Source organism: Cyclopterus lumpus, chromosome 15 (genome assembly GCF_009769545.1).
Source record: "Cyclopterus lumpus isolate fCycLum1 chromosome 15, fCycLum1.pri, whole genome shotgun sequence".
Classification (NCBI taxonomy): domain Eukaryota; kingdom Metazoa; phylum Chordata; class Actinopteri; order Perciformes; family Cyclopteridae; genus Cyclopterus; species Cyclopterus lumpus.
Genome location: NC_046980.1, coordinates 14,612,127 through 14,684,215, shown reverse-complemented (window position 1 = coordinate 14,684,215; position 72,089 = coordinate 14,612,127). Strand labels below are relative to the sequence as shown.

The window sequence follows — 72,089 nt, the reverse complement described above, 5'->3', positions numbered from 1 at the left end:
GCTGGTGCCTCTTAATTACCTGTTGAAATATTGATTCTCCAGAAAAACTCTAGCTCAAAGGGAAGACTTTGCATTATCTATACTGGAGAGTTGGAGTTTAAAAGCTCAACTCAACTCTGTGTGCAGCAGTGCATGTGCACGTAGTTGAGTTCAAACATCAATTTGTGAGAGGATCACATTAGAGATGGGCTGAAATATCTTATGAGAAGTGCCTTTATTATTGTAATTAGGAACATTTACAAAAGGTTGTATTTTAGTACACTTTTTATTAAAAGCCCCCTTTCGTGAGATTGCGCACTATTTTAATGAAGTATCGATACTAAAAATATGCAAAGTCTTATCGTTTTTAACGTACAGGTACCAGGATACCTTTTTAGTATCGATACACCGTGCAACATTACCACCTTGTGTTGGCTTTTGACCCAACAAATCACAGAAGTTAAAAACTCCTACTAGTGGAAAGTATATACATTTGCTCAAGTACCGTATTTAAATAATATTAAATTAAATAAATAGAAAAAGTATTTTGATATGTTTTTTTTTAATAGAACATAATGCACTAAGAATGCCAACTGTAACTATTGGGCACCATCTTTGTTTAGATATTTCTCTATTCTATAGTGTATTTTATTATTATAGCTTTTAATTTGTAATTCTTTATTTCCTACCTCTTCTCTAAATGTGTATTCAGTTGTAATTTGTATTCCTGGACACATTGAATACTGTAACCCTTACAATAAATGACTGCTTCCTTAATTTGCACTTTTTTTCCTGATGTTATCAATGTTTTTGTATCATCGTATCTATGATATGGTCCCAGCCTCCCTGGTTACTTTGAATCAAACGGTACTCGAGTAGTTTACCACACTTCTTGAGTGATAATTAATATCTATACTTCACACACTCATGCTTTATATTGAAAGCATACAATCCAGTCCACTAATGTTGCGTCATACCACCGCGTTTCAGCGCTCTTCGGTAAAACCGGGGACCTTAATCCCGCCTCTTGGCCGCCACCTGCTGCCCGAAAGAGCGCAACTCCCCCCAACAGGAGCCCTTTGCATTCAGGCACCCGGAGTCTCCTCAGTGCACCTCCTCGGAACCAAGGCTACCGAGTCCTCAGCTTGGACTACACGGCAGCTTGTCAGCGGCCGACCACCAACAAACATCAGTAATCTGGGTACACGCCAAGAGGACAGGACTGTGCGTCCCAGCTCGAGGAGGAGGAGAGTGAGGAGGAGGAGGAGGAGGAGGAGGAGGAGGAGGAGGAGGAGGAGGAGGAGGAGGTGGGAAGCTCTTGTATAAAGTCAAAGGGCTGCACATGTGTGGCCACACTGACAGAGAAACCAGACTGCGTGAATCTCTTGAGGACGTTCACTGAAACACTTTGACCGACACTTTGGATGCTTATTTTGTGTCCACTTCATTTAGGGTAACAATTATTTGAGATTATCATCTACATTTTTTTAAATCACAGTTTAGCACTCTAAAAACACTCCATTTTGGCTTGCAAAATATGTATTCAAATGTATAATATAATTTTTGAGCCCAAGCGACTTGAAGGCCGTGATTGCTTTTGGAGAGCTGCATCAAAGGAGTTCTTGGAGCATTGTTCACGGGAGCAGTTTGGTGAAAAATAGTTATCATTTGAAGACGGCTGTCTGGGATAAGCGGTTGAAAGAGAACATGAAAAACATACAACAACATCTGGTGCCAGTGGGTCCTCTCCTGTCCTTTACACACTCCAGCATGCTGTTGAAATGGGTAATGTTGGTGGTGTGGGGCAGGTCTCTCTTTGGTTCTCCTGGAGCCTCGCATGCTTCTGATGTTGCTGGTGATCTGCAGTCGGTTCCTTGGTTTTGGGAACGAAACCTGGTCATTTTCGCCCGGCAGGTTTACGAGCTGGTCCTCGCCATGTTAAACCGGAAAGGGCCGCACGTTAGCTGCAGATTGAGGCGAGTGAACTATGAAATCACTCTGAGAGCAGACAGGACATTGGAAAGCTGAATGCCCCGTCAAGTCAAGTGCCGACAGTGGGTTCAGCGGTGCACGTCAAGCCCGTCGCACTTGGCGTACCTCTCCCAAATGTCCTTCCTTGTGTCAGTTCTCACCGTGGTTTTCCTCCTGTCAGCAGACTCCCCTGGCTCCCATTCCAGCGATCGTCTTGCGCTGGCCAAATATCATAGTTCTTCAGACTTTTGTGTCAAGTTCCTGAGCAGAACTATTTGGTTATACTAAGTAACACATCAATCTGTTACCAGCCTATTATATTCTCAGATCACAGCCTTCACAACAGCAGACTGGTGAACCTGTGGCGATGGCAGATACTGTGGGAACACAGACGCCTCTTCATTCGTCTGATCAGAAGCATGATGTGGTGGCTTCCGCCTAATGAGTGTTGTGGGTTCCAGTTAAACTGAAACGCTGTGTAACTTTGGGGTCTTTGTTTGGGCACCTGACAAAAGATTGTTTTTTCTGAATCGTCTCATATTACCAACTATCTGTGTTTGTTTAATGACGTTGTAACTCGTACACAAATGCCTTATCTACTCCAGATGCTTAATTACTGCCACACTGTGTGGATCAGATGGGCTCAGCTCACTTTTTGCAGTGATGAGTTCTGGGTTGCAGAACGCATCGTCTACCGCATCAGCTCGCTGTCGGATCGGCCGTGCGACGCACTGCTGGCGAAGTGCAAGTAAGCAAAGGCTACCGTCAGCTACCTCGGAAAGGTAGAGGGGCAGGTGCAGCTGGTACGGGCGAAGGGGACTGCGATGGAGCATTATCCCGTGCCCACAAGCCAGAAGGAGCTCACGTTTAACCAGTGAAATCATTCTGCCAGAAAGAAGGAGACTCTCTCCATTGTGTGGCCGTTGCAATATTTGGAGGTTTATGTTACATCTGGTGTTCCACTGGTGGTCTCCCCAGACCATTGTCTTACACTGACGATGTGAAATGCATAAAGTGAGTAGCCTATGCATTAAAAAAAATGATATGGATGAAAACGAGAGACAGACCAAAACCATGAACGCATCCCCCAGGAAAGAGTTCCTGTGCTCCTGTAACACACCGGTTGCCCCATGGAATGTTAATGGGATATGATTTGGGCTGGACATGATCAAATAATAGGGAATAGTGACCTTTAAATGAAATGTGGCAATAGCAAATGCGTGCTGATAACATTTCATTATTTCCCATTTTTCACATACTCGTTTGCCAGGTGCTCTTTTGAATGTATGAATATTCTCTAAATAATCTGTAAAATCTAACAAAGTGCAGGAAAACATTTTTATTCCCCATATCAGGACCTGAACTGATATATTTAGGAGATTGGATGAATAAAAACATGTTTTTCAGCATGTAGCTGCTGTATTAAAAGTTGTTTGTCAGAGAGTTCTAAAACGGAATGCAGTGAGTTCTAAATGATGTTGTTAGAATGAAGTTCTTGAAGCAGAGGTGGAATATGGTCATTTCTTCTTCAGCACTGAAAGAGAGACACACACTTTTGAGACAAGCATCATTTGGAGAAAGATTCAAGCTTGAAGGTTCATTCCCAACCTTGGAAATACTAAACTGAGAAGATTTGACTTTTAGAAAATGTCATCGTGGAGCTTAGATGCCTCTGGTGTGTCAGGTAAGACCGACTCAACACGCTCAAAATACATTCGGCATGATGCTGAATGTATCTGCTTTGAAATCAAACTGTGGACACTGATTTGTTGCTTTTGACTGAGGTCTAAACCCCAGAACCCCAGCACATTTGAAATTATTATTTAAAAATCACTTATTAAACCAGAAACTAAGAAGTCATGAGGAACAAAGTGACTTAGCGGCCGCTAAGACTAGAAAAGCGCTACATAAATGCAGACATTTATATCTGTTTTCTGAAATAAATAGAATAACATGATACACATGATATTAACAGTATTTGACACATTCTTCTCCTTCACATGGTCTCAGAAACACAAGCCAACACTGCTCTGCAGAACTTGTTCATCACAAAGTCCCACATGACTGAGCACACTGACATCTGCCCAATGGAGGCCTCAGCGGACAGGGTGAACACCTCTGCAGCAGATTGGGGTGACTGGTTTCCTGGTAAAGGACTACCTCCCTACACCTATTATGAAGATCCATCCGTCTTGTCTTCTGATGGAGGACTATCTGATGGAGAACTTCCGCCCTACACCTATTATGAAGATCCATCTGTCTTGTCTTCTGATGGAGGACTATCTGATGGAGAACTTCCGCCCTACACCTATTATGAAGATCCATCTGTCTTGTCTTCTGATGGAGGACTATCTGATGGAGAACTTCCGCCCTACACCTATTATGAAGATCCATCTGTCTTGTCTTCTGATGGAGGACTATCTGATGGAGAACTTCCGCCCTACACCTATTATGAAGATCCATCTGTCGTGTCTTCTGATGGAGGACTATCTCCCTACACCTATTATGAAGATCCATCTGTCTACACCTATTATGAAGTTTCATCTGTCTTGTCTTCTGATGAAGGACTATCTCCCTACACCTATTATGAAGATCCATCTGTCTACACCTATTATGAAGTTTCATCTGTCGTGTCTTCTGATGGAGGACTATCTCTCTACTCCCATGATGCAGATCCAGCTACCTGGTCTTCTGGTGAAGGACTACCTCCCAACTCCTGTGATAAAGATCCGGTATCCTGGTCTTCTGATGGAGCAAAACCAACAGACTATACTGCTGCAGCCTCAGCCTCAACTGGTTGCCCTAACAGAATGACAATAAGGACATTCTTTAGTAAAATCATGGCTACCCTCTGTTGCTGCTGGCGTCACAATGTGGAAGTCTAAATTAATTATATGCACTTACTTGTTTTTAGGTCTTTGAAAATAAAATATGTTTGATTTGTTACTATTTTCAATAAAATTGATTGACAATCACTATACAATGTGTTGGGCTGCTTCATTACAGTACATTATAACCAATAGCAGGCCCGCAAAGGTCTGCCATTTTAATTAGTGGTTTAGTGTTATTATGTGGTAATAATCCCACAATGTGTGTTGTTAAATCAATGTCACATTTACTCTATTGTCCACTAAAGAAATCACAGAAACACATTTTAGACAATCAAAGGAAAACATGTTGTGGCTGATGCTTTGACAAGAGCGACTTGCTCTGGAAATGTTAGTTATTTTCTGTGCAGGTCCTGATCTCTTATCTCCTGCTCCTCTGCCACTCTACAGTTACAGTTACAGACTGGGGTTGTATACTACCCGACCAGTGTTGTTGCATATAGTTGGTAGAACGTAGTTCCCATGCACTTGGTCTCCCCGGCAGCTGTGCTCTTGGTTGTCTGTTGAAGGTGCTGAATTTAGGGTCCTCAGCTTCAGGAGCCACACCTGAGGTTGTGTATGCTCCGCCCATAAATACCTCCGTCATTCTGCAGCCCGTGTAATGTATCTACCTACAGACTCCCACAAACCCATACTAGTTTTATTTCTTATTTCCATATATTGTTAATTATCTAACGAGCCTTTTGAGTACGTGTTCATTTTATTTAGCGTTTAAAAAAAAGATTCTCGATGGAAAATGACGTATCACCTCAGAGAGAGAGCGAGAGAATACTATGCTATGACTTATGACATACAATAATGTCTTTTCATGACTTTTACATACTTAACTTTCAATTCAATTCAGTTTATTTTGTAAACCCCAAAATCACAAATCACAAATTTGCCTCCAAGGGCTTCACAATCTGTACATATATGACATCCCTGTCCCAGGACCTCACATCGGATCAGGAACAACTTCCAAGAAAAAAAGTTTATCTGGACCACGATCCAGATAAACAGAAGCAAGCAGGTAGAGAGGAGGGGCATCAGCAGGGCCATGGCAGGAGGCAGGGGGCAGGAGACAGGGCCCAGGAGATCTTTAAGATGTGTTGACATAAAAGCTTTTGTTACTTTAAATACCATAACATACAATGTTTTTCATAACCTCATTTAGAGCGACTATACTTTAGCTTTCTGATGATTTGTTTTGACATAAGAGTATTTGACTTTGTTTACTGATTATACTTAGATTTTTATTACTATTTGTTTATTACCTTACATTACCACACATATATATATATATACACACACACACAGACAGACAAATAACAATTGTCCTGCACATACTGAGCGAGTGTTAAAAAGACCCCTTGGACGCCTCTCCTGAACTTTTCTTCCCTGATTCAAGCCGCTACTGCGCCACAGTCACACTTTCTGTTGTCAGTGTTATTAGCACCAAAACTAGTGGATGAAACTACTTTGTTAGGTTTAGGCACACATCACACTCTAAAGTTATCTTGGGGGCATGTCATTTATTCGTCTTTGTTTTGGCACCGCCAACGAACAGAACAAACATGGAAGTCGGTAATCCCTCACGTGAGCAAAAGGTGATGATCTTTAAAACCCGTAACCACACCAGGCTCACGAGCGGCTTACGACGCAAGCCAGAACCTGCAAAACAATGACAATAATTATACAACACAATAATATAAACGTACTATTGTTGGGGTTATACACATGTGCCATACTGACCAGTTCTGAGGTGTATTCCCAAGCGGCCAATCGTCCTCAGCACCTGGAGGAGCATTTGAGAATGACAAAGAGGAGAGATTGAAGAGAAATAACATACTATATACCACGAATCAATGTCTTTTTATCGTCATACTGACTTTTTTGATATACTCTAGTATGATTTTTTAAAATTACATCTATTTCGACACTGCCATGACTAATATACTTTATCTTTACAGCATTTTTCTGACAATTCTTTTACTTTTCCAACATTCTATATTTCTTACTGACTTTTTCAATGTATAATTGTTGTTATTATATAATATGCTATAGCATTTCTTATGATATACTATACTAATACTTTCATATTACATTTCTCCCTGTAGCCTGCAGTCTAGCTTTCTTGAGGCTGTGTGATAAATTGTGTCCGACTACAACTCCTCATAATTTGCTGGTTCGGCCTCAGCGGTCCCGAGCCCGGTGGTTTACATCCTGGCCACTGTTCTGTCAGTATATTCCTGAGACCTGCTTCCCTGTGCCTGCAGTGACCTAAGCCTGACTCCAGCCTCCGTTCCTGGTCTGCTAAGCATCAGCTCCCTCGCCCTGTTGCCTCCTCTCTGGCTCAGCTCTCTGCTTAACTTCAGCACAAGTCACATGACCAGCCCAACGCCAAATAAAGCCACCTTCTAACTCACCCTTGGCTTCCCGTCTTTGTGTCTGCACTTTATTCGTCTAGCCTAACAACGAATGTTTTCTGCCTTTTTCTTTTGCATATTCTACTAATTACATTACACATTACTCTAAAAAAAATGATTGTATGCTATACTGTGACAGACTATTATGAGTCAACTTTATGGCATACTATACATTGACTGTGTTATGGCATACTATACAATGTCATTTTTATTTCTTTTTTTTGACACATTACACTGACTTCTTAATTACATTTTATGGCAATCTATACTATGACCTTTTTCCATACACTGACTTTAAATACTTTTTTCAACACTATACTGAGACTGTTATTACTTTTTCTTCTTTTTTAAAGCACTATATCATGACTTTTAAAAGATAACAAACCAAGACATTTTGTATAATATACTATACTTTTTATGAGATTTTCCTGACATTAAATCCTCTGGTTTGATTGGCAACTAGTGGCTTTTAATCAAATGGTATCATTATGATGACGAGCGGGTCACAAGGTTGTCTCCTCCATGAGGCACTCGAGAAATAAATAATCCAATTAATGTTACTCTCCCACGACAGAGAAAGAGCTCTCAAATTATCCGTAGCCAACGCAACCTGGCCATCGATGAGGGAAACGACTCTCATCTCATTCACAGAGACGTCCTCCTCGTTCCAGCCCATTCAGAAGGTGACTCATCCATTTACAGTAAAGCACAAACCCCATCCTTTGGCCCCCTCCTCTTGCAGGGGGGAGCTATAGCAAAGCCAACAGAGACCTCTAGAGGCCATTGTCAGCTACTGCTGAGGAAATAAGGCACAACTCAGGAGAAATCTTTGTAACAATATCACAGCAGCTCCATGATTCAACTTCCTGCCCCTGACCACTGGAAGGTCTGTCACACCAGACTCTGATTAGGGGCCTCAGAGCTGCAGCATGTCAGCATACTTTACCTATGACCTTTCCTCTTGAAAGCATGCATGCACACACACGCACGGTCAATTCTACAGCACCGCATAACAGCAAAGTGTCTCTGGATAAGTGATTTAGTAGCCCCTCGGTTTCCACAGAAACCATTAGATTAACACACTTTGGGACCTGGTTTGTTCTTTGTCCGTAATCATTCATAAATTAATAAAACAAAAAAGTATCTGTGGAGCACAAGGTACAACACAAACAGGGCCTTTTATTCATTGAAGATGTTTGATGTAACACAAGCAGGAAAAGTGATTACCTCCTGGACTATAAATATTGATTTTTATACATACACATCTGTATTTCAAGCAGGGGCTGGTGCCTCTTAATTACCTGTTGAAATATTGATTCTCCAGAAAAACTCTAGCTCAAAGGGAAGACTTTGCATTATCTATACTGGAGAGTTGGAGTTTAAAAGCTCAACTCAACTCTGTGTGCAGCAGTGCATGTGCACGTAGTTGAGTTCAAACATCAATTTGTGAGAGGATCACATTAGAGATGGGCTGAAATATCTTATGAGAAGTGCCTTTATTATTGTAATTAGGAACATTTACAAAAGGTTGTATTTTAGTACACTTTTTATTAAAAGCCCCCTTGCGCTGAGATTGCGCACTATTTTAATGAAGTATCGATACTAAAAATATGCAAAGTCTTATCGTTTTTAACGTACAGGTACCAGGATACCTTTTTAGTATCGATACACCGTGCAACATTACCACCTTGTGTTGGCTTTTGACCCAACAAAATCACAGAAGTTAAAAACTCCTACTAGTGGAAAGTATATACATTTGCTCATGTACTGTATTTAAATAATATTAAATTAAATAAATAGAAAAAGTATTTTGATATGTTTTTTTTAATAGAACATATTGCACTAAGAATGCCAACTGTAACTATTGGGCACCATCTTTGTTTAGATATTTCTCTATTCTATAGTGTATTTTATTATTATAGCTTTTAATTGTAATTCTTTATTTCCTACCTCTTCTCTAAATGTGTATTCAGTTGTAATTTGTATTCCTGGACACATTGAATACTGTAACCCTTACAATAAATGACTGCTTCCTTAATTTGCACTTTTTTTCCTGATGTTATCAATGTTTTTGTATCATCGTATCTATGATATGGTCCCAGCCTCCCTGGTTACTTTGAATCAAAACGGTACTCGAGTAGTTTGCCACACTTCTTGAGTGATAATTAATATCTATACTTCACACACTCATGCTTTATATTGAAAGCATACAATCCAGTCCACTAATGTTGCGTCATACCACCGCGTTTCAGCGCTCTTCGGTAAAACCGGGGACCTTAATCCCGCCTCTTGGCCGCCACCTGCTGCCCGAAGAGCGCAACTCCCCCAACAGGAGCCCTTGCATTCAGGCACCCGGAGTCTCCTCAGTGCACCTCCTCGGAACCAAGGCTACCGAGTCCTCAGCTTGGACTACACGGCAGCTTGTCAGCGGCCGACCACCAACAAACATCAGTAATCTGGGTACACGCCAAGAGGACAGGACTGTGCGTCCCAGCTCGAGGAGGAGGAGAGTGAGGAGGAGGAGGAGGAGGTGGGAAGCTCTTGTATAAAGTCAAAGGGCTGCACATGTGTGGCCACACTGACAGAGAAACCAGACTGCGTGAATCTCTTGAGGACGTTCACTGAAACACTTTGACCGACACTTTGGATGCTTATTTTGTGTCCACTTCATTTAGGGTAACAATTATTTGAGATTATCATCTACATTTTTTAAATCACAGTTTAGCACTCTAAAAACACTCCATTTTGGCTTGCAAAATATGTATTCAAATGTAGATTATAATTTTTGAGCCCAAGCGACTTGAAGGCCGTGATTGCTTTTGGAGTGCTGCATCAAAGAAGTTCTTGGAGCATTGTTCACGGGAGCAGTTTGGTGAAAAATAGTTATCGTTTGAAGACGGCTGTCTGGGATAAGCGGTTGAAAGAGAACATGAAAAACATACAACAACATCTGGTGCCAGTGGGTCCTCTCCTGTCCTTTACACACTCCAGCATGCTGTTGAAATGGGTAATGTTGGTGGTGTGGGGCAGGTCTCTCTTTGGTTCTCCTGGAGCCTCGCATGCTTCTGATGTTGCTGGTGATCTGCAGTCGGTTCCTTGGTTTTGGGAACGAAACCTGGTCATTTTCGCCCGGCAGGTTTACGAGCTGGTCCTCGCCATGTTAAACCGGAAAGGGCCGCACGTTAGCTGCAGATTGAGGCGAGTGAACTATGAAATCACTCTGAGAGCAGACAGGACATTGGAAAGCTGAATGCCCCGTCAAGTCAAGTGCCGACAGTGGGATCAGCGGTGCACGTCAAGCCCGTCGCACTTGGCGTACCTCTCCCAAATGTCCTTCCTTGTGTCAGTTCTCACCGTGGTTTTCCTCCTGTCAGCAGACTCCCCTGGCTCCCATTCCAGCGATCGTCTTGCGCTGGCCAAATATCATAGTTCTTCAGACTTTTGTGTCAAGTTCCTGAGCAGAACTATTTGGTTATACTAAGTAACACATCAATCTGTTACCAGCCTATTATATTCTCAGATCACAGCCTTCACAACAGCAGACTGGTGAACCTGTGGCGATGGCAGATACTGTGGGAACACAGACGCCTCTTCATTCGTCTGATCAGAAGCATGATGTGGTGGCTTCCGCCTAATGAGTGTTGTGGGTTCCAGTTAAACTGAAACGCTGTGTAACTTTGGGGTCTTTGTTTGGGCACCTGACAAAAGATTGTTTTCTCTGAATCGTCTCATATTACCAACTATCTGTGTTTGTTTAATGACGTTGTAACTCGTACACAAATGCCTTATCTACTCCAGATGCTTGATTACTGCCACACTGTGTGGATCAGATGGGCTCAGCTCACTTTTTGCAGTGATGAGTTCTGGGTTGCAGAACGCATCGTCTACCGCATCAGGTCGCTGTCGGATCGGCTGTGCGACGCACTGCTGGGGAAGTGCAAGTAAGCAAAGGCTACCGTCAGCAACCTCGGAAAGGTAGAGGGGCAGGTGCAGCTGGTACGGGCGAAGGGGACTGCGATGGAGCATTATCCCGTGCCCACAAGCCAGAAGGAGCTCACGTTTAACCAGTGAAATCATTCTGCCAGAAAGAAGGAGACTCTCTCCATTGTGTGGCCGTTGCAATATTTGGAGGTTTATGTTACATCTGGTGTTCCACTGGTGGTCTCCCCAGACCATTGTCTTACACTGACGATGTGAAATGCATAAAGTGAGTAGCCTATGCATTAAAAAAATGATATGGATGAAAACGAGAGACAGACCAAAACCATGAACGCATCCCCCAGGAAAGAGTTCCTGTGCTCCTGTAACACACCGGTTGCCCCATGGAATGTTAATGGGATATGATATGGGCTGGACATGATCAAATAATAGGGAATAGTGACCTTTAAATGAAATGTGGCAATAGCAAATGCGTGCTGATAACATTTCATTATTTCCCATTTTTCACATACTCGTTTGCCAGGTGCTCTTTTGAATGTATGAATATTCTCTAAATAATCTGTAAAATCTAACAAAGTGCAGGAAAACATTTTTATTCCCCATATCAGGACCTGAACTGATATATTTAGGAGATTGGATGAATAAAAACATGTTTTTCAGCATGTAGCTGCTGTATTAAAAGTTGTTTGTCAGAGAGTTCTAAAACGGAATGCAGTGAGTTCTAAATGATGTTGTTAGAATGAAGTTCTTGAAGCAGAGGTGGAATATGGTCATTTCTTCTTCAGCACTGAAAGAGAGACACACACTTTTGAGACAAGCATCATTTGGAGAAAGATTCAAGCTTGAAGGTTCATTCCCAACCTTGGAAATACTAAACTGAGAAGATTTGACTTTTAGAAAATGTCATCGTGGAGCTTAGATGCCTCTGGTGTGTCAGGTAAGACAGACTCAACACGCTCAAAATACATTCGGCATGATGCTGAATGTATCTGCTTTGAAATCAAACTGTGGACACTGATTTGTTGCTTTTGACTGAGGTCTAAACCCCAGAACCCCAGCACATTTGAAATTATTATTTAAAAATCACTTATTAAACCAGAAACTAAGAAGTCATGAGGAACAAAGTGACTTAGCGGCCGCTAAGACTAGAAAAGCGCTACATAAATGCAGACATTTATATCTGTTTTCTGAAATAAATAGATTAACATGATACACATGATATTAACAGTATTTGACACATTCTTCTCCTTCACATGGTCTCAGAAACACAAGCCAACACTGCTCTGCAGAACTTGTTCATCACAAAGTCCCACATGACTGAGCACACTGACATCTGCCCAATGGAGGCCTCAGCGGACAGGGTGAACACCTCTGCAGCAGATTGGGGTGACTGGTTTCCTGGTAAAGGACTACCTCCCTACACCTATTATGAAGATCCATCTGTCTTGTCTTCTGATGGAGGACTATCTGATGGAGAACTTCAGCCCTACACCTATTATGAAGATCCATCTGTCTTGTCTTCTGATGGAGGACTATCTGATGGAGAACTTCCGCCCTACACCTATTATGAAGATCCATCTGTCTTGTCTTCTGATGGAGAACTATCTGATGGAGAACTTCCGCCCTACACCTATTATGAAGATCCATCTGTCTTGTCTTCTGATGGAGGACTATCTGATGGAGAACTTCCGACCTACACCTATTATGAAGATCCATCTGTCTTGTCTTCTGATGGAGGACTATCTGATGGAGAACTTCAGCCCTACACCTATTATGAAGATCCATCTGTCTTGTCTTCTGATGGAGGACTATCTGATGGAGAACTTCCGCCCTACACCTATTATGAAGATCCATCTGTCGTGTCTTCTGATGGAGGACTATCTCCCTACACCTATTATGAAGCTCCATCTGTCGTGTCTTCTGATGGAGGACTATCTCCCTACACCTATTATGAAGATCCATCTGTCTACACCTATTATGAAGTTTCATCTGTCGTGTCTTCTGATGGAGGACTATCTCTCTACTACCATGATGCAGATCCAGCTAACTGGTCTTCTGGTGAAGGACTACCTCCCAACTCCTGTGATAAAGATCCGGTATCCTGGTCTTCTGATGGAGCAAAACCAACAGACTATACTGCTGCAGCCTCAGCCTCAACTGGTTGCCCTAACAGAATGACAATAAGGACATTCTTTAGTAAAATCATGGCTACCCTCTGTTGCTGCTGGCGTCACAATGTGGAAGTCTAAATTAATTATATGCACTTACTTGTTTTTAGGTCTTTGAAAATAAAATATGTTTGATTTGTTACTATTTTCAATAAAATTGATTGACAATCACTATACAATGTGTTGGGCTGCTTCATTACAGTACATTATAACCAATAAAAAAATGATTGTATGCTATACTGTGACGGACTATTATGAGTCAACTTTATGGCATACTATACATTGACTGTTATGGCATACTATACAATGTCATTTTTATTTCTTTTTTTTGACACATTACACTGACTTCTTAATTACATTTGATGGCACTCTATACTATGACCTTTTTCCATACACTGACTTTAAATACTTTTTTCAACACTATACTGAGACTGTTAAATACCTTTTTATGGATCTACTATACTATTACTTTTTCTTCTTTTTTAAAGCACTATATCATGACTTTTAAAAGATAACAAACCAAGACATTTTGTATAATATACTATACTTTTTATGAGATTTTCCTGACATTAAATCCTCTGGTTTGATTGGCAACTAGTGGCTTTTAATCAAATGGTATCATTATGAGGACGAGCGGGTCACAAGGTTGTCTCCTCCATGAGGCACTCGTGAAATAAATAATCCAATTAATGTTACTCTCCCACGACAGAGAAAGAGCTCTCAAATTATCCGTAGCCAACGCAACCTGGCCATCGATGAGGGAAACGATTCTCATCTCATTCACAGAGACGTCCTCCTCGTTCCAGCCCATTCAGAAGGTGACTCATCCATTTACAGTAAAGCACAGACCCCATCCTTTGGCCCCCTCCTCCTGCAGGGGGGAGCTATAGCAAAGCCAACAGAGAACTCTAGAGGCCATTGTCAGCTACTGCTGAGGAAATAAGGCACAACTCAGGAGAAATCTTTGTAACAACATCACAGCAGCTCCATGATTCAACTTCCTGCCCCTGACCACTGGAAGGTCTGTTACACCAGACTCTGATTAGGGGCCTCAGAGCTGCAGCATGTCAGCATACTTTACCTATGACCTTTCCTCTTGAAAGCATGCATGCACACACACACACGGTCAATTCTACAGCACCGCATAACAGCAAAGTGTCTCTGGATAAGTGATTTAGTAGCCCCTCGGTTTCCACAGAAACCATTAGATTAACACACTTTGGGACCTGGTTTGTTCTTTGTCCGTAATCATTCATAAATTAATAAAACAAAAAAGTATCTGTGGAGCACAAGGTACAACACAAACAGGGCCTTTTATTCATTGAAGATGTTTGATGTAACACAAGCAGGAAAAGTGATTACCTCCTGGACTATAAATATTGATTTTTATACATACACATCTGTATTTCAAGCAGGGGCTGGTGCCTCTTAATTACCTGTTGAAATATTGATTCTCCAGAAAAACTCTAGCTCAAAGGGAAGACTTTGCATTATCTATACTGGAGAGTTGGAGTTTAAAAGCTCAACTCAACTCTGTGTGCAGCAGTGCATGTGCACGTAGTTGAGTTCAAACATCAATTTGTGAGAGGATCACATTAGAGATGGGCTGAAATATCTTATGAGAAGTGCCTTTATTATTGTAATTAGGAACATTTACAAAAGGTTGTATTTTAGTACACTTTTTATTAAAAGCCCCCTTGCGCTGAGATTGCGCACTATTTTAATGAAGTATCGATACTAAAAATATGCAAAGTCTTATCGTTTTTAACGTACAGGTACCAGGATACCTTTTTAGTATTGATACACCGTGCAACATTACCACCTTGTGTTGGCTTTTGACCCAACAAAATCACAGAAGTTAAAAACTCCTACTAGTGGAAAGTATATACATTTGCTCAAGTACTGTATTTAAATAATATTAAATTAAATAAATAGAAAAAGTATTTTGATATGTTTTTTTTAATAGAACATATTGCACTAAGAATGCCAACTGTAACTATTGGGCACCATCTTTGTTTAGATATTTCTCTATTCTATAGTGTATTTTATTATTATAGCTTTTAATTGTAATTCTTTATTTCCTACCTCTTCTCTAAATGTGTATTCAGTTGTAATTTGTATTCCTGGACACATTGAATACTGTAACCCTTACAATAAATGACTGCTTCCTTAATTTGCACTTTTTTTCCTGATGTTATCAATGTTTTTGTATCATCGTATTGTAAGAGTTCCGAGAGTCTCGAGCTACCTTGTGCCTGGAAGAAGAAGCTCCGAAGCCAGAGATATATAATAATCATTATTTAATCATAACAAACAAGAGTCATCTGTATACATACATGGTCCAGGCCCGGACGCGCTCACATGGCTTCGCTTCCACAGTCTCCTGACGTAGCCAACAGTTTCTGTCTGGCGTCACCACGTAAGAGACCAAATTCACGTCTCACAATTAGTTTTATTCGCAGTCCATTCGCTGAGCTAAGCTCCCATTGGTTAGTGGAGGTATTCATGCAAATACCTTTCAGAGACACAGCATGCTACGCTGACCAGCGAATAAGACATAAGGTTCACACCTGAGGGTTAGTTCCATTGGCCACTTCAAAGAATGCCTCAAATCGATAATCTAGCGGGGGTCAAAGCTCACACTTCCGGTCAAGGACAGGAAGTTCCCCTTCAGAATAAAACCCTATTATCCTGCCTACAGAATAAAAGCAACATCACAGGTTTCAATCGGCATCCCTTTAACTATTGTCTAAACAATAAAACATCCATTCATTCCCATGCATCATACAATGAATCATTACATTTGTTATTAACAAACAGAATAATAAAACAGTGATCCTCTTATGCTTCATAAAACATTCCTCAGAATATTCCTCAAATTAATGATCATATCTTTCTTTATGTATTAATTTAAAACATAACCTCTCTTATCTACATGTGCAAGTGTATATAAAATCCACTACAACCTAACAGTATCTATGATATGGTCCCAGCCTCCCTGGTTACTTTGAATCAAAACGGTACTCGAGTAGTTTACCACACTTCTTGAGTGATAATTAATATCTATACTTCACACACTCATGCTTTATATTGAAAGCATACAATCCAGTCCACTAATGTTGCGTCATACCACCGCGTTTCAGCGCTCTTCGGTAAAACCGGGGACCTTAATCCCGCCTCTTGGCCGCCACCTGCTGCCCGAAGAGCGCAACTCCCCCAACAGGAGCCCTTGCATTCAGGCACCCGGAGTCTCCTCAGTGCACCTCCTCGGAACCAAGGCTACCGAGTCCTCAGCTTGGACTACACGGCAGCTTGTCAGCGGCCGACCACCAACAAACATCAGTAATCTGGGTACACGCCAAGAGGACAGGACTGTGCGTCCCAGCTCGAGGAGGAGGAGAGTGAGGAGGAGGAGGAGGAGGAGGAGGTGGGAAGCTCTTGTATAAAGTCAAAGGGCTGCACATGTGTGGCCACACTGACAGAGAAACCAGACTGCGTGAATCTCTTAAGGACGTTCACTGAAACACTTTGACCGACACTTTGGATGCTTATTTTGTGTCCACTTCATTTAGGGTAACAATTATTTGAGATTATCATCTACATTTTTTTAAATCACAGTTTAGCACTCTAAAAACACTCCATTTTGGCTTGCAAAATATGTATTCAAATGTAGATTATAATTTTTGAGCCCAAGCGACTTGAAGGCCGTGATTGCTTTTGGAGTGCTGCATCAAAGGAGTTCTTGGAGCATTGTTCACGGGAGCAGTTTGGTGAAAAATAGTTATCGTTTGAAGACGGCTGTCTGGGATAAGCGGTTGAAAGAGAACATGAAAAACATACAACAACATCTGGTGCCAGTGGGTCCTCTCCTGTCCTTTACACACTCCAGCATGCTGTTGAAATGGGTAATGTTGGTGGTGTGGGGCAGGTCTCTCTTTGGTTCTCCTGGAGCCTCGCATGCTTCTGATGTTGCTGGTGATCTGCAGTCGGTTCCTTGGTTTTGGGAACGAAACCTGGTCATTTTCGCCCGGCAGGTTTACGAGCTGGTCCTCGCCATGTTAAACCGGAAAGGGCCGCACGTTAGCTGCAGATTGAGGCGAGTGAACTATGAAATCACTCTGAGAGCAGACAGGACATTGGAAAGCTGAATGCCCCGTCAAGTCAAGTGCCGACAGTGGGATCAGCGGTGCACGTCAAGCCCGTCGCACTTGGCGTACCTCTCCCAAATGTCCTTCCTTGTGTCAGTTCTCACCGTGGTTTTCCTCCTGTCAGCAGACTCCCCTGGCTCCCATTCCAGCGATCGTCTTGCGCTGGCCAAATATCATAGTTCTTCAGACTTTTGTGTCAAGTTCCTTAGCAGAACTATTTGGTTATACTAAGTAACACATCAATCTGTTACCAGCCTATTATATTCTCAGATCACAGCCTTCACAACAGCAGACTGGTGAACCTGTGGCGATGGCAGATACTGTGGGAACACAGACGCCTCTTCATTCGTCTGATCAGAAGCATGATGTGGTGGCTTCCGCCTAATGAGTGTTGTGGGTTCCAGTTAAACTGAAACGCTGTGTAACTTTGGGGTCTTTGTTTGGGCACCTGACAAAAGATTGTTTTCTCTGAATCGTCTCATATTACCAACTATCTGTGTTTGTTTAATGACGTTGTAACTCGTACACAAATGCCTTATCTACTCCAGATGCTTAATTACTGCCACACTGTGTGGATCAGATGGGCTCAGCTCACTTTTTGCAGTGATGAGTTCTGGGTTGCAGAACGCATCGTCTACCGCATCAGGTCGCTGTCGGATCGGCCGTGCGACGCACTGCTGGCGAAGTGCAAGTAAGCAAAGGCTACCGTCAGCTACCTCGGAAAGGTAGAGGGGCAGGTGCAGCTGGTACGGGCGAAGGGGACTGCGATGGAGCATTATCCCGTGCCCACAAGCCAGAAGGAGCTCACGTTTAACCAGTGAAATCATTCTGCGAGAAAGAAGGAGACTCTCTCTATTGTGTGGCCGTTGCAATATTTGGAGGTTTATGTTACATCTGGTGTTCCACTAGTGGTCTCCCCAGACCATTGTCTTACACTGACGATGTGAAATGCATAAAGTGAGTAGCCTATGCATTAAAAAAAATGATATGGATGAAAACGAGAGACAGACCAAAACCATGAACGCATCCCCCAGGAAAGAGTTCCTGTGCTCCTGTAACACACCGGTTGCTCCATGGAATGTTAATGGGATATGATTTGGGCTGGACATGATCAAATAATAGGGAATAGTGACCTTTAAATGAAATGTGGCAATAGCAAATGCGTGCTGATAACATTTCATTATTTCCCATTTTTCACATACTCGTTTGCCAGGTGCTCTTTTGAATGTATGAATATTCTCTAAATAATCTGTAAAATCTAACAAAGTGCAGGAAAACATTTTTATTCCCCATATCAGGACCTGAACTGATATATTTAGGAGATTGGATGAATAAAAACATGTTTTTCAGCATGTAGCTGCTGTATTAAAAGTTGTTTGTCAGAGAGTTCTAAAACGGAATGCAGTGAGTTCTAAATGATGTCGTTAGAATGAAGTTCTTGAAGCAGAGGTGGAATATGGTCATTTCTTCTTCAGCACTGAAAGAGAGACACACACTTTTGAGACAAGCATCATTTGGAGAAAGATTCAAGCTTGAAGGTTCATTCCCAACCTTGGAAATACTAAACTGAGAAGATTTGACTTTTAGAAAATGTCATCATGGAGCTTAGATGCCTCTGGTGTGTCAGGTAAGACCGACTCAACACGCTCAAAATACATTCGGCATGATGCTGAATGTATCTGCTTTGAAATCAAACTGTGGACACTGTTTGGTTGCTTTTGACTGAGGTCTAAACCCCAGGACCCCAGCACATTTGAAATTATTATTTAAAAATCACTTATTAAACCAGAAACTAAGAAGTCATGAGGAACAAAGTGACTTAGCGGCCGCTAAGACTAGAAAAGCGCTACATAAATGCAGACATTTATATCTGTTTTCTGAAATAAATAGATTAACATGATACACATGATATTAACAGTATTTGACACATTCTTATCCTTCACATGGTCTCAGAATCACAAGCCAACACTGCTCTGCAGAACTTGTTCATCACAAAGTCCCACATGACTGAGCACACTGACATCTGCCCAATGGAGGCCTCAGTGGACAGGGTGAACACCTCTGCAGCAGATTGGGGTGACTGGTTTCCTGGTAAAGGACTACCTCCGTACACCTATTATGAAGATCCATCTGCCTTGTCTTCTGATGGAGAACTATCTGATGGAGAACTTCTGCCCTACACCTATTATGAAGATCCATCTGTCTTGTCTTCTGATGGAGAACTATCTGATGGAGAACTTCTGCCCTACACCTATTATGAAGATCCATCTGTCTTGTCTTCTGATGGAGGACTATCTGATGGAGAACTTCCGCCCTACACCTATTATGAAGATCCATCTGTCTTGTCTTCTGATGGAGGACTATCTGATGGAGAACTTCCGCCCTACACCTATTATGAAGATCCATCTGTCTTGTCTTCTGATGGAGAACTATCTGATGGAGAACTTCCGCCCTACACCTATTATGAAGATCCATCTGTTGTGTCTTCTGATGGAGGACTATCTCCCTACACCTATTATGAAGATCCATCTGTCTACACCTATTATGAAGATCCATCTGTCTTGTCTTCTGATGAAGGACTATCTCCCTACACCTATTATGAAGATCCATCTGTCTACACCTATTATGAAGTTTCATCTGTCGTGTCTTCTGATGGAGGACTATCTCTCTACTCCCATGATGCAGATCCAGCTACCTGGTCTTCTGGTGAAGGACTACCTCCCAACTCCTGTGATAAAGATCCGGTATCCTGGTCTTCTGATGGAGCAAAGCCAACAGACTATACTGCTGCAGCCTCAGCCTCAACTGGTTGCCCTAAGAGAATGACAATAAGGACATTCTTTAGTAAAATCATGGCTACCCTCTGTTGCTGCTGGCGTCACAATGTGGAAGTCTAAATTAATTATATGCACTTACTTGTTTTTAGGTCTTTGAAAATAAAATATATGTTTGATTTGTTACTATTTTCAATAAAATTGATTGACAATCACTATACAATGTGTTGGGCTGCTTCATTACAGTACATTACAACCAATAGCAGGCCCGCAAAGGTCTGCCATTTTAATTAGTGGTTTAGTGTTATTATGTGGTAATAATTCCACAATGTGTGTTGTTAAATCAATGTCACATTTACTCTATTGTCCACTAAAGAAATCACAGAAACACATTTTAGACAATCAACGGAAAACATGTTGTGGCTGATGCTTTGACAAGAGCGACTTGCTCTGGAAATGTTAGTTATTTTCTGTGCAGGTCCTGATCTCTTATCTCCTGCTCCTCTGCCACTCTACAGTTACAGTTACAGACTGGGGTTGTATACTACCCGACCAGTGTTGTTGCATATAGTTGGTAGAACGTAGTTCCCATGCACTTGGTCTCACCGGCAGCTGTGCTCTTGGTTGTCTGTTGAAGGTGCTGAATTTAGGGTCCTCAGCTTCAGGAGCCACACCTGAGGTTGTGTATGCTCCGCCGATAAATGTAATGTATCTACCTACAGACTCCCACAAACCCATACTAGTGTTATTTCTTATTTCCATATATTGTTAATTATCTAACGAGCCTTTTGAGTACGTGTTCATTTTATTTAGCGTTTAAAAAAAAGATTCTCGAAAATCACAAATCACAAATTTGCCTCCAAGGGCTTCACAATCTGTACATATACGACATCCTTGTCCCAGGACCTCACATCGGATCAGGAAAAACTAGATCCCTTTGTCTAAGTAGGGGCAGGACCTCATCACCTAGATAGCACAGCCCCCTCCCCATATCTAAAATAACACTGTGAGGAGTGAGAAAGTCACAACCTAATATGACGCCTTGATTTACATTTCTGATGACTTGTACTTCGTGTTGCAGAGTTTGTGACCCTAGCTTAAAGGTGACATCTACCGTACCCAATGTATCCAAGCTTTGGCCAGTCACAGCTTGTGACATGATGAATATCTTTTTTATGGGTCTTCTTGCCAGAGAAGGTATTGACATTTTGGTCTGCTCACTTATAAATGAGATTGTAGAGCCTGTATCTAGCATGATGTGCATATCAGTGCCCTCAACAATTCCATTTACATAGGAGGTGACATCTTTACTTACAGTGGCGTCCGTTTTCACCATTTCAGTCAGGGGAATTTTCATATCTGTAACACCACTAGGGGTTGTCTGTTGTCGGATGTTGTCTGGTATTTCGGTGAGGCCGACCTCTGGGGCTTCCCGGGAAGTAGCTGATGGTTGCCCCGCATCATCAGCTAGCATCCGTTTCCCTGTTCAAATCTGCCCTGATCTTTGTAATCAGTGTTGGTGGGGCTTCGCTGACCTTTGTCCTCATACTCTTGGAATGACACATGTTTGGGACTTGGGCTTCGGCGACGCGAATCATAGTGATGTCTACTGGGAGAAGTTTGTCTCCATCTTCTTTCTCCGTGGGGGTCACAGGCATGGGCTGAGTAGTGAGTATCTCTGTAAGGCTGTCGGTACCTGTCAGGTTCTCTGTGGGTGAAATCCTGATGGTGGCGGTTTACATGAGGGTAGCGTTCTGGAGAAAAATTATGGGAACGTGAATATCTGGATGGGGAATGCCCATAACCTGAGCTCCATGCCTTTGTGGGTCTCTCTGGGCTCCTCCCATAAGGTGAGGGAGATCGACCAGGACGCACCAGCATGTTCCTTTCCCGGTGGTGCCCACTACTTTGTTCATCCAGCTTCAGTTTCAGAGCGCGCAGATCATTACTTAAATATTTTACAGTAGTAGTTAGATTCTGGACAGCTTTTCTGAGTTCAGGGTCATTTTCACGCACCGAATTTACGGACTGTGTTGGGCCAACAGCTCCGATAATGACATTAGCTGGGGACACTGGCATTACCAATCTGGCTGCTTGGCGAGCCCGCTCAGCTTGGGAAGCAACTTTGCACACTTCGGTGAAAGTTTTCACTCCTCTTTCATGACACTTGACTTGAAGCTCTTGATCCAAACCAGCAATGAAGCGAGACATTTTCATATACTCTGAAGCTTTATGCTCAAACTCGGAAAAAGCTTCTTTGACCAGCCTGCAAACATCTGCAGCATAAACTTCCATTCCTTCATGAGGCAATCTTGGACGGGCATTAGGGAATGCTTGAAACGATGCAATTATATCCTTCTGGCCAAAAGCTGTCTGCAAATGTCTCTTTGTTTCAGCATAAGAGCTCTGAGTTTCCAGAGGCAGATTATCCCAAACAATGAACAGTTCTGGTGGTAGTCTAGTCGGTAGCTCCGCTGCTAACGCGGTACTCAAATCCACGCCACTGTCCTTGTAACGGGCTTCTTGAATCACCTCGTAGCGGCGAACCCACAGTTGAAAAGACTCACGGCTATCGTTGAGAAAGGGCGGCGGTAAGGGAACACCTATTATGAAGATCCATCTGTCTTGTCTTCTGATGGAGGACTATCTGATGGAGAACTTCAGCCCTACACCTATTATGAAGATCCATCCGTCTTGTCTTCTGATGGAGGACTATCTGATGGAGAACTTCAGCCCTACACCTATTATGAAGATCCATCTGTCTTGTCTTCTGATGGAGGACTATCTGATGGAGAACTTCAGCCCTACACCTATTATGAAGATCCATCTGTCTTGTCTTCTGATGGAGGACTATCTGATGGAGAACTTCCGCCCTACACCTATTATGAAGATCCATCTGTCTTGTCTTCTGATGGAGGACTATCTGATGGAGAACTTCAGCCCTACACCTATTATGAAGATCCATCTGTCTACACCTATTATGAAGATCCATCTGTCTTGTCTTCTGATGAAGGACTATCTCCCTACACCTATTATGAAGATCCATCTGTCTACACCTATTATGAAGTTTCATCTGTCGTGTCTTCTGATGGAGGACTATCTCTCTACTCCCATGATGCAGATCCAGCTAACTGGTCTTCTGGTGAAGGACTACCTCCCAACTCCTGTGATAAAGATCCGGTATCCTGGTCTTCTGATGGAGCAAAACCAACAGACTATACTGCTGCAGCCTCAGCCTCAACTGGTTGCCCTAAGAGAATGACAATAAGGACATTCTTTAGTAAAATCATGGCTACCCTCTGTTGCTGCTGGCGTCACAATGTGGAAGTCTAAATTAATTATATGCACTTACTTGTTTTTAGGTCTTTGAAAATAAAATATATGTTTGATTTGTTACTATTTTCAATAAAATTGATTGACAATCACTATACAATGTGTTGGGCTGCTTCATTACAGTACATTACAACCAATAGCAGGCCCGCAAAGGTCTGCCATTTTAATTAGTGGTTTAGTGTTATTATGTGGTAATAATTCCACAATGTGTGTTGTTAAATCAATGTCACATTTACTCTATTGTCCACTAAAGAAATCACAGAAACACATTTTAGACAATCAACGGAAAACATGTTGTGGCTGATGCTTTGACAAGAGCGACTTGCTCTGGAAATGTTAGTTATTTTCTGTGCAGGTCCTGATCTCTTATCTCCTGCTCCTCTGCCACTCTACAGTTACAGTTACAGACTGGGGTTGTATACTACCCGACCAGTGTTGTTGCATATAGTTGGTAGAACGTAGTTCCCATGCACTTGGTCTCACCGGCAGCTGTGCTCTTGGTTGTCTGTTGAAGGTGCTGAATTTAGGGTCCTCAGCTTCAGGAGCCACACCTGAGGTTGTGTATGCTCCGCCGATAAATGTAATGTATCTACCTACAGACTCCCACAAACCCATACTAGTGTTATTTCTTATTTCCATATATTGTTAATTATCTAACGAGCCTTTTGAGTACGTGTTCATTTTATTTAGCGTTTAAAAAAAAGATTCTCGAAAATCACAAATCACAAATTTGCCTCCAAGGGCTTCACAATCTGTACATATACGACATCCTTGTCCCAGGACCTCACATCGGATCAGGAAAAACTTCCAAGAAAAAAAGTTTATCTGGACCACGATCCAGATAAACAGAAGCAAGCAGGTAGAGAGGGGCATCAGCAGGGCCATGGCAGGAGGCAGGGGGCAGGAGACAGGGCCCAGGAGACAGGGCCCAGGAGATCTTTAAGATGTGTTGACATAAAAGCTTTTGTTACTTTAAATACCATACTATACAATGTTTTTCATAACCTAATTTATAGCGACTATACTTTAGCTTTCTGATGATTTGTTTTGACATAAGAGTATTTGACTTTGTTAACTGAATATACTTAGATTTGTATTTCTATTTGTTTATTACCTTACATTACCACATATATATATATATATATATATATATATATATATATATATACACACACAGACTGAGCGAGTGTTAAAAAGACCCCTTGGACGCCTCTCCTAAACTTTTCTTCCCTGATTCAAGCCGCTACTGCGCCACAGTCACACTTTCTGTTGTCAGTGTTATTAGTGTAAGCGTCGTGGGTGTATGAGCAGGAATAAATCAGTCCAAGACGTTCTGGGTTTTACTCATAACTTCAGTCCAACTCCACAATCCAACTGAACCGCCAAGTGCCCTTCTTCTCCCCTTTCTTTCCTCACACCCCCCAGACGCCCTGAACAGCGTCGACTAGTGGTCATAACTAATACATGTAATTATATTTACATCATACAGTTTCACTCTTACACATCTCCCCCCCTTACAAAAGAAGCGTCCTCGCTTCAATAGCTGAATGTATACTTTTGGCACACATACCAACCTATACTAAATACCAATATAAACAGGTGATGGCAATAAACAGTAGTGACAGTGAGGGCTATAACAAGTAGTAGAACAGCATACTTTCCCCATTCATATTAACATGCTCGTCAATCCACCAGCAAGAACAAGGAACTGTTCAGACAACAGTTCCATAACGTACTGGGGGACGCACACAGCGGCCTGACTTGGTCCTTACTCCATCGAAAACCAGTACTACAGGAGACAGTCCACTGGTAGATCCGGTGGCAGTACTCTGTCCCACAGGTGTTATGGTAGTGGCAGCCCCTTGAGTTGGAGGACAACCATTAGTCCGAGCCCTATCTGGAGGCACAGAGGATCTTGGTGTGGCTGGGCTCCTGTAAACATACGGTCTGGAGCCTGAGAGTGCAGTAGGCAGTGAGGGACCTGGGCTGTTTGTTGCTGCAGCTCCTCCTCCAGGTAAAGGTGGATCTTTTCCAGTTGACCAGGCAGAGCGATAAGGTTTCAGGCGATTGTAGTGAATGACCTTAGGCTTCGCTCTCGGATCCCGCTGGTCCAACAGTTCATAGTCCACTCCGATGCCATCCCCGTCTGAGCCTAGCCGTTGCAGTATTTTGAACCGGCCCGACCACTTTGGTGACAGCTTTTGTCTAGCAAGGGCTGGAAGGTCAACCCACACCAAGTCACCTGGCTCATAGGCTGTGTGTTTCATCCGACGATCGTAGTAGTGCTTTTGTTGAGCACCTGCTGCCTCAATGTTTTGTGCAACAGAGTGAAACGCAGCACACAGTCTCCTCAATACAGAATTGGCATATTCACTCGGTGTACCTCGAGTGGCATTTGAAACTGCTGGGGAGTCTCCAAGCAGGACATCAGCAGGCAGACGGGCTTCTCTACCATGTGCCAGGGAGAACGGTGTGTGTTTGGTGGACGAGTGAACACTTGTGTTATATGCAAATTCAACCTGTCTCAGGTGGTCGTCCCATTCACCTCCTCTGGTGTATAGGTATTTTGCCAACTGGTCCTTGATGGTCCGGTTTGCCCATTCCACCATGCCATCTGACATAGCATGATAGGGGGATGTCCGTGTTTAGTGTATTCCCAAGCGGGAACACAGGTCTTTGACAAGATCTGAGTCAAACTGACGGCCTTGGTCAGTATGCAAACTTTGAGGGACACCGTGGTGGCTAATGCAGTCTTCAAATAAACATTTAGCCACAGTGGTTGCTCGTTGATCAGAAAGTGCATACAAGTTGAGGTACTTAGTAAAATAGTCCATTACAACAAGTACATAGCGATGACCACAGCGAGTAAGTGGCAACTCTGTCAAGTCTACTGCAATCTTCTCAAAAGGCCTGGATGTGATTATGTTTTGCATAGGGGCCCGTTGGTGTGGTGTTTGTGGTCGCCGTGCTTCACAAGCTGTACATTCAAGACACCATTGAGTTATGTCACGTGTTATGTGAGGCCAATAGCATCTGGCGTGTGCCCCTTGCAATGTCTTCTGCGCACTGAAGTGTCCAGAGAGTGAATGCCCATGTAATGTTTGAAATACCTTTTTCTGCACACTACTGGGGACTACAGTCTGTAAAACCGGGTCACCTGGTGGGGGTCTGACCCTGCGACATAACAGACCATCAACAAAATGGAGTTTCTTTAATGCTTGAAAATGGCGGCCTGCTGTCAGTCAACACCCAGTTCATGATTATTTGCAACACAGGATCTGCTTCTTGAGCCTAGATGAGGTACTGGCTGTTCACATTCAGGAGTGAACTGTCTGTAGATTCCGCTGCAATATCTTGTAAAGCAGACTTTACATGTGATATTATATCTGCAACAGCCGTGGTAGTGAGGGCAGACTCTGAGCGGGATGCCAGCTCAGTGGTTGAAATGTGCAACCCTGCTGAGTGGGTTTGAGTGTGAATGGAAACACAGCTCACCTGATCGGCTGTAACCAAAGGGGTTTCTGCGGCTGTCATAGGACGACGGGACATAGAATCAGCATTGGCGTGTTTAGTTCCTTGTTGGTATTCAACTGTCCAGTCATAGGGGTCAATCTCCAGAGCCCACCTAGCCCTGCGTCCCATAGGATCACAATCCAGAGGCATCTTCCTCAAGGAAAGAAGAGGTTTGTGGTCTGTGATGATGCGAAAAGGCTGGCCTGTCAGATACTGGCGAAAGTGCCGGATTGACCATATGATAGCCCACAGTTCCCTGTCATATGTAGACCAATGTTTCTCTGTTTTTGTTAAAACACGACTGCCATAAGCAATGACATTTTCCATGTTTTCCACATTCACCTGAGATAGAACGCATCCAATGGCTGTGCTGGATGCATCTGTGAAAAGCAGAAACTCATGTGAGAAATCTGGATAGGAGAGGATTGGTGTGTCACACAGAGTATGGCGGAGGCTTTCAAATGCGCTCTGTTCAACCTCAGTCCATAGAAATACTTTTCCTTTTTGAGTGAGAGCATGGAGGGGCTCTGACATTTTTGCAAACTCATAAATGAAACGCCGATAATAAGAGCACAGCCCAAGGAATGCTCTGACTTCAGTAGGGTTCTTGGGGGCAGGCCAGTCTCTCACTTTTTCAATGTTTTTTGGGTCAGGTTTTAGTCCCGCAGGTGAGACAACATGTCCCAAAAATGTCACTTCCTGTACTGCAAAGCTACATTTTGAGGGTTTGAGTTTGAGATTAGCGGCTCTGAGGCGATCAAACACCTCTCTCAAATGCTGAAGATGGACAGCAAAACTGGGGCTATACACAATAATGTCATCAAGGTATACTAGACATGTTTTCCATGAGAGACCTTGTAACACCAGCTGCATTAGATGTTGGAAAGTGGGGGGTGCATTTACCAAGCCCATGGGCATCATACAGAACTGGTAATGTCCCCGCCCTGTGGTGAAAGCTGCCTTTGCTTTGTCCTGTTCCTCGAGCTGCACTTGCCAATACCCCGATGAGAGATCCATCGTGCTGAACACCGAAGAGCCTCTGAGTGCATCCAAGGTGTCGTCTGTTCTGGGCAAAGGATGTGCATCTTTTACTGTGATTGCATTCAAGCCTCTGTAGTCTACACAGAAACGCCATGTGCCATCCTTTTTCCTGACCATCACCACAGGTGCTGCCCAGGGGCTGTGACTCATTTCCACAATTCCCTTTTCCAACATCTCCTCGACATGTGATTGAATCAATGTTTGCATTTTTGGAGAAGTGCGATATGCACGCTTCCTAACCGGGGGTGCATCTTGTGTGTGGATGTTATGTTTGACCATGTCTGTATTACCAAAGTCTGTGCTGGTTTTACTGAAGACATCATGGTAAGACGAGAGCAAGTTGTGTAGATCAGAACTCTCTGCCTGTGTCAGATTTCCACACTTGACATCAATAGGCAGCTTGGTTGGCTGGGTGACATTAGTTGGCAGACTGGATAGCGGTACTGGGTAGGTGGAAACATTACATACAGGAGCTGAATCCTCACTTATGTCAGTGTCTGACACTGGAATAAACTGTCCTAACTGCAGACCTGAATGCAGCACCATAGGGGTGTGTGTGGGGTTGATGATGCGTGCAACAGTACAGCCATTTTCAGCAGTAGACAGCGTTCGGGCAACTGCCATACCATCCATCTCCGGTTGCCGGGGTTCAAGGCAGCCGCTGTAACTGCGTAGGAGGCCTGCATTGATTACAGGGGGAATCAGGGCAACTTTACAAATCATTTCACAGCGTGGGGGAACAGTCATGTTCTCCATTATTTGTGCTGTACAACTAGCAGGTGCTAGATCCCTTTGTCTAAGTAGGGGCAGGACCTCATCACCTAGATAGCACAGCCCCCTCCCCATATCTAAAATAACACTGTGAGGAGTGAGAAAGTCACAACCTAATATGACGCCTTGATTTACATTTCTGATGACTTGTACTTCGTGTTGCAGAGTTTGTGACCCTAGCTTAAAGGTGACATCTACCGTACCCAATGTATCCAAGCTTTGGCCAGTCACAGCTTGTGACATGATGAATATCTTTTTTATGGGTCTTCTTGCCAGAGAAGGTATTGACATTTTGGTCTGCTCACTTATAAATGAGATTGTAGAGCCTGTATCTAGCATGATGTGCATATCAGTGCCCTCAACAATTCCATTTACATAGGAGGTGACATCTTTACTTACAGTGGCGTCCGTTTTCACCATTTCAGTCAGGGGAATTTTCATATCTGTAACACCACTAGGGGTTGTCTGTTGTCGGATGTTGTCTGGTATTTCGGTGAGGCCGACCTCTGGGGCTTCCCGGGAAGTAGCTGATGGTTGCCCCGCATCATCAGCTAGCATCCGTTTCCCTGTTCAAATCTGCCCTGATCTTTGTAATCAGTGTTGGTGGGGCTTCGCTGACCTTTGTCCTCATACTCTTGGAATGACACATGTTTGGGACTTGGGCTTCGGCGACGCGAATCATAGTGATGTCTACTGGGAGAAGTTTGTCTCCATCTTCTTTCTCCGTGGGGGTCACAGGCATGGGCTGAGTAGTGAGTATCTCTGTAAGGCTGTCGGTACCTGTCAGGTTCTCTGTGGGTGAAATCCTGATGGTGGCGGTTTACATGAGGGTAGCGTTCTGGAGAAAAATTATGGGAACGTGAATATCTGGATGGGGAATGCCCATAACCTGAGCTCCATGCCTTTGTGGGTCTCTCTGGGCTCCTCCCATAAGGTGAGGGAGATCGACCAGGACGCACCAGCATGTTCCTTTCCCGGTGGTGCCCACTACTTTGTTCATCCAGCTTCAGTTTCAGAGCGCGCAGATCATTACTTAAATATTTTACAGTAGTAGTTAGATTCTGGACAGCTTTTCTGAGTTCAGGGTCATTTTCACGCACCGAATTTACGGACTGTGTTGGGCCAACAGCTCCGATAATGACATTAGCTGGGGACACTGGCATTACCAATCTGGCTGCTTGGCGAGCCCGCTCAGCTTGGGAAGCAACTTTGCACACTTCGGTGAAAGTTTTCACTCCTCTTTCATGACACTTGACTTGAAGCTCTTGATCCAAACCAGCAATGAAGCGAGACATTTTCATATACTCTGAAGCTTTATGCTCAAACTCGGAAAAAGCTTCTTTGACCAGCCTGCAAACATCTGCAGCATAAACTTCCATTCCTTCATGAGGCAATCTTGGACGGGCATTAGGGAATGCTTGAAACGATGCAATTATATCCTTCTGGCCAAAAGCTGTCTGCAAATGTCTCTTTGTTTCAGCATAAGAGCTCTGAGTTTCCAGAGGCAGATTATCCCAAACAATGAACAGTTCTGGTGGTAGTCTAGTCGGTAGCTCCGCTGCTAACGCGGTACTCAAATCCACGCCACTGTCCTTGTAACGGGCTTCTTGAATCACCTCGTAGCGGCGAACCCACAGTTGAAAAGACTCACGGCTATCGTTGAGAAAGGGCGGCGGTAAGGGAATGCCCCGTGGCGCTCCCGATGCTCTGCTGGAAGGCGGCACAGCTGGCGTTGGAGCTCCACTTGAGCTTGTGCTAGCTCGTGGCTCACCAGCGGAGAGTGATTCATCATCAGACATGACAAGCTTTCTTCCTCTTAGCCTTCGTACGGATCTAGACGACCGATACACGGTTTCTAAACTCACTTGAAGCTAATACGCGGGAGAAAAAAAAAATGTCGTGGGGTAAAAGACTAGTTAGCTGGCTTACTGTATCTCAAGCTACGTTAAGCTAGCGGATAGCGCGGCTATCGTTAGCCGTTAGCTTCAGCCACTCAAAGTTGAACAGAATCCCAAGGGACGATATTCCACCATACACACATCCCACCGCTGCCACCAGTGTAAGCGTCGTGGGTGTATGAGCAGGAATAAATCAGTCCAAGACGTTCTGGGTTTTACTCATAACTTTAGTCCAACTCCACAATCCAACTGAACCGCCAAGTTCCCTTCTTCTCCCCTTTCTTTCCTCACACCCCCCAGACGCCCTGAACAGCGTCGACTAGTGGTCATAACTAATACATGTAATTATATTTACATCATACAGTTTCACTCTTACATTAGCACCAAAACTAGTGGATGAAACTACTTTGTTAGGTTTAGGCACACATCACACTCTAAAGTTATCTTGGGGGCATGTCATTTATTCGTCTTTGTTTTGGCACCGCCAACGAACAGAACAAACATGGAAGTCGGTAATCCCTCACGTGAGCAAAAGGTGGTGATCTTTAAAACCCGTAACCACACCAGGCCCACGAGCGGCTTACGACGCAAGCCAGAACCTGCAAAACAATGACAATAATTATACAACACAATAATATAAACGTACTATTGTTGGGGTTATACACATGTGCCATACTGACCAGTTCTGAGGTGTATTCCCAAGCGGCCAATCGTCCTCAGCACCTGGAGGAGCATTTGAGAATGACAAAGAGGAGAGATTGAAGAGAAATAACATACTATATACCACGAATCAATGTCTTTTTTTCATCATACTGACTTTTTTGATATACTCTAGTATGATTTTTTAAAACTACATCTATTTCGACACTGCCATGACTAATATACTTTATCTTTACAGCATTTTTCTGACAATTCTTTTACTTTTCCAACATTCTATATTTCTTACTGACTTTTTCAATGTATAATTGTTGTTATTATATAATATGCTATAGCATTTCTTATGATATACTATACTAATACTTTCATATTACATTTCACAAGGTTGTCTCCTACATGAGGCACTCGAGAAATAAATAATCCAATTAATGTTACTCTCCCACGACAGAGAAAGAGCTCTCAAATTATCCGTAGCCAACGCAACCTGGCCATCGATGAGGGAAACGACTCTCATCTCATTCACAGAGACGTCCTCCTCGTTCCAGCCCATTCAGAAGGTGACTCATCCATTTACAGTAAAGCACAGACCCCATCCTTTGGCCCCCTCCTCTTGCAGGGGGGAGCTATAGCAAAGCCAACAGAGACCTCTAGAGGCCATTGTCAGCTACTGCTGAGGAAATAAGGCACAACTCAGGAGAAATCTTTGTAACAACATCACAGCAGCTCCATGATTCAACTTCCTGCCCCTGACCACTGGAAGGTCTGTTACACCAGACTCTGATTAGGGGCCTCAGAGCTGCAGCATGTCAGCATACTTTACCTATGACCTTTCCTCTTGAAAGCATGCATGCACACACACACACGGTCAATTCTACAGCACCGCATAACAGCAAAGTGTCTCTGGATAAGTGATTTAGTAGCCCCTCGGTTTCCACAGAAACCATTAGATTAACACACTTTGGGACCTGGTTTGTTCTTTGTCCGTAATCATTCATAAATTAATAAAACAAAAAAGTATCTGTGGAGCACAAGGTACAACACAAACAGGGCCTTTTATTCATTGAAGATGTTTGATGTAACACAAGCAGGAAAAGTGATTACCTCCTGGACTATAAATATTGATTTTTATACATACACATCTGTATTTCAAGCAGGGGCTGGTGCCTCTTAATTACCTGTTGAAATATTGATTCTCCAGAAAAACTCTAGCTCAAAGGGAAGACTTTGCATTATCTATACTGGAGAGTTGGAGTTTAAAAGCTCAACTCAACTCTGTGTGCAGCAGTGCATGTGCACGTAGTTGAGTTCAAACATCAATTTGTGAGAGGATCACATTAGAGATGGGCTGAAATATCTTATGAGAAGTGCCTTTATTATTGTAATTAGGAACATTTACAAAAGGTTGTATTTTAGTACACTTTTTATTAAAAGCCCCCTTGCGCTGAGATTGCGCACTATTTTAATGAAGTATCGATACTAAAAATATGCAAAGTCTTATCGTTTTTAACGTACAGGTACCAGGATACCTTTTTAGTATCGATACACCGTGCAACATTACCACCTTGTGTTGGCTTTTGACCCAACAAAATCACAGAAGTTAAAAACTCCTACTAGTGGAAAGTATATACATTTGCTCAAGTACCGTATTTAAATAATATTAAATTAAATAAATAGAAAAAGTATTTTGATATGTTTTTTTTAATAGAACATAATGCACTAAGAATGCCAACTGTAACTATTGGGCACCATCTTTGTTTAGATATTTCTCTATTCTATAGTGTATTTTATTATTATAGCTTTTAATTGTAATTCTTTATTTCCTACCTCTTCTCTAAATGTGTATTCAGTTGTAATTTGTATTCCTGGACACATTGAATACTGTAACCCTTACAATAAATGACTGCTTCCTTAATTTGCACTTTTTTTCCTGATGTTATCAATGTTTTTGTATCATCGTATCTATGATATGGTCCCAGCCTCCCTGGTTACTTTGAATCAAAACGGTACTCGAGTAGTTTGCCACACTTCTTGAGTGATAATTAATATCTATACTTCACACACTCATGCTTTATATTGAAAGCATACAATCCAGTCCACTAATGTTGCGTCATACCACCGCGTTCACATGTGTGGCCACACTGACAGAGAAACCAGACTGCGTGAATCTCTTGAGGACGCTCACTGAAACACTTTGACCGACACTTTGGATGCTTATTTTGTGTCCACTTCTGGAGGATTATTCATTTTATTGAGCAATCTTTTTAAAAAAATATATATTTATATATATATATATAAGAGCCTGGAGTCATGGATATATACATTTTGATTTCCGCGTTGTCAGTGATGCACTCCTGGTTCATGTGCACAGGTAACCTTTGCGTGTTTTGCGTAATTTCTACCTATTTAACTTGTGCATTAACTCCAATGCATTCATAGCCGCATCATGTCACTATTACTTCAATTGTTTGTACAGTTCAAATGCACATCTCAATACCGCTGCACGTCTGCGGACATAACGTTCGGTTCTTCGCTGGTTTGCGGTGTTTTGATAACGATGCTTTAATTACAGCGCTATCAGCGCCAGCTGGAGAGACACCCACCGCCTCCACCGACAGCCAGCTGCGGCGCCATCTCTCCTGTCGTCCCAGTGGGAAATGAGACAACAATTATTATTAATTATTTACTTATTAGACGTATTTTGGATACAAGTTTAATTAGTAAATATTAAACTAGATATGTTGAGGAGTTGGACGCAATGTGTTAACTGGGAAAAAAGCTCCCTATTTGTTTATTTGACCATCATTTCATACATTTCACTTCATAAATAACGTTTTTAACCGGAGTTCTGTCCCCCTTTGCATTGCAGGCGCGTGGTCGCGTACGGACTGGGCAACGCAAAGTGAACATTGGCTTGGTTCTTTACGGAGCTGCATGCCCGCTTCCCCGTTTCAGGTCAGCAGCTGTCCAGAAGTGGCCTCGGGCAGCAGAGCAGAGCTCACACAGACTGTCGAGAGGCACGAAAGAGAGAACTCCCCACGGCAGCATCGATCGCCGGCCCCTGAGAGACGAGCAGACAGCGCTAAGGAGTCACTGGTCGAGGGAGCTAGTGACCCTGTGTAACCTCTATGAAATGTCTCCCGGTCAAATGAATCTCATGGAGCTGGGCCGACTTGTGGTAACCGCAGTTTATTCAGCATCTCCTGCATTCTATGTGTGAATCCTCCGTTGCTCTGCATTCATCACAAAGGACCACACAGTTCCGTCATGTCGTGTGGACAACAGCGCATGCTCAGTCTATGTGTGAATCCTCCGTTGCTCTGAGGATTACCCATATTTAACACACTAACAATGAAACATGTGATCGTATAGTGGGTACATGTGAATACAATAACTGAAATAGAACAGAAACTGTCTCTCTCTTAAATGTATGAGGAGAAATACAAGATAAATATATACAGTATAATCCAAAATATACAGTTACATACAGAGTCCTCACACTTGACTGTTTAACGTATTATTCATTTTCTAATAACAATTGTATAACCAAATAAACATGTAGATACATAAAATATTCCATCTGCATGTTTAAAACATTAATACACTCAACAGAACAACATACTTTAACATACCTGCATTCATCACAAAGGACCACACAGTTCCGTCATGTCGTGTGGACAACAGCGCATGCTCAGTCTAGAAAGACGGCATCACGTTAGTGTTAGCTAGCTATACTGGAGACATTCTTTAGTGACAATAAAACACATACAAAACAAATAGTTAACTTAATGAAAACATGGTGAATATAATACAAGACAATTACTATACAAACAAATAAAGCCAGCTCAACTTTTATGTACCATCCCAATTAGCTAACACTATATAGTCCACAGACATTCATAGGCAAGTTACCTATGTGTGAATCCTCCGTTGCTCTGAGGATTACCCAGGGTCCTTTGCGTCTGTTATTCAGCGCAAGTACATATTCACAACAACAGGTGACATAGTTTCCCCATTTAGCGGGATTTAACTTGAACCTTTTCAACTATGTTACACCTGCACCTCCTCGACCACCGCCAGTGACCAGCTGGCATCGGGTAAATGATGACTATAATGAGGTATCCAGTGATGATGAAGACAGACTGGTCATTGCCACCTGAACACCCCGCGTGGAAAGCTCTTCTTGTTCCCTTTTTGTAATTCTTGTCACTTTGTAAGACTGAAAACACTTTTCAGGGGGTTTGTTTCGTTGCAAATCTAATTTCAAAGCACAGATGCTGACGTTCATATAGTATGTGCAATCATACAATTATAATAATGACCAATCATTTCTTTTTTGTACATGTTGTATAGACAATTGTGCATTTTTATGGAGTTTCTTGTTTAGGAACCTGTACATAATTCCTTATAAATTCAGTAGTTGCTTGTGTTTATTTCAAAAAATAGAAGTCAAGAGAGGCATAAAATGGAGGATATGAATATGAATTTTGGAGGATTTGTTATTCGAAAATTAAATTTATTGAAATTATAAATGTTGTACTGGTATATGTACATTTCTTTGGATTATTGGGCAATGTTTCTGTGTACAGAGGTTGTGTTCAACTATTTATTATAATCCATCTAGTGCCCATTATGATTCATAAGTCCATAGGTATGTGCATTATGGTAGCTTTACATTGCTGTATCAATATTCTTAACTGTATCAGTAAAAATTTGTTTACAAACATTAAAGTGGTGTCACTGTATTTTTGTCAGTTAAACAGTAATATATATCATCACTACATATTTTAAGACTATGGTCGATCCTGTTTTGTATGTGTATAAAATATGTGTTTATCTATTCTGCCGTTTATTATGTGTCACATTTAATATTGTGGGGGCAACATATTCCCTATAAAAACATTTTTGATATTTGATTAATCATTTTAGAAGAAAGAAAAAAATGTACATTTGTATTAATCCCATAGTGGGGAAATTCTTCTCTGCATTTGACCCATCCTTAGTTATTAAAGAGCAGCGAAGCGCCCGGGGAGCAACTGGTGGTTCAGGGTCTTGCTCAAGGACACTTACCAATTTGTTTTTAATCAAAAAAGGCAAACCTTCACCGGTTCGGCTTCAAATGTTCTCTTTCTGGTTTTCTTCTTCGTATATAATGATAAACAGATTATATTTTGTGTTGGTTTGACCTATCAGTAGATTGTGATGGGAAATGTGCTGACATTATACAGACCAAACAATCAATACTCAAGAGCACAAAAGGTAGATTAAATCCTATTTAAAAAAATAGTTGGTTGCTGATTCTAAGTATTCTAAGTTGTAATTAAATAAATGCATAGAATGTATGAATGTGATTAATGGCTGTGCCCAATCAACCACAACAACACGTGTCCAAGGTATTGCACCAAGCTGGCATCATTTAGGGTAACAATTATTTGAGATTATCATCTACATTTTTTTAAATCACAGTTTAGCACTCTAAAAACACTCCATTTTGGCTTGCAAAATATGTATTCAAATGTAGATTATAATTTTTGAGCCCAAGCGACTTGAAGGCCGTGATTGCTTTTGGAGAGCTGCATCAAAGGAGTTCTTGGAGCATTGTTCACGGGAGCAGTTTGGTGAAAAATAGTTATCGTTTAAAGACGGCTGTCTGGGATAAGCGGTTGAAAGAGAACATGACAAACATACAACAACATCTGGTGCCAGTGGGTCCTCTCCTGTCCTTTACACACTCCAGCATGCTGTTGAAATGGGTAATGTTGGTGGTGTGGGGCAGGTCTCTCTTTGGTTCTCCTGGAGCCTCGCATGCTTCTGATGTTGCTGGTGATCTGCAGTCGGTTCCTTGGTTTTGGGAACGAAACCTGGTCATTTTCGCCCGGCAGGTTTACGAGCTGGTCCTCGCCATGTTAAACCGGAAAGGGCCGCACGTTAGCTGCAGATTGAGGCGAGTGAACTATGAAATCACTCTGAGAGCAGACAGGACATTGGAAAGCTGAATGCCCCGTCAAGTCAAGTGCCGACAGTGGGATCAGCGGTGCACGTCAAGCCCGTCGCACTTGGCGTACCTCTCCCAAATGTCCTTCCTTGTGTCAGTTCTCACCGTGGTTTTCCTCCTGTCAGCAGACTCCCCTGGCTCCCATTCCAGCGATCGTCTTGCGCTGGCCAAATATCATAGTTCTTCAGACTTTTGTGTCAAGTTCCTGAGCAGAACTATTTGGTTATACTAAGTAACACATCAATCTGTTACCAGCCTATTATATTCTCAGATCACAGCCTTCACAACAGCAGACTGGTGAACCTGTGGCGATGGCAGATACTGTGGGAACACAGACGCCTCTTCATTCGTCTGATCAGAAGCATGATGTGGTGGCTTCCGCCTAATGAGTGTTGTGGGTTCCAGTTAAACTGAAACGCTGTGTAACTTTGGGGTCTTTGTTTGGGCACCTGACAAAAGATTGTTTTCTCTGAATCGTCTCATATTACCAACTATCTGTGTTTGTTTAATGACGTTGTAACTCGTACACAAATGCCTTATCTACTCCAGATGCTTAATTACTGCCACACTGTGTGGATCAGATGGGCTCAGCTCACTTTTTGCAGTGATGAGTTCTGGGTTGCAGAACGCATCGTCTACCGCATCAGGTCGCTGTCGGATCGGCCGTGCGACGCACTGCTGGCGAAGTGCAAGTAAGCAAAGGCTACCGTCAGCTACCTGGGAAAGGTAGAGGGGCAGGTGCAGCTGGTACGGGCGAAGGGGACTGCGATGGAGCATTATCCCGTGCCCACAAGCCAGAAGGAGCTCACGTTTAACCAGTGAAATCATTCTGCCAGAAAGAAGGAGACTCTCTCCATTGTGTGGCCGTTGCAATATTTGGAGGTTTATGTTACATCTGGTGTTCCACTGGTGGTCTCCCCAGACCATTGTCTTACACTGACGATGTGAAATGCATAAAGTGAGTAGCCTATGCATTAAAAAAAATGATATGGATGAAAACGAGAGACAGACCAAAACCATGAACGCATCCCCCAGGAAAGAGTTCCTGTGCTCCTGTAACACACCGGTTGCTCCATGGAATGTTAATGGGATATGATTTGGGCTGGACATGATCAAATAATAGGGAATAGTGACCTTTAAATGAAATGTGGCAATAGCAAATGCGTGCTGATAACATTTCATTATTTCCCATTTTTCACATACTCGTTTGCCAGGTGCTCTTTTGAATGTATGAATATTCTCTAAATAATCTGTAAAATCTAACAAAGTGCAGGAAAACATTTTTATTCCCCATATCAGGACCTGAACTGATATATTTAGGAGATTGGATGAATAAAAACATGTTTTTCAGCATGTAGCTGCTGTATTAAAAGTTGTTTGTCAGAGAGTTCTAAAACGGAATGCAGTGAGTTCTAAATGATGTCGTTAGAATGAAGTTCTTGAAGCAGAGGTGGAATATGGTCATTTCTTCTTCAGCACTGAAAGAGAGACACACACTTTTGAGACAAGCATCATTTGGAGAAAGATTCAAGCTTGAAGGTTCATTCCCAACCTTGGAAATACTAAACTGAGAAGATTTGACTTTTAGAAAATGTCATCGTGGAGCTTAGATGCCTCTGGTGTGTCAGGTAAGACCGACTCAACACGCTCAAAATACATTCGGCATGATGCTGAATGTATCTGCTTTGAAATCAAACTGTGGACACTGTTTGGTTGCTTTTGACTGAGGTCTAAACCCCAGGACCCCAGCACATTTGAAATTATTATTTAAAAATCACTTATTAAACCAGAAACTAAGAAGTCATGAGGAACAAAGTGACTTAGCGGCCGCTAAGACTAGAAAAGCGCTACATAAATGCAGACATTTATATCTGTTTTCTGAAATAAATAGATTAACATGATACACATGATATTAACAGTATTTGACACATTCTTATCCTTCACATGGTCTCAGAATCACAAGCCAACACTGCTCTGCAGAACTTGTTCATCACAAAGTCCCACATGACTGAGCACACTGACATCTGCCCAATGGAGGCCTCAGTGGACAGGGTAAACACCTCTGTAGCAGATTGGGGTGACTGGTTTCCTGGTAAAGGACTACCTCCGTACACCTATTATGAAGATCCATCTGCCTTGTCTTCTGATGGAGAACTATCTGATGGAGAACTTCTGCCCTACACCTATTATGAAGATCCATCTGTCTTGTCTTCTGATGGAGAACTATCTGATGGAGAACTTCTGCCCTACACCTATTATGAAGATCCATCTGTCTTGTCTTCTGATGGAGGACTATCTGATGGAGAACTTCCGCCCTACACCTATTATGAAGATCCATCTGTCTTGTCTTCTGATGGAGGACTATCTGATGGAGAACTTCCGCCCTACACCTATTATGAAGATCCATCTGTCTTGTCTTCTGATGGAGAACTATCTGATGGAGAACTTCCGCCCTACACCTATTATGAAGATCCATCTGTCGTGTCTTCTGATGGAGGACTATCTCCCTACACCTATTATGAAGATCCATCTGTCTACACCTATTATGAAGATCCATCTGTCTTGTCTTCTGATGAAGGACTATCTCCCTACACCTATTATGAAGATCCATCTGTCTACACCTATTATGAAGTTTCATCTGTCGTGTCTTCTGATGGAGGACTATCTCTCTACTCCAATGATGCAGATCCAGCTACCTGGTCTTCTGGTGAAGGACTATCTCCCAACTCCTGTGATAAAGATCCGGTATCCTGGTCTTCTGATGGAGCAAAACCAACAGACTATACTGCTGCAGCCTCAGCCTCAACTGGTTGCCCTAAGAGAATGACAATAAGGACATTCTTTAGTAAAATCATGGCTACCCTCTGTTGCTGCTGGCGTCACAATGTGGAAGTCTAAATTAATTATATGCACTTACTTGTTTTTAGGTCTTTGAAAATAAAATATATGTTTGATTTGTTACTATTTTCAATAAAATTGATTGACAATCACTATACAATGTGTTGGGCTGCTTCATTACAGTACATTACAACCAATAGCAGGCCCGCAAAGGTCTGCCATTTTAATTAGTGGTTTAGTGTTATTATGTGGTAATAATTCCACAATGTGTGTTGTTAAATCAATGTCACATTTACTCTATTGTCCACTAAAGAAATCACAGAAACACATTGTAGACAATCAACGGAAAACATGTTGTGGCTGATGCTTTGACAAGAGCGACTTGCTCTGGAAATGTTAGTTATTTTCTGTGCAGGTCCTGATCTCTTATCTCCTGCTCCTCTGCCACTCTACAGTTACAGTTACAGACTGGGGTTGTATACTACCCGACCAGTGTTGTTGCATATAGTTGGTAGAACGTAGTTCCCATGCACTTGGTCTCACCGGCAGCTGTGCTCTTGGTTGTCTGTTGAAGGTGCTGAATTTAGGGTCCTCAGCTTCAGGAGCCACACCTGAGGTTGTGTATGCTCCGCCGATAAATGTAATGTATCTACCTACAGACTCCCACAAACCCATACTAGTGTTATTTCTTATTTCCATATATTGTTAATTATCTAACGAGCCTTTTGAGTACGTGTTCATTTTATTTAGCGTTTAAAAAAAAGATTCTCGAAAATCACAAATCACAAATTTGCCTCCAAGGGCTTCACAATCTGTACATATACGACATCCTTGTCCCAGGACCTCACATCGGATCAGGAAAAACGATCCAGATAAACAGAAGCAAGCAGGTAGAGAGGGGCATCAGCAGGGCCATGGCAGGAGGCAGGGGGCAGGAGACAGAGCCCAGGAGACAGGGCCCAGGAGATCTTTAAGATGTGTTGACATAAAAGCTTTTGTTACTTTAAATACCATACTATACAATGTTTTTCATAACCTAATTTATAGCGACTATACTTTAGCTTTCTGATGATTTGTTTTGACATAAGAGTATTTGACTTTGTTAACTGAATATACTTAGATTTGTATTTCTATTTGTTTATTACCTTACATTACCACATATATATATATATATATATATATATATATATACACACACAGACTGAGCGAGTGTTAAAAAGACCCCTTGGACGCCTCTCCTAAACTTTTCTTCCCTGATTCAAGCCGCTACTGCGCCACAGTCACACTTTCTGTTGTCAGTGTTATTAGTGTAAGCGTCGTGGGTGTATGAGCAGGAATAAATCAGTCCAAGACGTTCTGGGTTTTACTCATAACTTCAGTCCAACTCCACAATCCAACTGAACCGCCAAGTGCCCTTCTTCTCCCCTTTCTTTCCTCACACCCCCCAGACGCCCTGAACAGCGTCGACTAGTGGTCATAACTAATACATGTAATTATATTTACATCATACAGTTTCACTCTTACACATCTCCCCCCCTTACAAAAGAAGCGTCCTCGCTTCAATAGCTGAATGTATACTTTTGGCACACATACCAACCTATACTAAATACCAATATAAACAGGTGATGGCAATAAACAGTAGTGACAGTGAGGGCTATAACAAGTAGTAGAACAGCATACTTTCCCCATTCATATTAACATGCTCGTCAATCCACCAGCAAGAACAAGGAACTGTTCAGACAACAGTTCCATAACGTACTGGGGGACGCACACAGCGGCCTGACTTGGTCCTTACTCCATCGAAAACCAGTACTACAGGAGACAGTCCACTGGTAGATCCGGTGGCAGTACTCTGTCCCACAGGTGTTATGGTAGTGGCAGCCCCTTGAGTTGGAGGACAACCATTAGTCCGAGCCCTATCTGGAGGCACAGAGGATCTTGGTGTGGCTGGGCTCCTGTAAACATACGGTCTGGAGCCTGAGAGTGCAGTAGGCAGTGAGGGACCTGGGCTGTTTGTTGCTGCAGCTCCTCCTCCAGGTAAAGGTGGATCTTTTCCAGTTGACCAGGCAGAGCGATAAGGTTTCAGGCGATTGTAGTGAATGACCTTAGGCTTCGCTCTCGGATCCCGCTGGTCCAACAGTTCATAGTCCACTCCGATGCCATCCCCGTCTGAGCCTAGCCGTTGCAGTATTTTGAACCGGCCCGACCACTTTGGTGACAGCTTTTGTCTAGCAAGGGCTGGAAGGTCAACCCACACCAAGTCACCTGGCTCATAGGCTGTGTGTTTCATCCGACGATCGTAGTAGTGCTTTTGTTGAGCACCTGCTGCCTCAATGTTTTGTGCAACAGAGTGAAACGCAGCACACAGTCTCCTCAATACAGAATTGGCATATTCACTCGGTGTACCTCGAGTGGCATTTGAAACTGCTGGGGAGTCTCCAAGCAGGACATCAGCAGGCAGACGGGCTTCTCTACCATGTGCCAGGGAGAACGGTGTGTGTTTGGTGGACGAGTGAACACTTGTGTTATATGCAAATTCAACCTGTCTCAGGTGGTCGTCCCATTCACCTCCTCTGGTGTATAGGTATTTTGCCAACTGGTCCTTGATGGTCCGGTTTGCCCATTCCACCATGCCATCTGACATAGCATGATAGGGGGATGTCCGTGTTTAGTGTATTCCCAAGCGGGAACACAGGTCTTTGACAAGATCTGAGTCAAACTGACGGCCTTGGTCAGTATGCAAACTTTGAGGGACACCGTGGTGGCTAATGCAGTCTTCAAATAAACATTTAGCCACAGTGGTTGCTCGTTGATCAGAAAGTGCATACAAGTTGAGGTACTTAGTAAAATAGTCCATTACAACAAGTACATAGCGATGACCACAGCGAGTAAGTGGCAACTCTGTCAAGTCTACTGCAATCTTCTCAAAAGGCCTGGATGTGATTATGTTTTGCATAGGGGCCCGTTGGTGTGGTGTTTGTGGTCGCCATGCTTCACAAGCTGTACATTCAAGACACCATTGAGTTATGTCACGTGTTATGTGAGGCCAATAGCATCTGGCGTGTGCCCCTTGCAATGTCTTCTGCGCACTGAAGTGTCCAGAGAGTGAATGCCCATGTAATGTTTGAAATACCTTTTTCTGCACACTACTGGGGACTACAGTCTGTAAAACCGGGTCACCTGGTGGGGGTCTGACCCTGCGACATAACAGACCATCAACAAAATGGAGTTTCTTTAATGCTTGAAAATGGCGGCCTGCTGTCAGTCAACACCCAGTTCATGATTATTTGCAACACAGGATCTGCTTCTTGAGCCTAGATGAGGTACTGGCTGTTCACATTCAGGAGTGAACTGTCTGTAGATTCCGCTGCAATATCTTGTAAAGCAGACTTTACATGTGATATTATATCTGCAACAGCCGGGGTAGTGAGGGCAGACTCTGAGCGGGATGCCAGCTCAGTGGTTGAAATGTGCAACCCTGCTGAGTGGGTTTGAGTGTGAATGGAAACACAGCTCACCTGATCGGCTGTAACCAAAGGGGTTTCTGCGGCTGTCATAGGACGACGGGACATAGAATCAGCATTGGCGTGTTTAGTTCCTTGTCGGTATTCAACTGTCCAGTCATAGGGGTCAATCTCCAGAGCCCACCTAGCCCTGCGTCCCATAGGATCACAATCCAGAGGCATCTTCCTCAAGGAAAGAAGAGGTTTGTGGTCTGTGATGATGCGAAAAGGCTGGCCTGTCAGATACTGGCGAAAGTGCCGGATTGACCATATGATAGCCCACAGTTCCCTGTCATATGTAGACCAATGTTTCTCTGTTTTTGTTAAAACACGACTGCCATAAGCAATGACATTTTCCATGTTTTCCACATTCACCTGAGATAGAACGCATCCAATGGCTGTGCTGGATGCATCTGTGAAAAGCAGAAACTCATGTGAGAAATCTGGATAGGAGAGGATTGGTGTGTCACACAGAGTATGGCGGAGGCTTTCAAATGCGCTCTGTTCAACCTCAGTCCATAGAAATACTTTTCCTTTTTGAGTGAGAGCATGGAGGGGCTCTGACATTTTTGCAAACTCATAAATGAAACGCCGATAATAAGAGCACAGCCCAAGGAATGCTCTGACTTCAGTAGGGTTCTTGGGGGCAGGCCAGTCTCTCACTTTTTCAATGTTTTTTGGGTCAGGTTTTAGTCCCGCAGGTGAGACAACATGTCCCAAAAATGTCACTTCCTGTACTGCAAAGCTACATTTTGAGGGTTTGAGTTTGAGATTAGCGGCTCTGAGGCGATCAAACACCTCTCTCAAATGCTGAAGATGGACAGCAAAACTGGGGCTATACACAATAATGTCATCAAGGTATACTAGACATGTTTTCCATGAGAGACCTTGTAACACCAGCTGCATTAGATGTTGGAAAGTGGGGGGTGCATTTACCAAGCCCATGGGCATCATACAGAACTGGTAATGTCCCTGCCCTGTGGTGAAAGCTGCCTTTGCTTTGTCCTGTTCCTCGAGCTGCACTTGCCAATACCCCGATGAGAGATCCATCGTGCTGAACACCGAAGAGCCTCTGAGTGCATCCAAGGTGTCGTCTGTTCTGGGCAAAGGATGTGCATCTTTTACTGTGATTGCATTCAAGCCTCTGTAGTCTACACAGAAACGCCATGTGCCATCCTTTTTCCTGACCATCACCACAGGTGCTGCCCAGGGGCTGTGACTCATTTCCACAATTCCCTTTTCCAACATCTCCTCGACATGTGATTGAATCAATGTTTGCATTTTTGGAGAAGTGCGATATGCACGCTTCCTAACCGGGGGTGCATCTTGTGTGTGGATGTTATGTTTGACCATGTCTGTATTACCAAAGTCTGTGCTGGTTTTACTGAAGACATCATGGTAAGACGAGAGCAAGTTGTGTGGATCAGAACTCTCTGCCTGTGTCAGATTTCCACACTTGACATCAATAGGCAGCTTGGTTGGCTGGGTGACATTAGTTGGCAGACTGGATAGCGGTACTGGGTAGGTGGAAACATTACATACAGGAGCTGAATCCTCACTTATGTCAGTGTCTGACACTGGAATAAACTGTCCTAACTGCAGACCTGAATGCAGCACCATAGGGGTGTGTGTGGGGTTGATGATGCGTGCAACAGTACAGCCATTTTCAGCAGTAGACAGCGTTCGGGCAACTGCCATACCATCCATCTCCGGTTGCCGGGGTTCAAGGCAGCCGCTGTAACTACGTAGGAGGCCTGCATTGATTACAGGGGGAATCAGGGCAACTTTACAAATCATTTCACAGTGTGGGGGAAGAGTCATGTTCTCCATTATTTGTGCTGTACAACTAGCAGGTGCTAGATCCCTTTGTCTAAGTAGGGGCAGGACCTCATCACCTAGATAGCACAGCCCCCTCCCCATATCTAAAATAACACTGTGAGGAGTGAGAAAGTCACAACCTAATATGACGCCTTGATTTACATTTCTGATGACTTGTACTTCGTGTTGCAGAGTTTGTGACCCTAGCTTAAAGGTGACATCTACCGTACCCAATGTATCCAAGCTTTGGCCAGTCACAGCTTGTGACATGATGAATATCTTTTTTATGGGTCTTTTTGCCAGAGAAGGTATTGACATTTTGGTCTGCTCACTTATAAATGAGATTGTAGAGCCTGTATCTAGCATGATGTGCATATCAGTGCCCTCAACAATTCCATTTACATAGGAGGTGACATCTTTACTTACAGTGGCGTCCGTTTTCACCATTTCAGTCAGGGGAATTTTCATATCTGTAACACCACTAGGGGTTGTCTGTTGTCGGATGTTGTCTGGTATTTCGGTGAGGCCGACCTCTGGGGCTTCCCGGGAAGTAGCTGATGGTTGCCCCGCATCATCAGCTAGCATCCGTTTCCCTGTTCAAATCTGCCCTGATCTTTGTAATCAGTGTTGGTGGGGCTTTGCTGACCTTTGTCCTCATACTCTTGGAATGACACATGTTTGGGACTTGGGCTTCGGCGACGCGAATCATAGTGATGTCTACTGGGAGAAGTTTGTCTCCATCTTCTTTCTCCGTGGGGGTCACAGGCATGGGCTGAGTAGTGAGTATCTCTGTAAGGCTGTCGGTACCTGTCAGGTTCTCTGTGGGTGAAATCCTGATGGTGGCGGTTTACATGAGGGTAGCGTTCTGGAGAAAAATTATGGGAACGTGAATATCTGGATGGGGAATGCCCATAACCTGAGCTCCATGCCTTTGTGGGTCTCTCTGGGCTCCTCCCATAAGGTGAGGGAGATCGACCAGGACGCACCGAATTTACGGACTGTGTTGGGCCAACAGCTCCGATAATGACATTAGCTGGGGACACTGGCATTACCAATCTGGCTGCTTGGCGAGCCCGCTCAGCTTGGGAAGCAACTTTGCACACTTCGGTGAAAGTTTTCACTCTTCTTTCATGACACTTGACTTGAAGCTCTTGATCCAAACCAGCAATGAAGCGAGACATTTTCATATACTCTGAAGCTTTATGCTCAAACTCGGAAAAAGCTTCTTTGACCAGCCTGCAAACATCTGCAGCATAAACTTCCATTGCTTCATAAGGCAATCTTGGACGGGCATTAGGGAATGCTTGAAACGATGCAATTATATCCTTCTGGCCAAAAGCTGTCTGCAAATGTCTCTTTGTTTCAGCATAAGAGCTCTGAGTTTCCAGAGGCAGATTATCCCAAACAATGAACAGTTCTGGTGGTAGTCTAGTCGGTAGCTCCGCTGCTAACACGGTACTCAAATCCACGCCACTGTCCTTGTAACGGGCTTCTTGAATCACCTCGTAGCGGCGAACCCACAGTTGAAAAGACTCACGGCTATCGTTGAGAAAGGGCGGCGGTAAGGGAATGCCCCGTGGCGCTCCCGATGCTCTGCTGGAAGGCGGCACAGCTGGCGTTGGAGCTCCACTTGAGCTTGTGCTAGCTCGTGGCTCACCAGCGGAGAGTGATTCATCATCAGACATGACAAGCTTTCTTCCTCTTAGCCTTCGTACGGATCTAGACGACCGATACACGGTTTCTAAACTCACTTGAAGCTATTACGCGGGAGAAAAAAAAAATGTCGTGGGGTAAAAGACTAGTTAGCTGGCTTACTGTATCTCAAGCTACGTTAAGCTAGCGGATAGCGCGGCTATCGTTAGCCGTTAGCTTCAGCCACTCAAAGTTGAACAGAATCCCAAGGGACGATATTCCACCATACACACATCCCACCGCTGCCACCAGTGTAAGCGTCGTGGGTGTATGAGCAGGAATAAATCAGTCCAAGACGTTCTGGGTTTTACTCATAACTTTAGTCCAACTCCACAATCCAACTGAACCGCCAAGTTCCCTTCTTCTCCCCTTTCTTTCCTCACACCCCCCAGACGCCCTGAACAGCGTCGACTAGTGGTCATAACTAATACATGTAATTATATTTACATCATACAGTTTCACTCTTACATTAGCACCAAAACTAGTGGATGAAACTACTTTGTTAGGTTTGGGCACACATCACACTCTAAAGTTATCTTGGGGGCATGTCATTTATTCGTCTTTGTTTTGGCACCGCCAACGAACAGAACAAACATGGAAGTCGGTAATCCCTCACGTGAGCAAAAGGTGGTGATCTTTAAAACCCGTAACCACACCAGGCCCACGAGCGGCTTACGACGCAAGCCAGAACCTGCAAAACAATGACAATAATTATACAACACAATAATATAAACGTACTATTGTTGGGGTTATACACATGTGCCATACTGACCAGTTCTGAGGTGTATTCCCAAGCGGCCAATCGTCCTCAGCACCTGGAGGAGCATTTGAGAATGACAAAGAGGAGAGATTGAAGAGAAATAACATACTATATACCACGAATCAATGTCTTTTTTTCGTCATACTGACTTTTTTGATATACTCTAGTATGATTTTTTTAAATTACATCTATTTCGACACTGCCATGACTAATATACTTTATCTTTACAGCATTTTTCTGACAATTCTTTTACTTTTCCAACATTCTATATTTCTTACTGACTTTTTCAATGTATAATTGTTGTTATTATATAATATGCTATAGCATTTCTTATGATATACTATACTAATACTTTCATATTACATTTCACAAGGTTGTCTCCTCCATGAGGCACTCGAGAAATAAATAATCCAATTAATGTTACTCTCCCACGACAGAGAAAGAGCTCTCAAATTATCCGTAGCCAACGCAACCTGGCCATCGATGAGGGAAACGACTCTCATCTCATTCACAGAGACGTCCTCCTCGTTCCAGCCCATTCAGAAGGTGACTCATCCATTTACAGTAAAGCACAAACCCCATCCTTTGGCCCCCTCCTCTTGCAGGGGGGAGCTATAGCAAAGCCAACAGAGACCTCTAGAGGCCATTGTCAGCTACTGCTGAGGAAATAAGGCACAACTCAGGAGAAATCTTTGTAACAATATCACAGCAGCTCCATGATTCAACTTCCTGCCCCTGACCACTGGAAGGTCTGTCACACCAGACTCTGATTAGGGGCCTCAGAGCTGCAGCATGTCAGCATACTTTACCTATGACCTTTCCTCTTGAAAGCATGCATGCACACACACGCACGGTCAATTCTACAGCACCGCATAACAGCAAAGTGTCTCTGGATAAGTGATTTAGTAGCCCCTCGGTTTCCACAGAAACCATTAGATTAACACACTTTGGGACCTGGTTTGTTCTTTGTCCGTAATCATTCATAAATTAATAAAACAAAAAAGTATCTGTGGAGCACAAGGTACAACACAAACAGGGCCTTTTATTCATTGAAGATGTTTGATGTAACACAAGCAGGAAAAGTGATTACCTCCTGGACTATAAATATTGATTTTTATACATACACATCTGTATTTCAAGCAGGGGCTGGTGCCTCTTAATTACCTGTTGAAATATTGATTCTCCAGAAAAACTCTAGCTCAAAGGGAAGACTTTGCATTATCTATACTGGAGAGTTGGAGTTTAAAAGCTCAACTCAACTCTGTGTGCAGCAGTGCATGTGCACGTAGTTGAGTTCAAACATCAATTTGTGAGAGGATCACATTAGAGATGGGCTGAAATATCTTATGAGAAGTGCCTTTATTATTGTAATTAGGAACATTTACAAAAGGTTGTATTTTAGTACACTTTTTATTAAAAGCCCCCTTTCGTGAGATTGCGCACTATTTTAATGAAGTATCGATACTAAAAATATGCAAAGTCTTATCGTTTTTAACGTACAGGTACCAGGATACCTTTTTAGTATCGATACACCGTGCAACATTACCACCTTGTGTTGGCTTTTGACCCAACAAAATCACAGAAGTTAAAAACTCCTACTAGTGGAAAGTATATACATTTGCTCAAGTACCGTATTTAAATAATATTAAATTAAATAAATAGAAAAAGTATTTTGATATGTTTTTTTTAATAGAACATAATGCACTAAGAATGCCAACTGTAACTATTGGGCACCATCTTTGTTTAGATATTTCTCTATTCTATAGTGTATTTTATTATTATAGCTTTTAATTTGTAATTCTTTATTTCCTACCTCTTCTCTAAATGTGTATTCAGTTGTAATTTGTATTCCTGGACACATTGAATACTGTAACCCTTACAATAAATGACTGCTTCCTTAATTTGCACTTTTTTTCCTGATGTTATCAATGTTTTTGTATCATCGTATCTATGATATGGTCCCAGCCTCCCTGGTTACTTTGAATCAAAACGGTACTCGAGTAGTTTACCACACTTCTTGAGTGATAATTAATATCTATACTTCACACACTCATGCTTTATATTGAAAGCATACAATCCAGTCCACTAATGTTGCGTCATACCACCGCGTTTCAGCGCTCTTCGGTAAAACCGGGGACCTTAATCCCGCCTCTTGGCCGCCACCTGCTGCCCGAAGAGCGCAACTCCCCCAACAGGAGCCCTTGCATTCAGGCACCCGGAGTCTCCTCAGTGCACCTCCTCGGAACCAAGGCTACCGATTCCTCAGCTTGGACTACACGGCAGCTTGTCAGCGGCCGACCACCAACAAACATCAGTAATCTGGGTACACGCCAAGAGGACAGGACTGTGCGTCCCAGCTCGAGGAGGAGGAGAGTGAGGAGGAGGAGGAGGAGGAGGAGGAGGTGGGAAGCTCTTGTATAAAGTCAAAGGGCTGCACATGTGTGGCCACACTGACAGAGAAACCAGACTGCGTGAATCTCTTGAGGACGTTCACTGAAACACTTTGACCGACACTTTGGATGCTTATTTTGTGTCCACTTCATTTAGGGTAACAATTATTTGAGATTATCATCTACATTTTTTTAAATCACAGTTTAGCACTCTAAAAACACTCCATTTTGGCTTGCAAAATATGTATTCAAATGTAGATTATAATTTTTGAGCCCAAGCGACTTGAAGGCCGTGATTGCTTTTGGAGAGCTGCATCAAAGGAGTTCTTGGAGCATTGTTCATGGGAGCAGTTTGGTGAAAAATAGTTATCGTTTGAAGACGGCTGTCTGGGATAAGCGGTTGAAAGAGAACATGAAAAACATACAACAACATCTGGTGCCAGTGGGTCCTCTCCTGTCCTTTACACACTCCAGCATGCTGTTGAAATGGGTAATGTTGGTGGTGTGGGGCAGGTCTCTCTTTGGTTCTCCTGGAGCCTCGCATGCTTCTGATGTTGCTGGTGATCTGCAGTCGGTTCCTTGGTTTTGGGAACGAAACCTGGTCATTTTCGCCCGGCAGGTTTACGAGCTGGTCCTCGCCATGTTAAACCGGAAAGGGCCGCACGTTAGCTGCAGATTGAGGCGAGTGAACTATGAAATCACTCTGAGAGCAGACAGGACATTGGAAAGCTGAATGCCCCGTCAAGTCAAGTGCCGACAGTGGGATCAGCGGTGCACGTCAAGCCCGTCGCACTTGGCGTACCTCTCCCAAATGTCCTTCCTTGTGTCAGTTCTCACCGTGGTTTTCCTCCTGTCAGCAGACTCCCCTGGCTCCCATTCCAGCGATCGTCTTGCGCTGGCCAAATATCATAGTTCTTCAGACTTTTGTGTCAAGTTCCTGAGCAGAACTATTTGGTTATACTAAGTAACACATCAATCTGTTACCAGCCTATTATATTCTCAGATCACAGCCTTCACAACAGCAGACTGGTGAACCTGTGGCGATGGCAGATACTGTGGGAACACAGACGCCTCTTCATTCGTCTGATCAGAAGCATGATGTGGTGGCTTCCGCCTAATGAGTGTTTTGGGTTCCAGTTAAACTGAAACGCTGTGTAACTTTGGGGTCTTTGTTTGGGCACCTGACAAAAGATTGTTTTCTCTGAATCGTCTCATATTACCAACTATCTGTGTTTGTTTAATGACGTTGTAACTCGTACACAAATGCCTTATCTACTCCAGATGCTTAATTACTGCCACACTGTGTGGATCAGATGGGCTCAGCTCACTTTTTGCAGTGATGAGTTCTGGGTTGCAGAACGCATCGTCTACCGCATCAGGTCGCTGTCGGATCGGCCGTGCGACGCACTGCTGGGGAAGTGCAAGTAAGCAAAGGCTACCGTCAGCTACCTCGGAAAGGTAGAGGGGCAGGTGCAGCTGGTACGGGCGAAGGGGACTGCGATGGAGCATTATCCCGTGCCCACAAGCCAGAAGGAGCTCACGTTTAACCAGTGAAATCATTCTGCCAGAAAGAAGGAGACTCTCTCCATTGTGTGGCCGTTGCAATATTTGGAGGTTTATGTTACATCTGGTGTTCCACTGGTGGTCTCCCCAGACCATTGTCTTACACTGACGATGTGAAATGCATAAAGTGAGTAGCCTATGCATTAAAAAAATGATATGGATGAAAACGAGAGACAGACCAAAACCATGAACGCATCCCCCAGGAAAGAGTTCCTGTGCTCCTGTAACACACCGGTTGCCCCATGGAATGTTAATGGGATATGATTTGGGCTGGACATGATCAAATAATAGGGAATAGTGACCTTTAAATGAAATGTGGCAATAGCAAATGCGTGCTGATAACATTTCATTATTTCCCATTTTTCACATACTCGTTTGCCAGGTGCTCTTTTGAATGTATGAATATTCTCTAAATAATCTGTAAAATCCAACAAAGTGCAGGAAAACATTTTTATTCCCCATATCAGGACCTGAACTGATATATTTAGGAGATTGGATGAATAAAAACATGTTTTTCAGCATGTAGCTGCTTTATTAAAAGTTGTTTGTCAGAGAGTTCTAAAACGGAATGCAGTGAGTTCTAAATGATGTTGTTAGAATGAAGTTCTTGAAGCAGAGGTGGAATATGGTCATTTCTTCTTCAGCACTGAAAGAGAGACACACACTTTTGAGACAAGCATCATTTGGAGAAAGATTCAAGCTTAAAGATTCATTCCCAACCTTGGAAATACTAAACTGAGAAGATTTGACTTTTAGAAAATGTCATCGTGGAGCTTAGATGCCTCTGGTGTGTCAGGTAAGACCGACTCAACACGCTCAAAATACATTCGGCATGATGCTGAATGTATCTGCTTTGAAATCAAACTGTGGACACTGATTTGTTGCTTTTGACTGAGGTCTAAACCCCAGGACCCCAGCACATTTGAAATTATTATTTAAAAATCACTTATTAAACCAGAAACTAAGAAGTCATGAGGAACAAAGTGACTTAGCGGCCGCTAAGACTAGAAAAGCGCTACATAAATGCAGACATTTATATCTGTTTTCTGAAATAAATAGATTAACATGATACACATGATATTAACAGTATTTGACACATTCTTCTCCTTCACATGGTCTCAGAAACACAAGCCAACACTGCTCTGCAGAAATTGTTTATCACAAAGTCCCACATGACTGAGCACACTGACATCTGCCCAATGGAGGCCTCAGCGGACAGGGTGAACACCTCTGCAGCAGATTGGGGTGACTGGTTTCCTGGTAAAGGACTACCTCCCTACACCTATTATGAAGATCCATCTGTCTTGTCTTCTGATGGAGGACTATCTGATGGAGAACTTCCGACCTACACCTATTATGAAGATCCATCTGTCTTGTCTTCTGATGGAGGACTATCTGATGGAGAACTTCAGCCCTACACCTATTATGAAGATCCATCCGTCTTGTCTTCTGATGGAGGACTATCTGATGGAGAACTTCCGCCCTACACCTATTATGAAGATCCATCTGTCGTGTCTTCTGATGGAGGACTATCTCCCTACACCTATTATGAAGATCCATCTGTCGTGTCTTCTGATGGAGGACTATCTCCCTACACCTATTATGAAGATCCATCTGTCTACACCTATTATGAAGTTTCATCTGTCTTGTCTTCTGATGAAGGACTATCTCCCTACACCTATTATGAAGATCCATCTGTCGTGTCTTCTGATGGAGGACTATCTCCCTACACCTATTATGAAGATCCATCTGTCTACACCTATTATGAAGTTTCATCTGTCTTGTCTTCTGATGAAGGACTATCTCCCTACACCTATTATAAAGATCCATCTGTCTACACCTATTATGAAGTTTCATCTGTCGTGTCTTCTGATGGAGGACTATCTCTCTACTCCCATGATGCAGATCCAGCTACCTGGTCTTCTGGTGAAGGACTACCTCCCAACTCCTGTGATAAAGATCCGGTATCCTGGTCTTCTGATGGAGCAAAACCAACAGACTATACTGCTGCAGCCTCAGCCTCAACTGGTTGCCCTAACAGAATGACAATAAGGACATTCTTTAGTAAAATCATGGCTACCCTCTGTTGCTGCTGGCGTCACAATGTGGAAGTCTAAATTAATTATATGCACTTACTTGTTTTTAGGTCTTTGAAAATAAAATATGTTTGATTTGTTACTATTTTCAATAAAATTGATTGACAATCACTATACAATGTGTTGGGCTGCTTCATTACAGTACATTACAACCAATACAAAAATGATTGTATGCTATACTGTGACGGACTATTATGAGTCAACTTTATGGCATACTATACATTGACTGTTATGGCATACTATACAATGTCATTTTTATTTCTTTTTTTTGACACATTACACTGACTTCTTAATTACATTTGATGGCACTCTATACTATGACCTTTTTCCATACACTGACTTTAAATACTTTTTTCAACACTATACTGAGACTGTTAAATACCTTTTTATGGATCTACTATACTATTACTTTTTCTTCTTTTTTAAAGCACTATATCATGACTTTTAAAAGATAACAAACCAAGACATTTTGTATAATATACTATACTTTTTATGAGATTTTCCTGACGTTAAATCCTCTGGTTTGATTGGCAACTAGTGGCTTTTAATCAAATGGTATCATTATGAGGACGAGCGGGTCACAAGGTTGTCTCCTCCATGAGGCACTCGAGAAATAAATAATCCAATTAATGTTACTCTACCACGACAGAGAAAGAGCTCTCAAATTATCCGTAGCCAACGCAACCTGGCCATCGATGAGGGAAACGATTCTCATCTCATTCACAGAGACGTCCTCCTCGTTCCAGCCCATTCAGAAGGTGACTCATCCATTTACAGTAAAGCACAGACCCCATCCTTTGGCCCCCTCCTCTTGCAGGGGGGAGCTATAGCAAAGCCAACAGAGACCTCTATAGGCCATTGTCAGCTACTGCTGAGGAAATAAGGCACAACTCAGGAGAAATCTTTGTAACAACATCACAGCAGCTCCATGATTCAACTTCCTGCCCCTGACCACTGGAAGGTCTGTTACACCAGACTCTGATTAGGGGCCTCAGAACTGCAGCATGTCAGCATACTTTACCTATTACCTTTCCTCTTGAAAGCATGCATGCACACACACACACGGTCAATTCTACAGCACCGCATAACAGCAAAGTGTCTCTGGATAAGTGATTTAGTAGCCCCTCGGTTTCCACAGAAACCATTAGATTAACACACTTGGGGACCTGGTTTGTTCTTTGTCCGTAATCATTCATAAATTAATAAAACAAAAAAGTATCTGTGGAGCACAAGGTACAACACAAACAGGGCCTTTTATTCATTGAAGATGTTTGATGTAACACAAGCAGGAAAAGTGATTACCTCCTGGACTATAAATATTGATTTTTATACATACACATCTGTATTTCAAGCAGGGGCTGGTGCCTCTTAATTACCTGTTGAAATATTGATTCTCCAGAAAAACTCTAGCTCAAAGGGAAGACTTTGCATTATCTATACTGGAGAGTTGGAGTTTAAAAGCTCAACTCAACTCTGTGTGCAGCAGTGCATGTGCACGTAGTTGAGTTCAAACATCAATTTGTGAGAGGATCACATTAGAGATGGGCTGAAATATCTTATGAGAAGTGCCTTTATTATTGTAATTAGGAACATTTACAAAAGGTTGTATTTTAGTACACTTTTTATTAAAAGCCCCCTTGCGCTGAGATTGCGCACTATTTTAATGAAGTATCGATACTAAAAATATGCAAAGTCTTATCGTTTTTAACGTACAGGTACCAGGATACCTTTTTAGTATCGATACACCGTGCAACATTACCACCTTGTGTTGGCTTTTGACCCAACAAAATCACAGAAGTTAAAAACTCCTACTAGTGGAAAGTATATACATTTGCTCAAGTACTGTATTTAAATAATATTAAATTAAATAAATAGAAAAAGTATTTTGATATGTTTTTTTTAATAGAACATATTGCACTAAGAATGCCAACTGTAACTATTGGGCACCATCTTTGTTTAGATATTTCTCTATTCTATAGTGTATTTTATTATTATAGCTTTTAATTGTAATTTCTTTATTTCCTACCTCTTCTCTAAATGTGTATTCAGTTGTAATTTGTATTCCTGGACACATTGAATACTGTAACCCTTACAATAAATGACTGATTCCTTAATTTTGCACTTTTTTTCCTGATGTTATCAATGTTTTTGTATCATCGTATCTATGATATGGTCCCAGCCTCCCTGGTTACTTTGAATCAAAACGGTACTCGAGTAGTTTGCCACACTTCTTGAGTGATAATTAATATCTATACTTCACACACTCATGCTTTATATTGAAAGCATACAATCCAGTCCACTAATGTTGCGTCATACCACCGCGTTCACATGTGTGGCCACACTGACAGAGAAACCAGACTGCGTGAATCTCTTGAGGACGCTCACTGAAACACTTTGACCGACACTTTGGATGCTTATTTTGTGTCCACTTCTGGAGGATTATTCATTTTATTGAGCAATCTTTTTTAAAAAATATATATTTATATATATATATAAGAGCCTGGAGTCATGGATATATACATTTTGATTTCCGCGTTGTCAGTGATGCACTCCTGGTTCATGTGCACAGGTAACCTTTGCGTGTTTTGCGTAATTTCTACCTATTTAACTTGTGCATTAACTCCAATGCATTCATAGCCGCATCATGTCACTATTACTTCAATTGTTTGTACAGTTCAAATGCACATCTCAATACCGCTGCACGTCTGCGGACATAACGTTCGGTTCTTCGCTGGTTTGCGGTGTTTTGATAACGATGCTTTAATTACAGCGCTATCAGCGCCAGCTGGAGAGACACCCACCGCCTCCACCGACAGCCAGCTGCGGCGCCATCTCTCCTGTCGTCCCAGTGGGAAATGAGACAACAATTATTATTAATTATTTACGTATTAGACGTATTTTGGATACAAGTTTAATTAGTAAATATTAAACTAGATATGTTGAGGAGTTGGACGCAATGTGTTAACTGGGAAAAAAGCTCCCTATTTGTTTATTTGACCATCATTTCATACATTTCACTTCATAAATAACGTTTTTAACCGGAGTTCTGTCCCCCTTTGCATTGCAGGCGCGTGGTCGCGTACGGACTGGGCAACGCAAAGTGAACATTGGCTTGGTTCTTTACGGAGCTGCATGCCCGCTTCCCCGTTTCAGGTCAGCAGCTGTCCAGAAGTGGCCTCGGGCAGCAGAGCAGAGCTCACACAGACTGTCGAGAGGCACGAAAGAGAGAACTCCCCACGGCAGCATCGATCGCCGGCCCCTGAGAGACGAGCAGACAGCGCTAAGGAGTCACCGGTCGAGGGAGCTAGTGACCCTGTGTAACCTCTATGAAATGTCTCCCGGTCAAATGAATCTCATGGAGCTGGGCCGACTTGTGGTAACCGCAGTTTATTCAGCATCTCCTGCATTCTATGTGTGAATCCTCCGTTGCTCTGCATTCATCACAAAGGACCACACAGTTCCGTCATGTCGTGTGGACAACAGCGCATGCTCAGTCTATGTGTGAATCCTCCGTTGCTCTGAGGATTACCCATATTTAACACACTAACAATGAAACATGTGATCGTATAGTGGGTACATGTGAATACAATAACTGAAATAGAACAGAAACTGTCTCTCTCTTAAATGTATGAGGAGAAATACAAGATAAATATATACAGTATAATCCAAAATATACAGTTACATACAGAGTCCTCACACTTGACTGTTTAACGTATTATTCATTTTCTAATAACAATTGTATAACCAAATAAACATGTAGATACATAAAATATTCCATCTGCATGTTTAAAACATTAATACACTCAACAGAACAACATACTTTAACATACCTGCATTCATCACAAAGGACCACACAGTTCCGTCATGTCGTGTGGACAACAGCGCATGCTCAGTCTAGAAAGACGGCATCACGTTAGTGTTAGCTAGCTATACTGGAGACATTCTTTAGTGACAATAAAACACATACAAAACAAATAGTTAACTTAATGAAAACATGGTGAATATAATACAAGACAATTACTATACAAACAAATAAAGCCAGCTCAACTTTTATGTACCATCCCAATTAGCTAACACTATATAGTCCACAGACATTCATAGGCAAGTTACCTATGTGTGAATCCTCCGTTGCTCTGAGGATTACCCAGGGTCCTTTGCGTCTGTTATTCAGCGCAAGTACATATTCACAACAACAGGTGACATAGTTTCCCCATTTAGCGGGATTTAACTTGAACCTTTTCAACTATGTTACACCTGCACCTCCTCGACCACCGCCAGTGACCAGCTGGCAGCGGGTAAATGATGACTATAATGAGGTATCCAGTGATGATGAAGACAGACTGGTCATTGCCACCTGAACACCCCGCGTGGAAAGCTCTTCTTGTTCCCTTTTTGTAATTCTTGTCACTTTGTAAGACTGAAAACACTTTTCAGGGGGTTTGTTTCGTTGCAAATCTCCTTTCAAAGCACAGATGCTGACGTTCATATAGTATGTGCAATCATAAAATTATAATAATGACCAATCATTTTTATTTTTGTCAGCTCCAGACAATTTCTTTTTTGTACATGTTGTATAGACAATTGTGCATTTTTATGGAGTTTCTTGTTTAGGAACCTGTACATAATTCCTTATAAATTCAGTAGTTGCTTGTGTTTATTTCAAAAAATAGAAGTCAAGAGAGGCATAAAATGGAGGATATGAATATGAATTTTGGAGGATTTGTTATTCGAAAATTAAATTTATTGAAATTATAAATGTTGTACTGGTATATGTACATTTCTATGGATTATTGGGCAATGTTTCTGTGTACAGATGTTGTGTTCAACTATTTATTATAATCCATCTAGTGCCCATTATGATTCATAAGTCCATAGGTATGTGCATTATGGTAGCTTTACATTGCTGTATCAATATTCTTAACTGTATCAGTAAAAATTTGTTTACAAACATTAAAGTGGTGTCACTGTATTTTTGTCAGTTAAACAGTAATATATATCATCACTACATATTTTAAGACTATGGTCGATCCTGTTTTGTATGTGTATAAAATATGTGTTTATCTATTCTGCCGTTTATTATGTGTCACATTTAATATTGTGGGGGCAACATTTTCCCTATAAAAACATTTTTGATATTTGATTAATCATTTTAGAAGAAAGAAAAAAATGTACATTTGTATTAATCCCATAGTGGGGAAATTCTTCTCTGCATTTGACCCATCCTTAGTTATTAAAGAGCAGCGAAGCGCCCGGGGAGCAACTGGTGGTTCAGGGTCTTGCTCAAGGACACTTACCAATTTGTTTTTAATCAAAAAAGGCAAACCTTCACCGGTTCGGCTTCAAATGTTCTCTTTCTGGTTTTCTTCTTCGTATATAATGATAAACAGATTATATTTTGTGTTGGTTTGACCTATCAGACATTAGATAACATCCCCATGGGCTCTAGTAGATTGTGATGGGCAATATGCTGACATTATACAGACCAAACAATCAATACTCAAGAGCACACAAGGTAGATTAAATCCTATTAAAAAAAATAGTTGGTTGCTGATTCTAAGTATTCTAAGTTTTAATTAAATAAATGCATAGGATGTATGAATGTGATTAATGGCTGTGCCCAATCAACCACAACCACACGTGTCCAAGGTATTGCACCAAGCTGGCATCATTTAGGGTAACAATTATTTGAGATTATCATCTACATTGTTTAAATCACAGTATAGCACTCTAAAAACACTCCATTTTGGCTTGCAAAATATGTATTCAAATGTAGATTATAATTTTTGAGCCCAAGCGACTTGAAGGCCGTGATTGCTTTTGGAGAGCTGCATCAAAGGAGTTCTTGGAGCATTGTTCACGGGAGCAGTTTGGTGAAAAATAGTTATCGTTTGAAGACGGCTGTCTGGGATAAGCGGTTGAAAGAGAACATGAAAAACATACAACAACATCTGGTGCCAGTGGGTCCTCTCCTGTCCTTTACACACTCCAGCATGCTGTTGAAATGGGTAATGTTGGTGGTGTGGGGCAGGTCTCTCTTTGGTTCTCCTGGAGCCTCGCATGCTTCTGATGTTGCTGGTGATCTGCAGTCGGTTCCTTGGTTTTGGGAACGAAACCTGGTCATTTTCGCCCGGCAGGTTTACGAGCTGGTCCTCGCCATGTTAAACCGGAAAGGGCCGCACGTTAGCTGCAGATTGAGGCGAGTGAACTATGAAATCACTCTGAGAGCAGACAGGACATTGGAAAGCTGAATGCCCCGTCAAGTCAAGTGCCGACAGTGGGATCAGCGGTGCACGTCAAGCCCGTCGCACTTGGCGTACCTCTCCCAAATGTCCTTCCTTGTGTCAGTTCTCACCGTGGTTTTCCTCCTGTCAGCAGACTCCCCTGGCTCCCATTCCAGCGATCGTTTTGCGCTGGCCAAATATCATAGTTCTTCAGACTTTTGTGTCAAGTTCCTGAGCAGAACTATTTGGTTATACTAAGTAACACATCAATCTGTTACCAGCCTATTATATTCTCAGATCACAGCCTTCACAACAGCAGACTGGTGAACCTGTGGCGATGGCAGATACTGTGGGAACACAGACGCCTCTTCATTCGTCTGATCAGAAGCATGATGTGGTGGCTTCCGCCTAATGAGTGTTGTGGGTTCCAGTTAAACTGAAACGCTGTGTAACTTTGGGATCTTTGTTTGGGCACCTGACAAAAGATTGTTTTCTCTGAATCGTCTCATATTACCAACTATCTGTGTTTGTTTAATGACGTTGTAACTCGTACACAAATGCCTTATCTACTCCAGATGCTTAATTACTGCCACACTGTGTGGATCAGATGGGCTCAGCTCACTTTTTGCAGTGATGAGTTCTGGGTTGCAGAACGCATCGTCTACCGCATCAGGTCGCTGTCGGATCGGCCGTGCGACGCACTGCTGGCGAAGTGCAAGTAAGCAAAGGCTACCGTCAGCTACCTCGGAAAGGTAGAGGGGCAGGTGCAGCTGGTACGGGCGAAGGGGACTGCGATGGAGCATTATCCCGTGCCCACAAGCCAGAAGGAGCTCACGTTTAACCAGTGAAATCATTCTGCCAGAAAGAAGGAGACTCTCTCCATTGTGTGGCCGTTGCAATATTTGGAGGTTTATGTTACATCTGGTGTTCCACTGGTGGTCTCCCCAGACCATTGTCTTACACTGACGATGTGAAATGCATAAAGTGAGTAGCCTATGCATTAAAAAAATGATATGGATGAAAACGAGAGACAGACCAAAACCATGAACGCATCCCCCAGGAAAGAGTTCCTGTGCTCCTGTAACACACCGGTTGCCCCATGGAATGTTAAAGGGATATGATTTGGGCTGGACATGATCAAATAATAGGGAATAGTGACCTTTAAATGAAATGTGGCAATAGCAAATGCGTGCTGATAACATTTCATTATTTCCCATTTTCACATACTCGTTTGCCAGGTGCTCTTTTGAATGTATGAATATTCTCTAAATAATCTGTAAGATCTAACAAAGTGCAGGAAAACATTTTTATTCCCCATATCAGGACCTGAACTGATATATTTAGGAGATTGGATGAATAAAAACATGTTTTTTAGCATGTAGCTGCTGTATTAAAAGTTGTTTGTCAGAGAGTTCTAAAACGGAATGCAGTGAGTTCTAAATGATGTTGTTAGAATGAAGTTCTTGAAGCAGAGGTGGAATATGGTCATTTCTTCTTCAGCACTGAAAGAGAGACACACACTTTTGAGACAAGCATCATTTGGAGAAAGATTCAAGCTTGGAGGTGCATTCCCAACCTTGGAAATACTAAACTGAGAAGATTTGACTTTTAGAAAATGTCATCGTGGAGCTTAGATGCCTCTGGTGTGTCAGGTAAGACCGACTCAACACGCTCAAAATACATTCGGCATGATGCTGAATGTATCTGCTTTGAAATCAAACTGTGGACACTGATTTGTTGCTTTTGACTGAGGTCTAAAGCCCAGGACACCAGCACATTTGAAATTATTATTTAAAAATCACTTATTAAACCAGAAACTAAGAAGTCATGAGGAACAAAGTGACTTAGCGGCCGCTAAGACTAGAAAAGCGCTACATAAATGCAGACATTTATATCTGTTTTCTGAAATAAATAGATTAACATGATACACATGATATTAACAGTATTTGACACATTCTTATCCTTCACATGGTCTCAGAATCACAAGCCAACACTGCTCTGCAGAACTTGTTCATCACAAAGTCCCACATGACTGAGCACACTGACATCTGCCCAATGGAGGCCTCAGTGGACAGGGTGAACACCTCTGCAGCAGATTGGGGTGACTGGTTTCCTGGTAAAGGACTACCTCCGTACACCTATTATGAAGATCCATCTGCCTTGTCTTCTGATGGAGAACTATCTGATGGAGAACTTCTGCCCTACACCTATTATGAAGATCCATCTGTCTTGTCTTCTGATGGAGAACTATCTGATGGAGAACTTCTGCCCTACACCTATTATGAAGATCCATCTGCCTTGTCTTCTGATGGAGGACTATCTGATGGAGAACTTCCGCCCTACACCTATTATGAAGATCCATCTGTCTTGTCTTCTGATGGAGGACTATCTGATGGAGAACTTCCGCCCTACACCTATTATGAAGATCCATCTGTCTTGTCTTCTGATGGAGAACTATCTGATGGAGAACTTCCGCCCTACACCTATTATGAAGATCCATCTGTCGTGTCTTCTGATGCAGGACTATCTGATGGAGAACTTCAGCCCTACACCTATTATGAAGATCCATCTGTCGTGTCTTCTGATGGAGGACTATCTGATGGAGAACTTCAGACCTACACCTATTATGAAGATCCATCTGTCGTGTCTTCTGATGGAGGACTATCTCCCTACACCTATTATGAAGATCCATCTGTCTACACCTATTATGAAGATCCATCTGTCTTGTCTTCTGATGAAGGACTATCTCCCTACACCTATTATGAAGATCCATCTGTCTACACCTATTATGAAGTTTCATCTGTCGTGTCTTCTGATGGAGGACTATCTCTCTACTCCCATGATGCAGATCCAGCTACCTGGTCTTCTGGTGAAGGACTACCTCCCAACTCCTGTGATAAAGATCCGGTATCCTGGTCTTCTGATGGAGCAAAACCAACAGACTATACTGCTGCAGCCTCAGCCTCAACTGGTTGCCCTAAGAGAATGACAATAAGGACATTCTTTAGTAAAATCATGGCTACCCTCTGTTGCTGCTGGCGTCACAATGTGGAAGTCTAAATTAATTATATGCACTTACTTGTTTTTAGGTCTTTGAAAATAAAATATATGTTTGATTTGTTACTATTTTCAATAAAATTGATTGACAATCACTATACAATGTGTTGGGCTGCTTCATTACAGTACATTACAACCAATAGCAGGCCCGCAAAGGTCTGCCATTTTAATTAGTGGTTTAGTGTTATTATGTGGTAATAATTCCACAATGTGTGTTGTTAAATCAATGTCACATTTACTCTATTGTCCATTAAAGAAATCACAGAAACACATTTTAGACAATCAACGGAAAACATGTTGTGGCTGATGCTTTGACAAGAGCGACTTGCTCTGGAAATGTTAGTTATTTTCTGTGCAGGTCCTGATCTCTTATCTCCTGCTCCTCTGCCACTCTACAGTTACAGTTACAGACTGGGGTTGTATACTACCCGACCAGTGTTGTTGCATATAGTTGGTAGAACGTAGTTCCCATGCACTTGGTCTTACCGGCAGCTGTGCTCTTGGTTGTCTGTTGAAGGTGCTGAATTTAGGGTCCTCAGCTTCAGGAGCCACACCTGAGGTTGTGTATGCTCCGCCCATAAATGTAATGTATCTACCTACAGACTCCCACAAACCCATACTAGTGTTATTTCTTATTTCCATATATTGTTAATTATCTAACGAGCCTTTTAGAGTACGTGTTCATTTTATTTAGCGTTTAAAAAAAAGATTCTCGAAAATCACAAATCACAAATTTGCCTCCAAGGGCTTCACAATCTGTACATATACGACATCCTTGTCCCAGGACCTCACTTCGGATCAGGAAAAACTTCCAAGAAAAAAAGTTTATCTGGACCACGATCCAGATAAACAGAAGCAAGCAGGTAGAGAGGGGCATCAGCAGGGCCATGGCAGGAGGCAGGGGGCAGGAGACAGGGCCCAGGAGACAGGGCCCAGGAGATCTTTAAGATGTGTTGACATAAAAGCTTTTGTTACTTTAAATACCATACTATACAATGTTTTTCATAACCTAATTTAGAGCGACTATACTTTAGCTTTCTGATGATTTGTTTTGACATAAGAGTATTTGACTTTGTTTACTGAATATACTTAGATTTGTATTTCTATTTGTTTATTACCTTACATTACCACATATATATATATATATATATATATATATATATATATATATATATACACACACAGACTGAGCGAGTGTTAAAAAGACCCCTTGGACGCCTCTCCTAAACTTTTCTTCCCTGATTCAAGCCGCTACTGCGCCACAGTCACACTTTCTGTTGTCAGTGTTATTAGTGTAAGCGTCGTGGGTGTATGAGCAGGAATAAATCAGTCCAAGACGTTCTGGGTTTTACTCATAACTTCAGTCCAACTCCACAATCCAACTGAACCGCCAAGTGCCCTTCTTCTCCCCTTTCTTTCCTCACACCCCCCAGACGCCCTGAACAGCGTCGACTAGTGGTCATAACTAATACATGTAATTATATTTACATCATACAGTTTCACTCTTACACATCTCCCCCCCTTACAAAAGAAGCGTCCTCGCTTCAATAGCTGAATGTATACTTTTGGCACACATACCAACCTATACTAAATACCAATATAAACAGGTGATGGCAATAAACAGTAGTGACAGTGAGGGCTATAACAAGTAGTAGAACAGCATACTTTCCCCATTCATATTAACATGCTCGTCAATCCACCACCAAGAACAAGGAACTGTTCAGACAACAGTTCCATAACGTACTGGGGGACGCACACAGCGGCCTGACTTGGTCCTTACTCCATCGAAAACCAGTACTACAGGAGACAGTCCACTGTTAGATCCGGTGGCAGTACTCTGTCCCACAGGTGTTATGGTAGTGGCAGCCCCTTGAGTTGGAGGACAACCATTAGTCCGAGCCCTATCTGGAGGCACAGAGGATCTTGGTGTGGCTGGGCTCCTGTAAACATACGGTCTGGAGCCTGAGAGTGCAGTAGGCAGTGAGGGACCTGGGCTGTTTGTTGCTGCAGCTCCTCCTCCAGGTAAAGGTGGATCTTTTCCAGTTGACCAGGCAGAGCGATAAGGTTTCAGGCGATTGTAGTGAATGACCTTAGGCTTCGCTCTCGGATCCCGCTGGTCCAACAGTTCATAGTCCACTCCGATGCCATCCCCGTCTGAGCCTAGCCGTTGCAGTATTTTGAACCGGCCCGACCACTTTGGTGACAGCTTTTGTCTAGCAAGGGCTGGAAGGTCAACCCACACCAAGTCACCTGGCTCATAGGCTGTGTGTTTCATCCGACGATCATAGTAGTGCTTTTGTTGAGCTCCTGCTGCCTCAATGTTTTGTGCAACAGAGTGAAACGCAGCACACAGTCTCCTCAATACAGAATTGGCATATTCACTCGGTGTACCTCGAGTGGCATTTGAAACTGCTGGGGAGTCTCCAAGCAGGACATCAGCAGGCAGACAGGCTTCTCTACCATGTGCCAGGGAGAACGGTGTGTGTTTGGTGGACGAGTGAACACTTGTGTTATATGCAAATTCAACCTGTCTCAGGTGGTCGTCCCATTCACCTCCTCTGGTGTATAGGTATTTTGCCAACTGGTCCTTGATGGTCCGGTTTGCCCATTCCACCATGCTATCTGACATAGCATGATAGGGGGATGTCCGTGTTTAGTGTATTCCCAAGCGGGAACACAGGTCTTTGACAAGATCTGAGTCAAACTGACGGCCTTGGTCAGTATGCAAACTTTGAGGGACACCGTGGTGGCTAATGCAGTCTTCAAATAAACATTTAGCCACAGTGGTTGCTCGTTGATCAGAAAGTGCATACAAGTTGAGGTACTTAGTAAAATAGTCCATTACAACAAGTACATAGCGATGACCACAGCGAGTAAGTGGCAACTCTGTCAAGTCTACTGCAATCTTCTCAAAAGGCCTGGATGTGATTATGTTTTGCATAGGGGCCCGTTGGTGTGGTGTTTGTGGTCGCCGTGCTTCACAAGCTGTACATTCAAGACACCATTGAGTTATGTCACGTGTTATGTGAGGCCAATAGCATCTGGCGTGTGCCCCTTGCAATGTCTTCTGCGCACTGAAGTGTCCAGAGAGTGAATGCCCATGTAATGTTTGAAATACCTTTTTCTGCACACTACTGGGGACTACAGTCTGTAAAACCGGGTCACCTGGTGGGGGTCTGACCCTGCGACATAACAGACCATCAACAAAATGGAGTTTCTTTAATGCTTGAAAATGGCGGCCTGCTGTCAGTCAACACCCAGTTCATGATTATTTGCAACACAGGATCTGCTTCTTGAGCCTAGATGAGGTACTGCCTGTTCACATTCAGGAGTGAACTGTCTGTAGATTCCACTGCAATATCTTGTAAAGCAGACTTTACATGTGATATTATATCTGCAACAGCCGTGGTAGTGAGGGCAGACTCTGAACGGGATGCCAGCTCAGTGGTTGAAATGTGCAACCCTGCTGAGTGGGTTTGAGTGTGAATGGAAACACAGCTCACCTGATCGGCTGTAACCAAAGGGGTTTCTGCGGCTGTCATAGGACGACGGGACATAGAATCAGCATTGGTGTGTTTAGTTCCTTGTCGGTATTCAACTGTCCAGTCATAGGGGTCAATCTCCAGAGCCCACCTAGCCCTGCGTCCCATAGGATCACAATCCAGAGGCATCTTCCTCAAGGAAAGAAGAGGTTTGTGGTCTGTGATGATGCGAAAAGGCTGGCCTGTCAGATACTGGCGAAAGTGCCGGATTGACCATATGATAGCCCACAGTTCCCTGTCATATGTAGACCAATGTTTCTCTGTTTTTGTTAAAACACGACTGCCATAAGCAATGACATTTTCCATGTTTTCCACATTCACCTGAGATAGAACGCATCCAATGGCTGTGCTGGATGCATCTGTGAAAAGCAGAAACTCATGTGAGAAATCTGGATAGGAGAGGATTGGTGTGTCACACAGAGTATGGCGGAGGCTTTCAAATGCGCTCTGTTCAACCTCAGTCCATAGAAATACTTTTCCTTTTTGAGTGAGAGCATGGAGGGGCTCTGACATTTTTGCAAACTCATAAATGAAACGCCGATAATAAGAGCACAGCCCAAGGAATGCTCTGACTTCAGTAGGGTTCTTGGGGGCAGGCCAGTCTCTCACTTTTTCTATGTTTTTTGGGTCAGGTTTTAGTCCCGCAGGTGAGACAACATGTCCCAAAAATGTCACTTCCTGTACTGCAAAGCTACATTTTGAGGGTTTGAGTTTGAGATTAGCGGCTCTGAGGCGATCAAACACCTCTCTCAAATGCTGAAGATGGACAGCAAAACTGGGGCTATACACAATAATGTCATCAAGGTATACTAGACATGTTTTCCATGAGAGACCTTGTAACACCAGCTGCATTAGATGTTGGAAAGTGGGGGGTGCATTTACCAAGCCCATGGGCATCATACAGAACTGGTAATGTCCCCGCCCTGTGGTGAAAGCTGCCTTTGCTTTGTCCTGTTCCTCGAGCTGCACTTGCCAATACCCCGATGAGAGATCCATCGTGCTGAACACCGAAGAGCCTCTGAGTGCATCCAAGGTGTCGTCTGTTCTGGGCAAAGGATGTGCATCTTTTACTGTGATTGCATTCAAGCCTCTGTAGTCTACACAGAAACGCCATGTGCCATCCTTTTTCCTGACCATCACCACAGGTGCTGCCCAGGGGCTGTGACTCATTTCCACAATTCCCTTTTCCAACATCTCCTCGACATGTGATTGAATCAATGTTTGCATTTTTGGAGAAGTGCGATATGCACGCTTCCTAACCGGGGGTGCATCTTGTGTGTGGATGTTATGTTTGACCATGTCTGTATTACCAAAGTCTGTGCTGGTTTTACTGAAGACATCATGGTAAGACGAGAGCAAGTTGTGTAGATCAGAACTCTCTGCCTGTGTCAGATTTCCACACTTGACATCAATAGGCAGCTTGGTTGGCTGGGTGACATTAGTTGGCAGACTGGATAGCGGTACTGGGTAGGTGGAAACATTACATACAGGAGCTGAATCCTCACTTATGTCAGTGTCTGACACTGGAATAAACTGTCCTAACTGCAGACCTGAATGCAGCACCATAGGGGTGTGTGTGGGGTTGATGATGCGTGCAACAGTACAGCCATTTTCAGCAGTAGACAGCGTTCGGGCAACTGCCATACCATCCATCTCCGGTTGCCGGGGTTCAAGGCAGCCGCTGTAACTGCGTAGGAGGCCTGCATTGATTACAGGGGGAATCAGGGCAACTTTACAAATCATTTCACAGCGTGGGGGAACAGTCATGTTCTCCATTATTTGTGCTGTACAACTAGCAGGTGCTAGATCCCTTTGTCTAAGTAGGGGCAGGACCTCATCACCTAGATAGCACAGCCCCCTCCCCATATCTAAAATAACACTGTGAGGAGTGAGAAAGTCACAACCTAATATGACGCCTTGATTTACATTTCTGATGACTTGTACTTCGTGTTGCAGAGTTTGTGACCCTAGCTTAAAGGTGACATCTACCGTACCCAATGTATCCAAGCTTTGGCCAGTCACAGCTTGTGACATGATGAATATCTTTTTTATGGGTCTTCTTGCCAGAGAAGGTATTGACATTTTGGTCTGCTCACTTATAAATGAGATTGTAGAGCCTGTATCTAGCATGATGTGCATATCAGTGCCCTCAACAATTCCATTTACATAGGAGGTGACATCTTTACTTACAGTGGCGTCCGTTTTCACCATTTCAGTCAGGGGAATTTTCATATCTGTAACACCACTAGGGGTTGTCTGTTGTCGGATGTTGTCTGGTATTTCGGTGAGGCCGACCTCTGGGGCTTCCCGGGAAGTAGCTGATGGTTGCCCCGCATCATCAGCTAGCATCCGTTTCCCTGTTCAAATCTGCCCTGATCTTTGTAATCAGTGTTGGTGGGGCTTCGCTGACCTTTGTCCTCATACTCTTGGAATGACACATGTTTGGGACTTGGGCTTCGGCGACGCGAATCATAGTGATGTCTACTGGGAGAAGTTTGTCTCCATCTTCTTTCTCTGTGGGGGTCACAGGCATGGGCTGAGTAGTGAGTATCTCTGTAAGGCTGTCGGTACCTGTCAGGTTCTCTGTGGGTGAAATCCTGATGGTGGCGGTTTACATGAGGGTAGCGTTCTGGAGAAAAATTATGGGAACGTGAATATCAGGATGGGGAATGCCCATAACCTGAGCTCCATGCCTTTGTGGGTCTCTCTGGGCTCCTCCCATAAGGTGAGGGAGATCGACCAGGACGCACCAGCATGTTCCTTTCCCGGTGGTGCCCACTACTTTGTTCATCCAGCTTCAGTTTCAGAGCGCGCAGATCATTACTTAAATATTTTACAGTAGTAGTTAGATTCTGGACAGCTTTTCTGAGTTCAGGGTCATTTTCACGCACCGAATTTACGGACTGTGTTGGGCCAACAGCTCCGATAATGACATTAGCTGGGGACACTGGCATTACCAATCTGGCTGCTTGGCGAGCCCGCTCAGTTTGGGAAGCAACTTTGCACACTTCGGTGAAAGTTTTCACTCCTCTTTCATGACACTTGACTTGAAGCTCTTGATCCAAACCAGCAATGAAGCGAGACATTTTCATATACTCTGAAGCTTTATGCTCAAACTCGGAAAAAGCTTCTTTGACCAGCCTGCAAACATCTGCAGCATAAACTTCCATTGCTTCATGAGGCAATCTTGGACGGGCATTAGGGAATGCTTGAAACGATGCAATTATATCCTTCTGGCCAAAAGCTGTCTGCAAATGTCTCTTTGTTTCAGCATAAGAGCTCTGAGTTTCCAGAGGCAGATTATCCCAAACAATGAACAGTTGTGGTGGTAGTCTAGTCGGTAGCTCCGCTGCTAACACGGTACTCAAATCCACGCCACTGTCCTTGTAACGGGCTTCTTGAATCACCTCGTAGCGGCGAACCCACAGTTGAAAAGACTCACGGCTATCGTTGAGAAAGGGCGGCGGTAAGGGAATGCCCCGTGGCGCTCCCGATGCTCTGCTGGAAGGCGGCACAGCTGGCGTTGGAGCTCCACTTGAGCTTGTGCTAGCTCGTGGCTCACCAGCGGAGAGTGATTCATCATCAGACATGACAAGCTTTCTTCCTCTTAGCCTTCGTACGGATCTAGACGACCGATACACGGTTTCTAAACTCACTTGAAGCTAATACGCGGGAGAAAAAAAAAATGTCGTGGGGTAAAAGACTAGTTAGCTGGCTTACTGTATCTCAAGCTACGTTAAGCTAGCGGATAGCGCGGCTATCGTTAGCCGTTAGCTTCAGCCACTCAAAGTTGAACAGAATCCCAAGGGACGATATTCCACCATACACACATCCCACCGCTGCCACCAGTGTAAGCGTCGTGGGTGTATGAGCAGGAATAAATCAGTCCAAGACGTTCTGGGTTTTACTCATAACTTTAGTCCAACTCCACAATCCAACTGAACCGCCAAGTTCCCTTCTTCTCCCCTTTCTTTCCTCACACCCCCCAGACGCCCTGAACAGCGTCGACTAGTGGTCATAACTAATACATGTAATTATATTTACATCATACAGTTTCACTCTTACATTAGCACCAAAACTAGTGGATGAAACTACTTTGTTAGGTTTAGGCACACATCACACTCTAAAGTTATCTTGGGGGCATGTCATTTATTCGTCTTTGTTTTGGCACCGCCAACGAACAGAACAAACATGGAAGTCGGTAATCCCTCACGTGAGCAAAAGGTGGTGATCTTTAAAACCCGTAACCACACCAGGCCCACGAGCGGCTTACGACGCAAGCTAGAACCTGCAAAACAATGACAATAATTATACAATACAATAATATAAACGTACTATTGTTGGGGTTATACACATGTGCCATACTGACCAGTTCTGAGGTGTATTCCCAAGCGGCCAATCGTCCTCAGCACCTGGAGGAGCATTTGAGAATGACAAAGAGGAGAGATTGAAGAGAAATAACATACTATATACCACGAATCAATGTCTTTTTTTCGTCATACTGACTTTTTTGATATACTCTAGTATGATTTTTTTAAATTACATCTATTTCGACACTGCCATGACTAATATACTTTATCTTTACAGCATTTTTCTGACAATTCTTTTACTTTTCCAACATTCTATATTTCTTACTGACTTTTTCAATGTATAATTGTTGTTATTATATAATATGCTATAGCATTTCTTATGATATACTATACTAATACTTTCATATTACATTTCTCCCTGTAGCCTGCAGTCTAGCTTTCTTGAGGCTGTGTGATAAATTGTGTCCGACTACAACTCCTCATAATTTGCTGGTTCGGCCTCAGCGGTCCCGAGCCCGGTGGTTTACATCCTGGCCACTGTTCTGTCAGTATATTCCTGAGACCTGCTTCCCTGTGCCTGCAGTGACCTAAGCCTGACTCCAGCCTCCGTTCCTGGTCTGCTAAGCATCAGCTCCCTCGCCCTGTTGCCTCCTCTCTGGCTCAGCTCTCTGCTTAACTTCAGCACAAGTCACATGACCAGCCCAACGCCAAATAAAGCCACCTTCTAACTCACCCTTGGCTTCCCGTCTTTTTGTCTGCACTTTACTCGTCTAGCCTAACAACGAATGTTTTCTGCCTTTTTCTTTTGCATATTCTACTAAT

General features: G+C 43.0%; 3 long non-coding RNA genes across 5 annotated transcripts; all 3 read right to left on the bottom strand.

Moving 5' to 3' along the window:
* Window positions 1-5,854: 5,854 nt before the first annotated feature.
* LOC117744019 lies at window positions 5,855-6,686 on the bottom strand. Its single transcript, XR_004611160.1, has 3 exons — window positions 6,570-6,686; window positions 6,414-6,488; window positions 5,855-5,914 (listed from the first exon to the last, which is right to left on the bottom strand). It is a non-coding gene; the product is annotated as an uncharacterized LOC117744019 (long non-coding RNA).
* A 34,575-nt stretch (window positions 6,687-41,261) lies between these two features.
* LOC117744018 lies at window positions 41,262-58,260 on the bottom strand. 3 transcript variants are annotated; one of them, XR_004611159.1, is made up of 4 exons: window positions 57,968-58,239; window positions 48,101-48,143; window positions 47,945-48,019; window positions 41,262-41,283 (listed from the first exon to the last, which is right to left on the bottom strand). It is a non-coding gene; the product is annotated as an uncharacterized LOC117744018 (long non-coding RNA). The 3 variants fall into 3 exon arrangements; XR_004611158.1 differs by lacking the exon at window positions 41,262-41,283 and adding an exon at window positions 58,248-58,260 and having other exon boundaries at window positions 47,846-48,019; window positions 57,968-58,031; XR_004611157.1 differs by lacking the exon at window positions 41,262-41,283 and having other exon boundaries at window positions 47,846-48,019.
* Window positions 58,261-70,855: 12,595 nt separating this feature from the next.
* LOC117744230 lies at window positions 70,856-71,418 on the bottom strand. The gene is made up of 2 exons (XR_004611172.1): window positions 71,327-71,418; window positions 70,856-71,245 (listed from the first exon to the last, which is right to left on the bottom strand). It is a non-coding gene; the product is annotated as an uncharacterized LOC117744230 (long non-coding RNA).
* Between the last annotated feature and the right edge of the window lie 671 nt (window positions 71,419-72,089).